Genomic DNA, 70,651 nt, shown 5'->3' with positions numbered 1-70,651 from the left:
GATCTATCACGACTGGAGTCCAAACGTTGGGCAAGGTAACTCTGTTTCTCCCGTAACTGCTGTACTTCATGTTTCAGGCTGGTTACAGTAAGCGTGAGCTCCTCAACCGCTTGAAGAAGTTTAGCATCAGTAGGCTGAGGACGTATCATAGCAACCTGTTCTGAAGACGGAATATGAGAGGATCCTGCAGCTGTAAGTTGCAATGCTGCCCGTGCTCTCTCACAACGGCTGGCAATGCGCAGGGCTCCGTCGAGATCCTCTGCACCCATCTCATGAATCTTAGATTGCAAGGTGGGGTCCAACCCAGCAACAAAACGGCGAAATTTTTCACCTTCCAAGGCATTGTGGTCATAGTTAGGGAAAGCTTCAAGCACAAGACGGGTAATATCCGCGCTGTACACATCTAAACTTTCACCTGGTTTCCAGGGGTGAGCATTCACATGTGTCTGGAAGAATGGCAGAGAATATTTTGGACCGAAAACCTCTTTCAGCTTATCCTTCACTAGATCATAGTCTTTCTGGGCTGATGAAGGCAAACTGTCCCAGTACAAAAATGCAGCATCTGCTAGACGAGTAGGCAGAACAGAGGACATCACAGTTGGCAAATCTACCTCAGGTGGAGTCATAGCTTGCACTGCCACTTCAAAGCGACGAGACCAACTAGTAAAAGATTCAGTCCCATCTCCTTTAAAAACAGGTGGAAGATCTATTGTCAGGGCACTGGAAACGGTATGGTGGGCGGGAGCAGCAACAATCCGTATTGCATCCACTGACCTCGAATGTGGCACAGGAGAAGAGCGCAGCTCATGCACAGATTCACTCTCGTCAGCCGACATGTTCCCAACAAATATCCAGCTCAAAAAAAAAATCACAAAAATCACAAAAACAGAGAGAAAAGCTGCAACAATCCTTACTATCTCCAAAAATTATTACTATTATTATTTTCAGTTCATCAGCTGTTCACAGAGAGGGATAAATGCCAGCGGGAAAAAAAAAACGATCTTATCCGCAGCTTGGGAGTAAAACTCACCAAATACACAGATCCATCAAGAAAAATAAATCCCACCGCTGCCACCAGATGTAACGTGAGGGTTCACTAGATGGTTGGGAATCTCTCTGAATAATTAGGAACAGCAAGACGGAGACGGATAACTTTTTAGCAGCCTCTTTACTTTTAGCACACTGCAACAACAACCCACACTTCCTGTGTGCCGCCCTCATGAATACTTCACTGGCCTCTCAGAAGCCAGGAAATCTTATACTCAGATCAAAACAGGGAAAACAACCAGGTAGATATAACACATACTTATTACTGGTTTGAACATGCATGTCTAAACATTCAAACATGTAAACATGTAAATATCAAAACACGTAACCACCAAATAGCTACATAACTAGCTTTATAACCTTTGTAAACACCTCTTTGTATATCAAAGTAGATTTAAATTTACTTCTACACTTTACACTAGCTTAGCTTAGCTCGTAGCCGACTCATTAGCACCATGGCTACTTCACCTGTCCCTCCTGCACTTTCTTGCTCATTGTGTCAGATGTTTAGTTACTCCTCGGCCTCCTTTAGCAGTAATGATATCTGTAACAAATGTAGCATATTTGCAGCGCTGGAGGCCAGGATTACTGAATTGGAGACTCGGCTTCGCACCCTTCATTCACCCGTAGCTAGCCCGGCCCCTGTAGCTGGTGCAGCCGAAGATAGCGTAGGCCCCGCTAGCTGTTCCCCGGCAGATCCCAAGCAGCTGGGGAAAGAGGGAGGCTGGGTCACGGTGAGGAGGAAGCATAGTCCTAAACAGAAGCCCCAGGTACACCACATCATGTGTCTAACCATTTTTCCCCACTCGGCGACACACCCGCCGGGGGTCAAACTCTGGTAATTGGCAATTCTGTTCTCAGACATGTGAAGCTAGAGACACCGGCAACCATAGTCAATTGTCTTCCAGGGGCCAGAGCAGGCAACATTGAAGGAAATTTAAAACTGCTGGCTAAGGGTAAACGTAAATTCAGTAAAATCATAATTCACATCGGCAGTAATGACACCCGGTTACGCCAATCGGAGGTCACTAAAATCAATATTGAATCGGTGTGCAACTTTGCTAAAACAATGTCGGACTCTGTAGTTTTCTCTGGTCCCCTCCCCAATCAGACCAGGAGTGACATGTTTAGCCGCATGTTCTCCTTAAACTGCTGGCTGTCTGAGTGGTGTCCCAGAAACGATGTGGGCTTCATAGATAATTGGCAAACCTTCTGGAGGAAACCTGGTCTTGTTAGGAGAGACGGCATCCATCCCACTTTGGATGGAGCAGCTCTCATTTCTAGAAATATGGACAAATTTATTAAACCCCCCAAAATATGACTATCCAGAGTTGGGACCAGGAAGCAGAGTTGCAGTCTTACACGCCTCTCTGCAGCTTCTCTCCTCCTGCTACCCCCCCAAAAACCCATCTCCATAGAGACTGTGTCAGAGTAAAACAGTGAAATTTGGATCATTAAATATTAGGTCTCTCTCCTCCAAGTCTCTGTTAGTACATGACTTAATAATTGATCAACAAATCGATTTACTCTGCCTTACAGAAACCTGGTTGCAGCAGGATGATTATGTTAGTTTAAATGAATCAACACCCCCGAGTCATTCTAACTACCAGAAATCTCGAAGCACAGGCCGAGGGGGCGGTGTGGCAGCAATTTTTCACACCAGCCTATTAATTAATGAAAGACCAAGACAGACTTTTAATTCATTTTGTGACCCGTGGTAGGTACCTATTTAAAATAGGACAGAGCCGTAGGCGCACAGTCAGTTTAAAATTTTTTTAATACAAAATAAAAGAAACAGTGTAACAGCGGCACCTAAAAACAATTAAAAACTTTACCTTATTAGAAACTATAAAACTGTACGATTGCCCGTGAGCCAGGACAAGCGCTGCGGGGAACAGTTTAAAAACAAATCGACATAGCCCACAGGTTAAAAGTGGACGGCAACTCACACATGACCCCAAATGGGTAAAACACTGTAGAAAAAGGCAAATCTTCGGTGCCGTCTTCACTCAGGCCCACCGCTGTGCATGCAAAAGCGGGGAGACAAAAAAAGGATTTGTTTTCCCTGCAGCGCCTTCACCGTCTGCGACAATATATATATATAAAAGGGGTTAAAATACTAAAAGGATCAATATCTGTGGTGCCTACTGATACAGAAAAATTTTAAACAAAAAACAAAACCATCGACAGCCGCAACAGTCAGTCTGTCGACTTACACCGGTTTAAAACAAATTAAAACACACTGAGGTGTCGGGTCCTTTGCCCGCAGCCAGAAATCCACCTGGCAAAGCAGCAGCTCGGTACTCTGTAAATAAAAGGCAGGAGATCACTTAGCTGGACAGTAAAACACAGGAATATTCCTCAACTGAATTGGTTTTGTTACCTGTCCACAAGTTCGTGTCACACCCTAATAAATGTGGGTCAGTGGCGATGAAGTCCACTATACCGTTCTCACGGGAGCAATGTTTCCCACCTACAAGGGTGCAAATAACTGTAAACCTCTGCCAACAGCCAGAGCTCAAGTGGTACATTTTTGTGTAACCTACCGTTCTAACAGAAGTTTAGGGGAAGACCCGTATCAGACTTTCATAGTTAAGAAACACCAACTTGCCCAACTCGGACCAAGCACTCGCAGTTTCAGGTTTGCAGAGGAATACCCAATTGCCCACACCTGCGCTTATGAAAGGAGCAAAGACCAGCTCCGCCCACCAGGGGCGGTCCCGAGTCTCCAGGTCTCACCTGTCACAATTTGAAAGCCTGATGCTTAACATTGTCCACCCCAGCTGTAAAACTCAGAAACCAGTCTTACTTGTTATCATCTATCGTCCACCTGGGCCTTACACAGAGTTTCTGTCTGATTTCTCAGACTTTATATCTAATTTAGTTCTGAGCTCAGATAAAATAATTATTGTGGGTGATTTTAACATCCATGTAGAGGCTAAAAATGACAGCCTCAACATGGCATTTAATCTGTTATTAGACTCAATTGGTTTCTCTCAAAATGTAAAAGAACCCACCCACCACTTTAATCACACCCTAGATCTTGTTTTAACATATGGCATCGAACCTGAACATTTAACAGTGTTTCCTGAAAACCCTCTCCTGTCTGATCATTTCCTGATAACATTTACATTTACAATAATTGATTACACAGCGGTGAAGAGTAGACTTTATCAAAGTATATGTCTTTCTGAAGTGCTGTAACTAAGTTTAAGAATATAATCCACCCACTGTTATCATCTCCAATGCCCTGTACCAACACAGAGCAGAGCAGCTATCTGAACGCTACCCCAACAGAGGTCGATTATCTTGTTAATAATTTCACCTCCTCACTACGTACGACTCTGGATACTGTAACTCCTGTGAAAACTAAGGCCTCAAATCAGAAGTACCTGACTCCGTGGTATAATTCTCAAACACGTACCCTAAAGCAGATGACTCGTAATCTGGAGAGGAAATGGCGTGTCACAAATCTAGAGGATCATCATTTATCCTGGAGAAATAGTTTGCTGCTTTATAAGAAAGCCCTCCGCAAAGCCAGAACATCTTACTATTCATCACTGATTGAAGAAAATAAGAACAACCCCAGGTTTCTCTTCAGCACTGTAGCCAGGCTGACAAAAAGTCAGAGCTCTTTTGAGCCAACCATCCCTTTAACGTTAACTAGTAATGACTTCATGAACTTCTTCACAAATAAAATTTTTATCATTAGAGAAAAAATTACCAATAATCATCCCACAGATGTAATATTATCTACAGCTACTCTTAGTACCATTGATGTTAAGTTAGACTCTTTTTCTCCAATTGATCTTTCTGAGTTAACTTCAATAATTACTTCCTCCAAACCATCAACGTGTCTTTTAGACCCCATTCCTACAAAACTGCTCAAAGAAGTCCTGCCATTAATTAATTCTTCAATCTTAAATATGATCAACCTATCTCTAATAATCGGCTACGTACCACAGGCCTTCAAGCTGGCTGTAGTTAAACCTTTACTCAAAAAGCCATCTCTAGACTCAGCAGTCTTGGCTAATTATAGGCCAATCTCCAACCTTCCTTTCATATCAAAAATCCTTGAAAGAGTAGTTGTCAAACAGCTAACAGATCATCTGCAGAGGAATGGTTTATTTGAAGAGTTTCAGTCAGGTTTCAGAGCTCAGCACAGCACAGAAACAGCTTTAGTGAAGGTTACAAATGATCTTCTTATGGCCTCTGACAGTGGACTCATCTCTGTGCTTGTCCTGCTAGACCTGTTCAGTGCTAGGACCAGTTCTGTTTACATTATGCATGCTTCCCTTAGGCAGTATCATTAGAAGACATAGCATACATTTTCACTGCTATGCTGATGACACCCAGCTCTATCTGTCCATGAAGCCAGATAACACACACCAATTAGTTAAACTGCAGGAATGTCTTAAAGACATAAAGACCTGGATGGCCGCTAACTTTCTGCTTCTTAATTCAGATAAAACTGAGGTTATTGTACTCGGCCCTGAAAATCTTAGAAATATGGTATCTAACCAGATTCTTATTCTGGATGGCATTACCTTGGCCTCCAGTAATGCTGTGAGGAACCTTGGAGTCATTTTTGACCAGGACATGTCCTTCAACGCTCATATTAAACAAATATGTAAGACTGCTTTCTTCCGTTTGCGCAACATCTCTAAAATTAAAAATATCCTGTCTCAGAGTGACGCTGAAAAACTAGTTCATGCATTTATTACTTCCAGGCTGGACTACTGTAATTCATTATTATCAGGATGTCCAAAAAACTCGCTGCTCCTCACATACAAGGTCTTAAATAATCAGGACCCATCTTATCTTAATGACCTTTTAGTACCATATCACCCTATTAGAGCACTTCGCTCTCGCTCTGCAGGCCTACTTGTTGTTCCTAGAGTATTTAAAAGTAGAATGGGAGGGAGAGCCTTCAGTTTTCAGGCCCCTCTTCTGTGGAACCAGCTTCCAGTTTGGATTCGGGAGACAGACACTATCTCTACTTTTAAGATTAGGCTTAAAACTTTCCTTTTTGCTAAAGCATATAGTTAGGGCTGGACCAGGTGACCCTGAATCCTCCCTTAGTTATGCTGCAATAGATGTAGGCTGCCGGGGGATTCCCATGATGCATTGAGTTTTTCCTTTCCAGTCACCTTTCTCACTCACTATGTATTAATAGACCTCTCTGCATTGAATCATACGTGTTATTAACCTCTGTCTCTCTCCCACAGCATGTCTTTATCCTGTCTTCCTTCTCTCACCCCAACCGGTCGCAGCACATGGCCGCCCCTCCCTGAGCCTGGTTCTGCCGGAGGTTTCTTCCTGTTAAAAGGGAGTTTTTCCTTCCCACTGTCGCCTAAGTGCTTGCTCATAGGGGGTCATATGATTGTTGGGTTTTTCTCTGTATCTATGAAGCGAGGCGACTTTTGTTGTGATTTGGCGCTATATAAATAAAATTGAATTGAATTGAATAGTGTGGGGCTGTTTTGCTGCCTCAGGACCTGAACGACTTGCTGTGGTAAATGGAACCATGAATTAAGCTGTTACCAAAACATCTTGAGAAGGAATGTCCAGCCATCAGTTAGTGACCTTAAGTTGAAGTGCACTAAGGCTCTTCAGAAGGACAATGATCCAAAACGCACCAGCCAGTCCACCCCTGAATTGTCACGGTCTGGCTGGCAGACCGTGGGGAGATGGGGAAATAGGACCCAAATGCCGGACTCTTCAGTGCAACAGTGTTAATTTACAAGGTGGTGAAGTAAACAACAATAAATCCCCAGTTTCCCAGACTCCCGTGTAGTGTCTTCTTCCCAAAAGTCCCCGTGTAGTGCTCTCTGCCCCAGTGTCCCTGCACTCCCCGTGCTCACTGCTCCTTCTCGTCCCACACTCCTCCTGAGGGGAAAACAATAGAGGCAGCCGTTACAACTTATCCCAGCAGGCATACACTCACACTTGACTTGCTTGAAGACTGACGTGTAGTCAAACGCAATAATCCAGCGTCGGTGGAAGCTCCATCGCTCATCTAAATAGCTCCCCCGACGAGCCCAGATGAGGAGCAGGTGTGCGGCCAGGACTTCGGGTGTGGCCAGCCCTCAAGTTAGGCCACGCCCCCAGAGCTGAAGGTGCCTGTAACTTGGCCACAGCAGAAAGGCAATACACACACATACCTGCCTACATACAGATGTGCACAGGGGCAGTGCAGACAACACACCAAATAATAATAATAATAATAATAATAATAATAACAATAACAGTCACAGTCCCCACTGCCCACGGACCCCGAGTCCCCAGAGCCGGGTCCGTGACAGTACCCCCTCTCTAAGGGTCGGCTCCCGACGACCCAAAACACAACAAAAACCACAACAAAAACCACAACCCAACTACCCCAGGGCGGGCGGCGGGGGGACAACAGGACGGAGGGCCGGAACCAACCCCCAAACGACCAAACCGTCCATCTCAAAAATCCCAGAGGCCCAACCGCGACTCCAGCGGAGGCACAAAACAGTTCAATAACCCCCCAAAACCGTGGCGGCGTCAAAACAGCTCCGGCGGGTGGCCACGGATCCGGTGGCAGCAATGTGACAGCTCCGGCGGCCGACCGCGGGCCCGGTGGCGATGGCGTTGCAGCTCCGGCGGGCAGCCACGGGTCCGGTGGCGACGGCGTTGCAGTTCCGGCGGGCAGCCACAGGTCCGGTGGCGGCTGTGTGACAGCTCCGGCGGGCGGTGGAGTAGAATGGCCCATAATCCCCGATGTGCTGGACGTGGACGGGGTGGACGCGGATCCTGCACACTGACCCCCTGCTCAGGCTGAGTGGGTCCCTCCGGCACACCGAGCCGCTCTCTCGATGGTGGGCGCTCCTCCCGCACGCCGAGCTCCCGCTCGCTGAGCTCCTGCTCCGGCAGCGCGAGCTCCTCCTGCGGCTTCCGCTCGCTGAGCTCCTGCTCGGGCAGCGCGAGCTCCTCCTGCGGCTTCCGCTCGCTGAGCTCCTGCTCGGGCAGCGCGAGCTCCTCCTGCGGCTCCCGCTCGCTGAGCTCCTGCTCGAGCAGCGCGAGCTCCTCCCGCTCGCTGAGCTCCTCCCGCTCGCTGAGCTCCTCCAGCTGCACTGCAGCTACGGATTGTTGAGCCGGTGGCGAAGATGGTGATACGGCATCCGCAGGCGGTGGAGATAATGGCAAAGTAGGTGATGTGGACAGTGAAGCCGAGAGTGCTGCGCTCGTAGCAGACTGATGGGACGCTGGTGGAGTGGGTCCAGCCGGTGTATCGACCTCCGACACAATCGGCTGAGGAAAAGTCAGGGAACCTGGCGGTGGTGAGGCGCGCCGGCGGCGCGAACGTCGCTTCCTAAACGATGCCGGGGCCGGCGTGTCTGACTGAGGTTCCACCAGCCGGCCGGGCAGGACAGCAGCTGTGTGGTTTCGAGCTGCCGGTCCTTCGTCTGCTGACTCAGCAGATGCCGCGGGGGTGAGTGGAGATGTGGAGAGGTGCAGAGAGCGTGGGAACTGTTTCGCCCGCAATGGAGGGTCCAACAAGTGCGCTGTAAGCAACGGTGGGGAAGCTATCTGCCTATGAAAAAAGAAACAGGCAGCAAGGGCTGCCACAGGGAGGTCGCCACATCCGCCTCACCCAGACAGCCCAAACCAAAAAGCTCAAAGCTGGAACTTGCCCTCAGTACGGTTATAATCGAAATTAATCTCTTAATGTCCAAAAAGCTCACAGAACAGGTGGTTGAAGACAGGAAGGTATCAAAAAATACGACCTGTATGTGTCTCTGATGTGGATCTGCCGCCTGGATAATGCTCCGACAGTAATTCCAGAGCTGGGCGAGCAATTCCTCCTGTGAGACGGTCCTTGAGTCCGCTGGGCCCATAATTGCTGGATTATTCTGTCACGGTCTGGCTGGCAGACCGTGGGGAGATGGGGAAATAGGACCCAAACGCCGGACTCTTCAGTGCAACAGTGTTTATTTACAAGGTGGTGAAGTAAACAACAATAAATCCCCAGTTTCCCAGACTCCCGTGTAGTGTATTCTTCCCAAAAGTCCCCGTGTAGTGCTCTCTGCCCCAGTGTCCCTGCACTCCCCGTGCTCACTGCTCCTTCTCGTCCCACACTCCTCCTGAGGGGAAAACAATAGAGGCAGCCGTTACAACTTATCCCAGCAGGCATACACTCACACTTGACTTGCTTGAAGACTGACGTGTAGTCAAACGCAATAATCCAGCGTTGGTGGAAGCTCCATCGCTCATCTAAATAGCTCCCCCGACGAGCCCAGATGAGGAGCAGGTGTGTGGCCAGGACTTCGGGTGTGGCCAGCCCTCAAGTTAGGCCACGCCCCCAGGGCTGAAGGTGCCTGTAACTTGGCCACAGCAGAAAGGCAATACACACACATACCTGCCTACATACAGATGTGCACAGGGGCAGTGCAGACAACACACCAAATAATAATAATAATAATAATAATAATAATAACAGTCACAGTCCCCACTGCCCACGGACCCCGAGTCCCCAGAGCCGGGTCCGTAACATGAATATGTCACGGCTCGGGTCAGTGGCCGTGTGAAGAGTGGAAAGGAGGACTCAAATGCAGCACTTATTCAGACGTGAGGGTGATTTATTAACAATACCAAACATAAAGTGGAGATGGCAAACAGAACTAAGGATGAACTAAACTGGGAGAAACTATACCAAGGAGTAGCAAACCTGAACATGAAGGGAGAACAGCAGGGAGAGCACGCAGGGAATTTCACAGGGTATGAGCACAGACGACGCGACGAGGAACAGAGGCAAACACACACTATAAGTACACAGAGAGACACTGGGAAATCACACACAGGTGGGAGACACAGCTGGACCTGATTAACCTGACGAGACAGGGGAACACTAACACCAGGGACCAATAGAGGGAGCACAAACCCAGAACCCAGTATCTAAAATCCCAAAACACAAACCATCCCAAAACAGCCCACGAATAATAATGAAAATAATAACAATAAAGAACACAAACACAAATCACCGAGTCATGGACGCAGGACCATGACAGAATAGCTTAATAAAAATAAAAATGAAGACTTTGGAATGGCCAAGTCAAAGTCTTGACCTGAATCCAGTTGAGATGCGGTGGCATGACCTTAAAAAGGTAGAAAACTCTCCAGTGTGACTGAGTTACAACATTTCTGCAAAGATTGATTGCGAGTTATTGCAAAGACTTGATTGCATTTAATGCTACTAACGGTGGCCCAACCAGTTGTTAAATTTAGGTGTAATCCCTTTCTCACACAGGGCCACGTAGGTTTGGATCCCCCCCCCCCCCCCCCCCACTAAAAATATACACCTTCAAATCAGTCTTTTAAATTGCATCTTAAAACTTACTATTTTAGTCAGGCTTTTGATTCAAAATAGTTGGTTATTTCGTGGCTAATTATGCTGTTTACCCATATTGTTTCTTGTCCTCCTTTTAACTGTTTTATTTTAATTGTCCTATGCTATTGCTCTGACCCACTCTGAAGCACTTTGGTCAACTTTGTTGTATTATTATGTGCTAAAGAAATAAATTTTGATTTGATTTCATTTAAAAACTGCATTTTGTCTTTTCTTGTGTTGTCTTTGTCTAATATTTAAATTAGTTTGATCTGACTACATGTGACGAACATACAAAAAAAAGAGAAAGAAAATAAGGAAATGGGAAAACACTTTTTCACACCACTGATATTCTAATAACCAGATCCCGATGATCATATTAAAATCCATTTTTATTATCAATCTAGCATAGCTACTATTGAGTCACCGTTAACATCTCTTAGCTAAGGACTGCCATGGTCATGTGTCTCCAGCACTGTAGTACACTGTAGTGTAAAGCGCTTTGGGGTCCTTAAGGACTAGAAAAGTGCTATACAAATGCAGGCCATTTACCATTTTACCACTTCTGCAAAGCAGCCAACCATGGCCTTTCTTCACCTTGGTGACATCCTGTTGTTGAACATCCATCTATTCTGTTCTGCTTATCCTTTGGAGCCTATCCCAGCTACCATAGAATGAGAGGCAGGGTACACACTGGACAGGTCGCCAGTCTGTCGCAAACACATTTGCACTCTTATTTACTATGGGCAATTTAGAATGACCAATTAACCTAACCAACTGGAGAGAACCCATGCAAACACGGAGAGAACATGGAAACTCCACACAGAAAAAATCTGGCCAGGTGATAGAATCAAATTCAGGACATTCTTGCTGTAAGACAAAAGTGATAATCACTGCGTCACCATGCTACCCTATTGTTGGACAACGATTCATTAATAATTCTGTGCCCTAAAACCCATCCCATATCTATACACCCCTGCCCCAAATCACAAGACAGGTGACAGCTTCTTAATGACACTAGTGTGTCATTAATATTTGCTAGCCTAGGACCCTTACTGGATACAGACTGAATACCAAGCGTACTGCAGACATAAGCAAGAAAGATAAATATGAGGCCATACCGACTCAGACGTCACCCAGATTAACCAATTACCTAGACTACTTGGCTATCAGTTGAACAGCCACAAGGAGCAGTACCCTCCATGGAGAAGGAGATTATAGGCCACAACAACCTGGTGCTGAATGCCCAGAAGACAGTGGAGATTATTGTGGACTTCAGGAAGCACACAGCCCCACTCCCCCCCATCATCCTGACTGACACCCCCATCACCTCTGTGGACTCATTCCGCTTCCTGGGTACCACCATCACCCAGGACCTGAAGTGGGAGCCCACCATCACCTCCGTCATCAAGAAAGCCCAGCAGAGGATGTACTTCCTGAGGCAGCTGAAGAAATTCAACCTGCCAACACGGACGATGATGCAATTCTACACTGCAATCATCGAGTCCATCCTCACCTCCTCCATCTCCTCCATCACCGTGTGGTACGCTGGAGCCACTATCAGGGACAAACAGAGACTGCAGCGTGTTGTGCGCTCTGCTGAGAAGGTGATTGGCTGCAGACTCCCATCTCTGCAGGACCTGTACACCTCCAGGACACTGCGGCGTGCAGCCCGGATCTCAGCTGACCCTTCTCACCCTGGACACAGTCTGTTTGACCTGCTCCCCTCAGGCAGGAGGCTCCGGTCCATTCGCACCAGAACCTCTCGCCACAAGAACAGTTTCTTCCCCTCTGCTGTTGGACACATGAACAATAACCACATGACTGTCCCCGCCACTAACACATGACCCTACGCTGTGTCACTGCATAATTTCATGTCTGGCACTGATCACCACCTGCACTCATGTATATATCTTTCTACGTAGCACTCATAATTCTTATTCTCATGTATATATGTTTGGCACTGATCACCACCTGCACTCATGTATATATCTTTCTACGTAGCACTCATAATTCTTATTCTCATGTATATATCTCATGTATATCTCATGCACATATCTCTCTTTCTACATAGCACTTTAATTCTTATTGTCTGCACTGAAGCACCGCAGCAATTTCCTAATGTTGTAAACCTCAACATCTGGCAATAAACCCATTCTGATTCTGATTCTGATTCTGATTCTGATCAAGGTAGCACAGGGAGGTTAGCCAACTATCGGAGCTGCAGAAAGGTGCGATGAGGAAGGTGCCTAAGAAGTATAGCAAGCTGTCTATACCTGTCTATACATGTTTTTAAAAAGTAACTAAGTAACTACGTAATTAATTACTTTTGAAAATAAGTAATTAGTAAAGTAACGGGATTACTTTTTGGGGGAAATAATCAGTAATTAGCAACTGATTACTTTTTTCAAGTAACTTAACCAACACTGGCAAAGAGGCACTAATTATGACAGCACAGGAACATGCTCTGAGCACGAGACCCATAGAGGCTGGCATCTACCACACCAGACAAGACGCCAAGATGCTAACAGGCAGGGCATACATGGAAAGCCATATCCTGAGGCCGACATACTATATATGAACATCTGTACCGAATATGGTCTGGAAGTCCCTACGTCAAAACGGGAGATGCCCCCTAGGGTGGATGAAAATGTGCGAGCTAAGATCCTGTGTGACTTTCAGATACAGACGGACAAACTGGTGATGGTAAACCAACCAGTGGCGGTAAATCAAACCAGCCCATCAGCTCAAAAGTGCAGGCAAAATGCTCAGTAATCAGATTACCAGTCCAGCCCTGGTCCTATGACTGCAGCGTTTTCCCTCCAATAGCACCTTCATGGTTGGTCCATTAGCTACTAAGATGGATACTGGGTGAGCCTCAAGCCTCTCTCCCAGTAACCATTGTAGTCAGTGGTGTCACCCAGTGTAGGAGCACTTTCCCTGAACAGTGTAAAGCAAGTTGAAGGGTAATGACAGGAAACTACAGCACTGTCTCTTGCAGACATCCGCTTTGTGTTCCTGTTTCTGTTCTCTCCCTGAGTTTGCTTCTCTACCCAGTCCTATGTAGGCCTTCTTAATCATTACACCTGCAGCTCTACACCACAAGTGCCGATTGACCCTTGGCAGCCTGTCCCCCAGCAGCACATTAGCTCTTTTAGCCTTTTATAAGACTACCTAATTGTATAAATGAGCCAATCTTGAGTCTTTAAAGCATGCAGCCTGGCAGAATATCCCATTAAACAGAAAAACAGTTAAAAATGAACACAATGAATAAAGCTCTAAAACAAATAAAACATAAATTATACAAAAAACATTTAAAATACAATGAGAAATTAAAAAAATGCAAATTACATCAATTGAATATTCTGTCTTGTGACATACCTTTATTTGTAGGATGTCAGGAATCCTCACTTTACAATTTATTTTAACATAGCGCCTGCAACTGTGGTCAAACTTATATCTCTTCAACAGCAGAGTCAGAACTTCTGGATCATGGCTCATTTCCGTTTCCTAATTAATGCAGATGCACCAAAATAAAGATGAATAATTATCAGAACCTACATAAAAATATAATGTTTATACGACATGTTTCAAAATTATTCAGTTTTAAAAAGGGAAACTGTTTCTGTGGAAAACAAAACAAAATAAAGCCCCAAAATGACACTAAATATTGGTGACTGTCAAACCTTGAGTTGCTGAGCAGCTGAACAGGGGACTATGTTTACATACAGTTCAAATGTAATTCAAAGTTTTGTTTAAGATTCCTTTATTTACTTATTGATTGATTGATTGATTGATTGATTGATTGATTGATTGATTGATTGATTGATTGATTGATTGATTTTGTCAAACACTATTTTTCTGTACAGAACACAAGAGATCGGAATAGAGATATAAAAAGATTTTTAAAAAAATAGATGGCCAGGACAAATTTTCCCTGGCATGGTCTCAGTGTCTACTACCTGCTGACAATCCTACACCCAAGGCTCATTATCTGGCAGTCTGCTGGCCACTGTTTAAGATGGTGGTTCAGAGTTTCTCATCGCTGGACTGTTGTATTGACACACATTAGTGTAACCCTGTCCGTAGCAATCTCTTGTGTTTTCCCAGTGATTTTCTTGGTTTTAATTATTCCCCCATCTGTCTGTATATAGATTTCCCTGAACCTGTTCCTGAGCTTTTCCTCCACCGCAGGAGTTACTTTTTAACTCCATCCATCCATCAATCTATCCACTTGAACAATTAAGAAAAACCCGCACACACTGAACTGGCATTATCAGCCATTACCACCAGTGTGCATATCACCTTAAATCCAATGCCTTTGGGCATAAATCATGTATTTCTTAGTAACTCATGTCGTGGTTCGAATTTGAGGAAGAGACATACGACTGAGAGTCCATAGTGGGTGGTCAACACAGATCATTTTATTATAACACACAGAAAGTTACAGTGTGGGAAGAGCCGGACTTCTTCTTCGTCTGCACAAAGACAGAAAGCTTTATAGCCATTTATGACGTCAGAAGAATTCAGAAGAATTCCCCTATCTCCTTCTATGTCCTTCTATGGCTAAGAACAACAACATGTTCCAGATGTTTCCACTCCTGCTTTCTGGGAATCTAACCAATTGTGTGTAGAGTGTGTAGTTTTGTGAGAGTGTCAGTTTCAGGCCAACAAACGGTCAGTGTCCTTATCTGACTCTGCTTTGGGCCGTCTGGACCTACAGCTTCTGCTGGTGCTTTATGCATAGTAGAATATTACAGAGGAATGTGTTTTATTCTGCGTAGATGATAAATGATACATGATAAACTGATGATAAGTGATGCAGACTAATGAAGTAATGATGAAATAATAACAGTGCATGAAAATGATATTACAGTGAGATTTAAAATAAGATGTTTTCCTCGACAATTCCTCCTCTTGGACTCGCTTGCGAGTCCAACTTCAACAAACACGTTATAACACTTATCAATCCCAACACCCCCGTTATTTCCCAACTTTCCCACAGTTTCATGATCCCTGATCCCAGGCTCTCTTCACTTTTACTTTAAACATTGTGATAGGAGTATAAAGTTATGAGTATAAAAGTATGCGATTAACGCACAAAACTATTATGCTTCCTTTAAACTATCAATTACTTCAGACTAGAGCCCTAGCCTATTAGGAGCTTGGAATGAATTAATGCTTGGCGTGTGACGCTCCTCTTCATTCTTCGTCTTCCCCAGGTTAGACTACCAGGGAGAACCGGTGCACAGGGGGAGAGGATTATTCTGCCTCTATGTTCCCCCCTGTGTTGGTTGGGGTGGAGCTTAGCTCCAGCAAGCTCTCTTCCGGGGCCACCTCCTCTTGGGCCTTCCTGGTCTCCTCACACATGTTAACTCCCTACTGAGACCTGTACAAGAACGTTACACATTCTCTCTAAAACAATCTCCTGCCAACCTGTAAGCTTGTGTAAAAACATCAGTCAGCAGTTACATGTTAAGCTCATTTAACTCATTTAACTAAAGTATTCAGCACAACAGACAAGTATCATGTTCAGGATTTCCCAAATCATTAAATCACTCTTATTGCCGCAATTTATTTTATCCCCAATTTAATCAGTGACTTCCCTTAAGCAATGTCACTCTACTTGTTTCATCCCTATGTGCCATATTGAACTGTTCCCTAGAAACTGCATCTGTTATTTGTTTTCTCATGTCCCCTGTCTGTTTTCTACTGAATCCTCCACATGCCAAAACAAACATTAGCAAAACACATTTGACCATCTCGGGTTAGGCGTCAGCCATCCACCTTCCAGAGGTCCTGTAAAAACATTTCCTGTAAAAATAATCACACTATTTTCAAGACAGGATGTGTCTCCCACAGTGTAATCGCATCACCAAATCATAATAATATAAACACCGTTTCTTCATACATAAGCTCAGAAATCCTGTAGTAGGAAAACATTATTAGCAAACATCAACCACTTGTCCAGTTACAAACCACATATTCAAAGCACATCAAGCAGTGTAATGCTGTAGAGAAGAAAATGCAAATGTTAACGCTGCGCAGGTGTGTACACACTTTCACAAACACAGAAAGTAGCATTTAAAAGTTAAACCGTCATGCAACCTCAGATGTCGCTGTCCTCTTTCTGCTCCTGTAGAAAGAAACACACATAAATTCATCCACCCTTTTGTCCTATCTAGGTGGAGGTTAACCTTGAGTCATGGTCAAGTCTTGTCAGCTTTTACCAGTCAGTCAGTTTGTTTCATTCTTTCTTTGCTGATAGTGGAAACCATCGCCGCATTTAGATTTCCGCCCTCAGCAAGATGACGTCATTTCAAAAAGAAAAACAAGAACTTTAGATCGGATTACCTCGCTGAATCCTTTTTTGGGCAGGGACTCTCATTTCTAATTGTCCCCATAAGTGGTTTCCTCCAGAGCCCATTTTAATATGGAGAAACTCACTTGCAACAATTTTCTCGCCGACGTGTAATGCTTGTAATTTCCGATGTGCAGATCTGCTTAAAGAAAAAGATTCACAAACAAAAATCAGCGCACTGTTCAAAATATAAATCAAAAATCAAAAGTAAAGCTTTAAAACAAAACAAAAAATAAAAAGAAGCCCGGGTCTTAGGACTTGTCACCGAATATTCTTTCTCTTATAAGTGAAAAAATACCAACTCTGAAACTTGGTGCCATGGTAAAACCTTCCCCATACTTCAGAAACCCCAAAATAAAACAAAACAAAACTCTCCTAGTTTCACTCATTTAGTTTCAGTCATTTAGACTCTGACTGCAGGATCCTATTCACTCCTGCTATTACCTACTTAAAATTATGTTTAATCCTAATGAGCTAATCCTACTGAATTTCATTACTCCATTGCATGTGTGTGTGTCGTCCTCAAATGCTCTCTCAATTCACCCGTTGCCCTTCTGACCTTTTACCAGACCAGAGGCTCATCCTCCTGAATAAATGTTTTAATCAAGAACCTCTACTAAGAGCTTAGTAAAAGAATGCAACTTAGTCTTTCTGAAAGACACACACTGTTTAAACCTCCGAATGCAATATCTGTGCTGTAAATGATATTATTAATGCAATGGTGATGATGATTATTATTTAGCAATAGCAGTAAAATAATTTCCCTGCTCCACACTCCCTCTCTCGCCCTCTGGTACACCAGAGGTCGCAATACATTATGTCCTCGCTCTGACCCTCTCTTGTGGTCCAGAGATCTTCTGCAAAGGAAACAAAACCCCATTTCCACTTTAATCAATTGAGTTTAAGCATATAAGCAATTACTCCTGCATAAATTTCATCATAGCTAAATGCTGCCTAGACACAACTCCTGTGTGTTAACACTAACTTCACTTTAACCTCACATTTCCTATGTTATAACCTGAATTTGGATATAGCTCTTTTTATTTAATTTGGCTCCTTTTAATGTAAAAATACCTTCTAATTCTAGTTTATCAGACGTAACCAAAATATATGCTTTCCTTCCTTTGGTCCGTCTTTAAGTTCAGTTAAAAGCTAAACGAATTTGAGGCCTTTTGCCTGGAATCAATACTCTCATGTGTGTTTCTGGACTCTGTGTCTGTAAGCGTGTGCAATCCCTCAATACTCATATCTCATATCATCCTCACAGTAGATTGGCCAATCATAGCGCTAGCCAAAGGCTCGTGACCCTCAAGAGACGAATTGAGCCACAACTCCTTTAAAGGCACAAAATGCAATATGTATAAGAATAAACAGGATTCAGTTCACTTTACTCCTTTAACCTTACCGTAAAAATAACAGTTTCTGTTTTACCATATCCAAATGACCAAAAACCCAAAAGTCATACACTGATCCTAAATTATTAAACCCTAAATTCCCCCTTTATTTTGACACATTTCCTTTATTTTGACATTGGCCAGTTGTAATCTGGAAAGCCCACCTTATATTTGCTCTTCCCGAGAATTTGTCAGCACTGTTATTCACTGTTGCAGGCCTGCTTAGAACAATGAAAAATGAAAAAAAGAGAGCTGATTATTAGCTCACGAAAACACAAAACAAAATCACCTGACAGGTTTTCTCTAAGTGCACTGTTACAAAAATAATGGGCCCCTCTCAGACATGTCCATGTTTCCTAAAACTCCCCAATTTAAAAACAAAAACAACAACAACAACAACAACCCGAACCTCACTGACAAAATCAACCCATCACCACAACCCCAACAACCTTAAACACACAAATATTGGCACAGCAATCCTGACACTCCCAGGTCAACTCACATAATTTCACCTCCTCAATACACCGAAAGTCTTGTTAAAACCACACAATTTGCACACAACAATCACCCCCTTTATGCACTTTAACATACTTAGATTCAACATACTCAAATGTTTTTATTAAACATTCACACCATTCTATCACTCATACAAACAGCAAGCTGTTCTTCATTGCGTATGTTTGTGTTCTTAGCCAGGTTTAATCAATGTCTATGCATTAATCATTATGAGCTTGTCCTTGTAAGGTTAATCCATTTTCTGCTTGTGTATGTGAATTTGCATATGTTGCTTTTGCAGTGTTTCAGACTCCTGCACATTTCTCCACTTAAGCCGTCAGTTTTCTTTCCCAAATTTGCTAACCCAAATTTTAAGTTCCCACCTTATTTTATTTTATTTTATTTTATTTTTTATTTTTCCTTTGGAAGTGGATGAACTGAAGCTCCGCCATCACGTGATGTCACATGCTGCTGTTTCTGATGTCACTTCCAAAGTTCCCACCTTATTAACCGCATTCCTGGTCCTCACCCAGAAGTTAGGGCCCACTTGTCAGGTTTATGGAGACATGGCGCTTGTGAACAATTCAACCAGAAACTCGCCTTAACATATCCAATCATGTTGACCTATAACTTTCTTCCGACCGCTGCATGTGGAGAATCGATCCAGGTCTGTTTATTTTCCACCTTGAAGAAACACAACTGAGACATTTTATTATTATCATGGGTACTTAAACTACCAGTTTCCCTCTCTCTGGTCAGAAATACCAGCTTATGTCATGTGTATAAGTGTAAGCAGGTCTTCATTGCTTTTCCTATGTATTTTGTTAATGTTCAGTGAGTGTAAGCTGCTTTCTTCATTGCCTCTGTATGTTATAATCAGGTTTAATTCATGCATCGTTTCACTGATTTCTTAATTCAAAACTATCTCACTTCTGATTCTTTCCAGAAATAGTTCCACATGTAACACTTTGTGTATGTGTGTTTTCCATTCATTCATGTAACTGTCAGTTATTTTCTTTCTTCATTTTACCTTCTTTTTGTTTACCTCTTTAGTTTTCTGGTGGACATCTCTAAACACCATCATGAGTTCAGGCTTTCGTTTCAATCCAATTATACCCTGTATTCTTGCAGTCAAACTCGTCCAGGTTCACCTCTCAATGGTCCCTGTCCTCTTCTCTCAGTGTCCTTTGGTTGTCTTAAATTCTCCAGCAAACACAGTCCGTTTCTTCTCCGTTTCTCATCAGTATTTTCCTTGTAGATTAAGTCCCAGCCTGGCAAAATATCACATTCAGTGTCATGTCACACTGTTCTTACCAGCCTGCAGTCCACTGTGCATTTTTCATCACGTGGTTTCTTCTTCTCTGTTGATGCTTTCAGTCGTCTCTTTCAAGATTACTCCAAGCATGACAAATCTGACAATCAGTGTCCAGTGCTTTCCCACCGTTCAACTGTCCAGCCTGTAATTCACAGTGCATGCTTCCATCTCGTAGTTCCTTACATGCTGCTGGTCCCGTCAGTTTGGTTTCAGTGTTAACGGTTCAGTTGCACTGTCTTTTGGCTGCTTGTAAATTCTTCTCAAGTTCACGATGTTCTATTGGTCTTCATCAGGAGATTAACTGTCCTTTGAGCTTCTTCTCAGGATGGGGACAAGTGGGAGGTCAAGCTGTAAAATTTTAAACCAAAATCTGGCCTGTTTTCTCCCAATTATGCTACTCTACTGGTTTTGGCGCCGTACTCAAAATTCCAGGTTGAGAGAAGTCCACCTTTATTTGTCTGTAACCTGTATTGGCACACTAAAGCATACAATTAATATCCTTTTCATTTCTCTCTGGGTGCTCACTCCTTATATGGGCATGCAAACTTCCTGTCTCACACACACACGCACACAGGCCCCCCTCTTTTCTTTCCCTCACAGACAGAGCGCGTGGCCGCGGCTCTCATGCACTTCACAACTTCTCAAACTGCGCCACAGACTGCAGTTTCCCTACTTTTTTTTTTTTTTTAAATATAAAACCAAACACACTCTTTATTCAATCGTCACACACTCAGCTTCTGCATGTTTCCACTCCTGCTTTCTGGGAATCTAACCAATTGTGTGTAGAGTGTGTAGTTTTGTGAGAGTGTCAGTTTCAGGCCAACAAACGGTCAGTGTCCTTATCTGACTCTGCTTTGGGCCGTCTGGACCTACAGCTTCTGCTGGTGCTTTATGCATAGTAGAATATTACAGAGGAATGTGTTTTATTCTGCGTGCTCCAGAATACAAGATTTAAGCAGATTTACTAGATGATAAATGATACATGATAAACTGATGATAAGTGATGCAGACTAATGAAGTAATGATGAAATAATAACAGTGCATGAAAATGATATCACAGTGAGATTTAAAATAAGATGTTTTCCTCGACACTCACTATTTCAGCATCAGCTTTTTTTCCACACTGATGACAGTACAGCTGGTTTTCTCCACAAATGTCTACTTTTTTGAAAAAATCAATAACTCCTTTCTCCTGGAAAAAGAAGAAAAAATTATGTCACTTGAACACACACACACTTCTAATCAGCACAGGCCCCTGGGACATTTCCTTTACTGCAACATATTACAATGCTCAACACATTGTGTTCTATTTTATATTTTAAAAGATCAAAATCGTTATAATAAAATGCTTAACTTGGCATCTGCTATGTAAGTTGCCTATTTATACAACTCAATAACAAATAAAATCACATTTCAGAGTTTACAGTGGGTTCCTTACCACACTATAGTCTTGATTGTCTTGCTCCATTTTAAGAGGCAGACTCCAGAATGGGTCTCTGGTGTGTGTGGTGTGTTTTAAATGCTTACATCTATTCTGATGAATAAGCTCTCCTTTAAATATCTAAATGTTCAAAAAATACAGAGACATCTGATAAGCCCGAAATAAAGTTATATAAATGTACAGGGATCATCTTAAAACAACATCTACAGGATAATGAAATTACCTGTGAAGCCTCAGGTCCCGTCTGTCTTAAAATCTTCTCCAAGTACTCAGCAGCATCACATTGTTCATTTACTGAGATTGTGAGGAGAAAGAAAAACATAATGTATGTAGTTCCTGTACAGCTGGGTTTTCAGGTTTGGTTTAACTCATTTTTGATCAGTCCAAAGCAGAAAGACATAAAATTTAAATTCTTAAAGTGGCTATGACAAAACATCATATCAAGTTACCATTGTTCACGAAGTGTAATTTTACATTCTCAAGTTTCCTTAGACTTGATAACAGATACTGCACCTCTGATGTTCAGTTTTTTTATGATCCGACATGTGTCTCCTTTAGAACTCGCTAAGGTGGTAAATAGGTCTCCAAGAAGTGGATCAATATATTCATTGTCACAGTTTGCAGAGTATCTATTTAAAAATAAATAAATTAAACATAACAAACACAAAACATAGAGCTTTTCTTTTCCTTTTTTTAAAATATAAAATTCTGTAACAGACCTTTGCACTGCTTCTCTGAAGTCTAAGGTCATGAACAACACCTGCAGAACACTGTTCAAGTAACATGTTGCTCCTTGGTTTACTAACCCATGGAATCTTTCGTCTGTTGGAGAGTGATAATAAGTATCACACGTAGTTTTATCTTTTTGGATCAAATGCTGGCTTTGCAGATACAGCTGTGCGTCTTACCAGAACGGTTAACGCCATTCATTGTGGCTCCTTTGATGTGCTAAAAACTATCACCCCATTACATACAGCCTACTTTAAACTACAAAAGATTTTTAAGAAAAGTTATGATCTGATTATAAATTTAAAGCAGGGGCGATTTTAGCCCATTTTGGAGCACCCCCAAAGATATCTTAGTTTTTTTTGACAATATTTGCTGTTTGTGTGACACACTACTAAAAATATAAAAAGCATACAGTACTGTACTTGTTTAAGACGTAATATTTTAACAGTAAAAGTATAGATAACCCCAGCTCGCCTCTCCCCTGCTCTGGCTCTAGCGCTCTTTCTGCCAGAGCGATGGTGGCTGAGACGCAGCGGAGCGGAGGTGTAAGTGCCTTGCTTAAAACAGGACATATTAGCTGCATTTAACCTTCAGTTACTCTTTATATAGTTAGGTAAGAGTCAGACCATGTTTCTTTTTAACTGAAAAGCATTACACCAGTTAACCTGCAGTGTTGAAAATGTGTTTCCTACTCTTCAGCAACATTTGACCATCCTGTTTCTCCCAATGAAATGTATACAGCCTTTTTAAAATCTAAAACTTTAAATTGTCTGCAGCCTACTGTTGTTACCACTGTCCTGTTTAAAATGGATACTAACGAGCTAACTGACTGAATGCCCATTAACCTTATACCTCCTGTTGTGTGTGTGTGTTCAGAGACAGCCAGGTTCATAATGGATATAAGGAAGTTTTTTCAAAAAAAGGAGCCACATTCATGTAAAAGTGTAAAATCAAATGATCCATCAATCAAGAATAATGTTGGATCAGTGTTTCAATGTTTATATCTTTTATTAGACATTCATGTGGTTTGGTTATTTGCCTTTTGGTTGAAAGTAAACTGAGAGAGGACTTTTAGTTAGTGATCTTAATCGTATTTTTTTCATATTAATGTAATTTTTCATCTAATTGAATACAGTCTATTTGTGTATGATTGTCAGTCCAAAGAGTGAGAGAGGAAAGAGGGGAACGTGAGGAGAAAGGGCAAGGTTAGGAAGAACCAGGTAAGGAAACAGACAGGGAACAGTGACAGGCAAAACAGAAACTGTTAAACTGGCAAAGAAAAAAAACCTGATTTTACTCATACAATCTGGAAGTTGTGTTCTCCCTATATTAAAGCTGCTGTACAGAATCTGCAAAACAAACTGGGTTGAAACATTTTGACCCTCTTTAACAACATTCCAACATAACATTAAAATTGATTGGGGAGATTAAAATTAATGATATATTTTTATGCGGTTCAGCCACAACTCTACTAAAACCTCAGCCAGTAATAGGTAGGCCAACTTTTGGACCGTCCAGTTGTCTGTGTACATCACATTTGCACACTATCAGAAAGTGCCAAACGGTGCCCTGGTGGAGTGAGGAGCTGTAAAGAGAAGCAGATGCTCTGTTTATATTCTAAAAATGTTTTAAGCTTGTTTCAAAGATTCTGTACTGCAGCTTTAAATGTTTTTCAAAAGCACACATACACTTATCAGTATTTCTCAAACTTTTTACAGTGTGTACCACCTGATAAAAATGTCAAGCTCTCCTAAGTATTCACAAAGTAGGAACTCCAGCAACACTTGAGGGAAGATGAACAACTTTAATAATTGACAAACGCGTTTCGGCTTGTGGCCTTCATCAGGGTCATAGTAAAACATTGTAAAAAATTGCTTAAATACAAGACAGGAAACAGAAAAAAATTCAAATGAACCAGTCAAAACTTCATAGATAGGTCAGCCGACATAGGTAGGTACTGGTTAATTGGCTAAGTCACGCCCAAGTAAATACCGGACTAGATCATTACTGATGAGGAGGAGGGGGGGGGGGGGGGGGGGGGACATAACCCCCATATGTCTGAAAATAACACATGCATGAAATGCTTAAGAAGGAGTGCTATGAATATACACAGAAGAAAGAAAAGAAAAAGAGAGAGAGAGAAAAGGAAAGTCTTTAATGGTAAAGGCACGTTTGAATTTAGAAAACAAGATTATGTCATAACATGGGAACACATTTGTTAAAAGATCCTTATTTATGTCTCTAAAATGTAAAATCTAGACTCTCCTAAGTACCAAGCATGAAAGTCATAAATCTTACAACACAAAATTATTATTATTAAATTAGTAAAATTAGTATCTGCAATAAAGATTTTTTCATACATTGTATACATTCTACCACAGGCAAAGTTGCCTCCATTTTTATAGTTTTTATTAATATTTTGTAATAATTTATTTGTAATAATTCTGTTTTGGGTGTGTTTTTTTATGTATCAGTATTATATTATACATACACATTAAAAGTGAATCTCTGTCTGTTTTTTTTTATTATTCCAATCCATTCTTCTTTTGCAGCATTTAAATAACCTTGATCAGATTTGATGGTTTTGTTACAGACTTTTAAAAAAAGTGTTTTGCTTTTCTTTCACAAATGTGGGATTAAATTGTGTTAAAATGTACAAAACAGTGATGCCACGTTTTGTGACGAGGACCCAGGCACAGAGAGACTTGATGAATTTAAGAATCTTATGATTTAACCCTTTAAGACCTACCATAGAACCAAGTCCGCCAGAGCTTATATTATATTTTTACATGCTGTGGAGCCATTTTTGGGAGCATTTCAAGTTGCTATACATCAATACAACCATTATAGCCCAGATTTTAATAATATGTATTCATTAAGTGCATAGTAATTACATAAATTGCAAAAAAGTGCAATAAACTACAAAAAAATTGAAAATCGTTTTTGATTTTTTAACATATATTTGTAGTTAGAGAAATTTAAGAGTCTTATCCCTCAAAACTGTAAATACAAAAAAGTTGCACAAAATAGTTTCCTACCACAGGAAATTTATTTTGAGTGTCTTCATAGTTTTATTTTTGAAATACACCAATTTTTATACACTGCAGGAAAAACGAAAATAAATATTATACTGCAAATTTGCAAAAAAGCAGCATATGGATCAAAATAAACTATTTCCAGCAGTGCAATATGAGTCCTAAGCATCCCAGAAACGACACAGAAAGTCATAAAGTCAAAGATAACTTTTGAAAAGAGCAGTATAGGCCCTGAGGCCCTGATCGCAAAAAAGACTACATTTCCGCGAAAATGACGTCACTTCCGGTTTCGGGCAGGTAATGGCGGAAATGCAAAAGTTCGCGCTGACGTCTATTCCAAGGTAGGAAGTGTTTTGAACAGCTGATCAGATCGGTAAAGCGTGTTTCTGGAATATTATGTTTTTGTTCCTGCAAGCGCTTTTTATGCAGTTTTTGCAAAGCTTTATGTGGAAGGAAACCGTGACCTAGGACAAGCTGATGGCATCAGATGTAAGTACAACTCCTCCGGTTTCATATGCAAAAAAATTTTTTGCGCTAGCTTACGTGGTTGCAGTGCTACTGGGATTTAAAAATAGTTACGCATAACAGAGCGTTCCCGCTCCGATCGGCTCTAAAGGGTTAATAAAGAAATTTGCAGAATTGCACAGACATGGTAAAATTATGATGACTGATAACGGAGACGAAGACAACAGACGATGAGGACAGGGAGGAACAGGGGTTTAAATGCACCACAGGGGACAGTCAGAGAAAACTCGGGACAACATTTAAGGATGCAGGGACTGACAGAGACAGGTTTATCTTGCCTGGCTGGGCAGCTCTCTGGGTACTCAGCACCCCCAAAGCTCTGATCCTAGAATCGCCCCTGATTTAAAGGCAGACAAAAAGAAACAAAATCGCTTAAAATTAAAGTACCTCTAGTTTTTAGAATCAGGCGGTGTCGTTGACAGACCTTCTTGCTGTTTAATTGAAATGTCAAAATTCTGCTTATTTCAAACCTTGCAGCAACTCACTTTCTCTTTCGCTGGACGCCACACCTACGGCCGCACGCATTTTCAGCTTTCCGTCACGTAGCCCTTATATCCGGATATTTAACTCTCCTGCTCTCCTCTTTACACCTGTAGATCCTTCTTGTTTGTCTTCATAGTTTCGACATAAAATATATTTTGACACCTGTTACAGTGACCTCCTGGACGGTTTCCTTCCATAAAGTTTATATTCAAATCAAGAATAGCTGAAAACATAGTGAGAGCCTTGTTGCTGCATTTTAATCAAAGAGCCACTGAAGTGAGCAAGTTGTCAGCAGAGAACATAGAAATAAAGTGTCGACAATATTACATTTTGTCATGATCCTGGGCCATATTGGCCCAGTATTCTTAGTTTTCATGTATTTTTCTATTTTGTTCCTTATTTAGGCCATGCTTCCTGGGTTGCCCTGTTAAGTTGTTCCTTATGTGTTTTCCCCTTGTGACTCTTACCCCCTGTCTGCCCCTCTGTGTATTTGTGAGCCCTCGTCTCTCCTTGTGTTTTATTCCATGTTTTCCCCAGCCCGTTATGTCTGTGTTCTCCCTGTGCTCTCTCTCCTCCTGTCTGAACCTCTGTGTACTTCCTGTTTTACTTTGCCCGTCTCCCGTCAGTGTAGAGTTCACTCCTGCCGTGTCTTGTTATGATTATCAGTGTCACCTGTGTTCCCCGTGTGCTCCCACTTCCCTCGTTAACCCTCTGCGTATTTATGTCTGCGTCTCCCTCAGTTCTGTGTCGCGTTCTCCCTCATGCTGTGTGTCAGTCTCCCGGTGTTTCTTGGTGAGCTTTATATTTAGTTTTTCCCAGTTTAGTTTTGTAGTACTCGTGATCTGTCTTTCCAGCGATAAAGCTGTGCTCTCTGAGTTTATTCCCCGTGAGTTTGAGTTTGGGTCCTCTCCTGCCTGCCACACAGCCGAATCATGACACATTTATCTTTGATAAAACCGTAAACATTATTGATTTGTCAGAGCCACCTTCATCATTCATTTTCATTACATTTGCTGTACAGAGACATCAGACGAAGTAGTTTTTGTTTCTGTGAAAAATTATTTATTTTTCGACTTTTCATTTTAGTCATCAAGGAATTAACATTGCAATAAAAGTCAATGGATATCTCAGATACGATGTATATTGGATATATTTGGATTTTATTGAGATCAGCATGTCTGTGTACGGAGTAAAATATATTCCGTTTTAGAGACACTTTATTCATGAACAGTAAACACACATTGCCACGATGGTTGTGATCTTTATACAGCTCCGTCAGGCTGCCAGTCCTCCTTGAACCCGCACCACCAGTTGGATAACAGACAGGTGCAGAATTCCATATGAAGACAGACTGACGGTGTCCCCCTCCAGCCGCTGGTTTGCGAAGATCATCTGTAGATCATCTGTTTAATTATTCCCCCATCTGTCTGTATATAGATTTCCCTGAACCTGTTCCTGAGCTTTTCCTCCACCGCAGGAGTTACTTTTTAACTCCATCCATCCATCAATCTATCCACTTGAACAATAAAAAAAAAAACACACACACACCCACTGAACTGGCATTATTAGCCATTACCACCAGTGTGCATATCACCTTAAATCCAATGCCTTTGGGCATAAATCATGTATTTCTTAGTAACTCACTATTTCAGCATCAGCTTTTTTTCCACACTGATGACAGTACAGCTGGTTTTCTCCACAAATGTCTACTTTTTTGAAAAAATCAATAACTCCTTTCTCCTGGAAAAAGAAGAAAAAATTATGTCACTTGAACACACTTCTAATCAGCACAGGCCCCTGGGACATTTCCTTTACTGCAACATATTACAATGCTCAACACATTGTGTTCTATTTTATATTTTAAAAGATCAAAATCGTTATAATAAAATGCTTAACTTGGCATCTGCTATGTAAGTGGCCTATTTATACAACTCAATAACAAATAAAATCACATTTCAGAGTTTACAGTGGGTTCCTTACCACACTATAGTCTTGATTGTCTTGCTCCATTTTAAGAGGCAGACTCCAGAATGGGTCTCTGGTGTGTGTGGTGTGTTTTAAATGCTTACATCTATTCTGATGAGTAAGCTCTCCTTTAAATATCTAAATGTTCAAAAAATACAGAGACATCTGATAAGCCCGAAATAAAGTTATATAAATGTACAGGGATCATCTTAAAACAACATCTACAGGATAATGAAATTACCTGTGAAGCCTCAGGTCCCGTCTGTCTTAAAATCTTCTCCAAGTACTCAGCAGCATCACATTGTTCATTTACTGAGATTGTGAGGAGAAAGAAAAACATAATGTATGTAGTTCCTGTACAGCTGGGTTTTCAGGTTTGGTTTAACTCATTCTTGATCAGTCCAAAGCAGAAAGACATAAAATTTAAATTCTTAAAGTGGCTATGACAAAACATCATATCAAGTTACCACTAACTCGATAAGATGTTTTGTTCACGAAGTGTAATTTTACATTCTCAAGTTTCCTTAGACTTGATAACAGATACTGCACCTCTGATGTTCAGTTTTTTTATGATCCGACATGTGTCTCCTTTAGAACTCGCTAAGGTGGTAAATAGGTCTCCAAGAAGTGGATCAATATATTCATTGTCACAGTTTGCAGAGTATCTATTTAAAAATAAATAAATTAAACATAACAAATACAAAACATAGAGCTTTTCTTTTCCTTTTTTTAAAATATAAAATTCTGTAACAGACCTTTGCACTGCTTCTCTGAAGTCTAAGGTCATGAACAACACCTGCAGAACACTGTTCAAGTAACATGTTGCTCCTTGGTTTACTAACCCATGGAATCTTTTGTCTGTTGGAGAGTGATAATAAGTATCACACGTAGTTTTATCTTTTTGGATCAAATGCTGGCTTTGCAGATACAGCTGTGCGTCTTACCAGAACGGTTAACGCCATCCATTGTGGCTCCTTTGATGTGCTAAAAAATATCACCCCATTACATACAGCCTACTTTAAACTACAAAAGATTTTTAAAAAAAAGTCATGATCTGATTATAAAATTAAAGGTAGACAAAAAGAAACAAAATTAATATACCTCTAGTTTTTAGAATCAGGCGGTGTCGTTGACAGACCTTCCTGCTGTTTAACCGAAATTCTGCTTATTTCAAACCTTGCAGCAACTCACTTTCTCTTTCGCTGGACGCCACACCTACGGCTGCATTCATAAGAAATTGTCACTACGCACGCGTTTTCAGCTTTCTGCCGTCACGTAGCTCTTATATCCGGATATTTAACTCTCCTGCTCTCATCTTTACACCTGTAGATCCTTCTTGTTTGTCTTCATAGTTTCGACGTAAAATATATTTTGACACCTGTTACAGTGACCTCCTGGACGGTTTCCTTCCATAAAGTTTATATTCAAATCAAGAATAGCTGAAAACATAGTGAGAGCCTTGTTGCTGCATTTTAATCAAAGAGCCACTGAAGTGAGCAAGTTTTCAGCAGAGAACATAGAAATAAAGCGTCAACAATATTATCTTTGATAAAACCGTAAACGTTATTGATTTGTCAGAGCCACCTTCATCATTCACCTCTGTGTACTTCCTGTTTTACTTTGCCCGTCTCCCGTCAGTGTAGAGTTCACTCCTGCCGTGTCTTGTTATGATTATCAGTGTCACCTGTGTTCCCCGTGTGCTCCCACTTCCCTCGTTAACCCTCTGCGTATTTATGTCTGCGTCTCCCTCAGTTCTGTGTCGCGTTCTCCCGCATGCTGTGTGTCAGTCTCCCGGTGTTTCTTGGTGAGCTTTATATTTAGTTTTTCCCAGTTTAGTTTTGTAGTACTCGTGATCTGTCTTTCCAGCGATAAAGCTGTGCTCTCTGAGTTTATTCCCCGTGAGTTTGAGTTTGGGTCCTCTCCTGCCTGCCACACAGCCGAATCATGACACATTTATCTTTGATAAAACCGTAAACGTTATTGATTTGTCAGAGCCACCTTCATCATTCATTTTCATTACATTTGCTGTACAGAGACATCAGACGAAGTAGTTTTTGTTTCTGTGAAAAATTATTTATTTTTCGACTTTTCATTTTAGTCATCAAGGAATTAACATTGCAATAAAAGTCAATGGATATCTCAGATACGATGTATATTGGATATATTTGGATTTTATTGAGATCAGCATGTCTGTGTACGGAGTAAAATATATTCCGTTTTAGAGACACTTTATTCATGAACAGTAAACACACATTGCCACGATGGTTGTGATCTTTATACAGCTCCGTCAGGCTGCCAGTCCTCCTTGAACCCGCACCACCAGTTGGATAACAGACAGGTGCAGAATTCCATATGAAGACAGACGGACGGTGTCCCCCTCCAGCCGCTGGTTTGCGAAGATCATCTGTAGATCATCTGTACAACCGCAGCGTCACAATCAAAATCAAAATGTTTGGTTATTTTAGTCGAAAGATAAACGTTATTCAAACGCGTGGTATAAGTACAATTTTACATGACTTTATCTACAGTCTGTTGTTGTGTTCAGCAGCGTGCACACAACTGCAAAGATACAGCCGAACTCTGCATTTCGCCCCCGTGTTTACTCTACCTGTGCTGTCGGGAAACTTCTCAGCTACTTTCTTCCTCAGCTGTAGCACGGTCATTTTCATCATCTTCTCCTCCGTGTCGCAGAGGTCAATTATCTTCATCTCGCCTTCAATCCCAAAAACCTTGACCTGGTAGACTTCACCCATGGTTTGTGTTTTTTGTGGGGTGTTTTTCGGGAGAGGTCAAAACGAGTCCTGTGTACTTAACTCTGAACAACAGCTGAAGCTCTTTTTATTATTCACCCGCCACCAAATGGGTTTCTCTTTCGCTTTTCATCAGAATCATGTTAAGTACGATTTCTAGTTTGTAATCATGCTTGATAATGGTCAAGCACGATCAGTCTGCTTTTATTCTGTTTGTTTTATTGATATTGAAATCAATATTGAGAGTCTATTAGATCAACACAACTAAAAGACGATTGTGTTGATCACACAATGAACATATAACTTTGATTTCCCTAAAATGCAAAAACAAGACCTGGGAGCCCAAGTGCTAGGCTAATGAGAGTGTATTCAGCTATATCAGGACGGATGTTTGCAGTTCTCTCGTCGACTCTGTTGTTTGTTTGGTGTCAGGTGATCAGTATTTCCCCCTCGTTTCAATAACTAGTACAGTATATGTTACTGTGTTTTGTAGGCTACACACGATATTAAGCTGATACTTAAATACTTGAGGTGCATGTTGTTGTGATTAAATTGAACTGAACTGCCACTCCCTGAAGACGTGGTGCGCTTTATGGAAAACCACACTAAAAAAAGGTTTTCAGTTTACTTGATTTTATTGTGTACATCGGTCCCACATAATTTGAATAAGTTCGACTGACTTAATTTAATTAAGTAATTAATGCTTGTCAAATCAAGGTATTTTATTTACATCAGGTTATATTTAAAAAGTTATATACATACTATTTATATGTTACCATAATATCAATGTATTGCATAAAGCCAATATATTTTAAATTTTAACACCAACTTGTGGTACCAATGATATTGTGTAATGTAAACACTTTGCAATTATGTTCCTGCACAAGAACCTATGGCTTAAAATCCTACTTAATTTTTTCAATGTAAATATTAACTGATCATTATTGACAAAAAAAGCAAAGACTGTGAGTGCTGCCCAACAATTCATCTTTATTAAACTGCAACAGCAGTGAAAGCAGGAAGCTGCCATGAACAACCCCCAAATCACATCCATATAAACTTGTTAACACATTTTTAAAGATAGCCTGCAGAAATAACTTGTCACGGTTCTGGGTCATTGTAAGGAAGAGGACTCCCTTACTGCATTTATTTATATTATATGTATAGCACTTTAGAGCACACCTTTCACTTTATTAAAAGCACCTTATCAAGCAATTTATGAGCATTGCACTTTAAGCATGGATTTGCACACAAGAAGTTTAAATATTTATTGACTATTTATTGGGAATTTTAAAATCAGCTGGTAGCCTTATTTCAGATCCTGCACAGCTGCTCCTCGTCAAGGAATGTGGTGGTTGTCTGTCAGGAGAGAAGAATGGTGATTGAGATTGTGATTAAGGTTTACCAGTAAGGAAAACTAATGCAAATGTGTGTGTGTGAAATCTGGAGATAAAAGTGGTGCAAATAAGTGTTTGTAAGTTAATGATTACTCACCTTTCTTGCCTGTGTCCTCTTCAAGGTGTTTGGGCAAATGTTTCCCTGGGGGTCCAGACACCATTTAAAGGTTCCGGGAGAGACCATTGGTAAAGAGAGTGTGGTGAATCTTTGTGCTTGGGTTTCTGGGTTTTTATAATATTGGGTTTGGTGTAACATTAAAGTGTGAAATATTTATTAATATGTAAATGTGAAAATGTATTTATGTATTTATTTATTCTAATTAATATATTGTATACTGTGGTGGAAGGTTGGGATTTAAGAATTTACCTGAGATTGGAATAATGGTTAAGTCTGTGACAGCTGAACATATTTAAGGCTGCCAGTTGTCATTAGAGGGTGGATTATTTTTGTGCTGTGAAGAAGCTCGACAAGTTAATTGTTGTAAGGAGAGCCGTATAGCAAATAAATATTTTGTTCCACTACACTTGCCCTGGTCTGTCTCACTGTGTTTCCAGCCACTAAGGGCTGCCCTGTTACAGTCATGTTGACCCAGCTTTCTGTTTTTCATGCTTTGGTGTTTTTCTAGATTATGATTTATGATTTGATTTATTAGTGAAACTATTGTGATTATTATTTAGTAGACTTTGGTCAGTGTCAAGTCTGTCTCTCTATCTAGTCCGTGTCTTAGTAAAGTGTGTTTTGTTTCCTGTTTTACTTTGAAGGTTCTTGTTCCTGTCTGATGTCAGTGTTCCGGCTTTGCTCTCCCTGTCTCGTTAGGTCTTATTTCTCCCAGCTGTGTCCCCCTTCTGTCTCTAATTCCTTGATGACTCCTTCAGTGTATTTAAGCCCAGTGTGTCTTTATGTCAGTGTCGCGTCGTTAATGTCTGTTCACCCTCACCTGCTGTGTGTTCATGATTTCCAGTCCCCCTGCATCTCAGTTTAGAGTTTTGTTTGCTTTTGTGAGTTTTATTTTATGTTGAAGTTTTGTTCCAGCAATAAAGCTGCATTTTCAGTTGAAACCTCGTTTCCTAAGAGTCCTGCAGTTTGGGTACTCCTGCCTGCCTGCCACACAGCCGACCATGACATAACTAGAAGAAAAATTTAAAGCATTTACAAATATTTTACAAAAAACTGACCTGAGCAGCAAAAAAATGAAAGTGCTTATGGATGATCCTGTCATCTCTTACATATAACATTTGTATTTATTACACAACTGAAGATTTAAACTAAAACAAAATTTAAACTAAATTAAGACTACCTGGAAAAAAAGCAACAAGCTTTTATGAATAAACAGGTTTACACAAATATAACTTAATTTTTTAAACATTACTACAGCTCCTGAAGTTTCAATAGCATAAGAGAGAAAGCAGCAAGCTGGTATGAATGACCTCAAGTCTTCACACGTTTAAAGAACTATATTATTTGACAACAATTTCAGCTTCTGTACAAGTATTTACCTGTACAAAATTTCAACTAAATTGAGCCTTAAATTACATTGTCACATAACTAATACCAAACACCTATGAATCATAATCTTCCTTTTAAACATAGAAGCAGGAAATTAAGGTTGACTCAGAACATATTGCTAAAAATCGTCAGTAAAAATGTTTTACAATATGATACAAAAAGGAAAAATCATCCTGCATTGCAGTCACATGAGATTACAAAAAGATTACATGTTGAAATGATTTAAATGTTTTGTTCATGCCTATGTTTTGGACCATTTAAATGTTGAATACACTCAAATCACTTTTTTCCCTTTAAGTTCTTGTCAGTGTCTCATTCTGAGTGGAGGGTTTTTCCTTCTTTAATTTGAGTTACCACTGCCAGTCTCCTTACGATCCTAACTGAACCCAAGAAGAGTAGATTCTGAAATATTGTTTTTTTTTCTTGACTTTGGATGACAGATTAGTGTGGATTTGACTGATTTTTTTGACTACTGAGTTAAAAAGGGGGACAATTAGTGGCGAGCCAGCCAGGAGATTAGCATAGGTTCCTTTGTAAGTGCGCAAGCGCCATTAGCGTGCTGCCTGCTGTAACCCTAATTTCCTTCGGGATTAATAAAGTATTCTGATTCTGATTCTGATAGTGGTTTACCTCCAACTCATATGACACACTGAGTGATATGTTTATTTTCGAAAATGGCACTTGACCTTTGTGAATGCTTTAGAGTTGATAGCCAGAAAACCCTGCTTATTACAGGTATTGAAAGACACCGTAGTGAACATGATATAACTAATGTTTTCGAAGTCAATGGTAAGATCTCTAACATCGTCAGGGTCCCTGATGAGTCACATCAGCCCGAAGGCAGAACACTTATAGTGTACGAGTCTGAACAGGCTATTTTAAAGATAGACCCTTCCACCTTAGGGGAAGTTGTCAGCCCTGTAGACCTTACAGTGAAATGGGTTTCCAAAACCGTCAGAGATATCACCCAAAAAGAAATGGGCAAAGAAGTGGCCCGTAGATACCTGAAGAAACTTGAGTTTATGGGGGGCAGTGGGAGAGCAGGCTTCCTTAGTATTTTCCAAGGCGAGTTGCAGGCCAGCCCCACACCCCATACTCAGACACGATCACCCGTTGACCATAACATTAATATGACAGCTGACAACATTCCCAATACTGATTCAAGCAAACCCGTAGAACCCACAAGTGCTTTCAGCCCACGTACTGATGCTTTTGCTGGTCCAGTACATGTAGACGAGAGCATCTACAACCCTTCGCATATTCAGAAAGTAGTGGTTGAACATGTTATTCGTAATGAGCCAAGTCACGCACCCCTTGCTCATGCTAAGATACGTACCTTCTCAGGCCGACTTCCACGGCCCAATGGTGAAGTCGTCTATGAGACATGGCGTACCCAAGTCGATCTTCTACTCAGTGACCCTTTTCTGACTGATGCCCTCAAAGTGAGGAACATACTTGAGAGCTTACTTAGCCCTGCATCTGAAGTTGTAAAGCCTCTGGGGGTCACTGCACCACCAAGTGCTTATGTCACTCAGCTTGATTCAGCCTTTGGAGTTGTTGAGGACGGTGAAGAGCTTTTCACTGCCTTTCTTGGCTCTAATCAAAACAGCGGAGAAAACCCATCTGCCTTCTTGAACCGTCTTCACAGCCTCCTCGCTCGAGTCATTTCTAGAGGGGGAGCCCCTCCTGCAAATGTAAATGAACTGCTTCTTAAGCAATTCATTAGAGGTTGTTGGGACCAAAGCTTGATAATAAGTCTCCAGCTTGAAGCAAAAAAGAGCTTTCCACCCTCATTTCCAGAGCTTCTCCTCATGTTGAGAACTGAGGAAGAGCGTCGTTCAGCCAAGTTGGACCGCATGAAGAAACATTTGGGTGTAACAAAAGCTGCTGCACATGCACACTCAGTTTTTAGTATGCCCACCTTTGACCAAGCACCACTTGCGACTCCTACTCCAACTGACAGTGAAGCTGTGAAACTCGAACAAAAAGTTAATGAGCTCACAAAGCAAGTTGAACAGTTAACTTTAACTCAAAGGCCAAGGATCACCACCCATGTACTGAACCTCTTGTGAGCACTAAATCCAAATCTGTGAACCCAAAGCCGGATGAAACTGCCAAGCTTGAATGTCAAATAACTGCGTTGACCAAACAGGTCCAAATGCTTTTCCAAAGCCAAAGACATTCAACCAAACCTGAGAAATATGAGCCCAAAAATTCTCTAGCTGTCAACACCAGAAACTCACAGGCTTTTGCTAAAGTCCCTGGCACACCTAGGGAATGGTTTTGCTTTAAGTGTGGGGAAGAAAATCATATTGCAGTAAGCTGCACAAATGAAGCTAATCCCACACTTGTCCGAGAAAAGCATGCAGAGTTGAGAAAGAAACAGGCTGATTTTGATGCACGACAGGCCACGGCCCCGTTTGCTTTAAACTAGTGGCAGCTCCTGTCGTGGGACACCCAGGAACTGAAACTCTTGATTCCCCCAGTCCCGAGACAATAGCTTGTGGTCCTGAAGTGCAAATCACAGAACCCATTCATCCCATAGACAGCCTAGATCCTAACTTCCTCTTGTCTCAAGGTCTCATAGGCCCACGCTGTGCAGCCTCAGTACTCGTTGACGGGGTGCCCTGTGAATCCATAATGGACTCAGGCTCACAGGTTACGACCATTTCTGAGTCTTTTCACAAGATGCACCTTTCCCACCTTCCCATCCAGCCAATACATGCTCTTCTTGAAATTGAAGGAGCAGGAGGGCAAAACGTGCCATACTTGGGTTATGTTTAGACTTGCGTTACATTTCCCGAAAACATTGCAGGCAAAGAACAACAGTTTGCTGTTTTGGCCCTTGTTATTCCTGAGTGTCACTTTAACAGTAGAATTCCGCTGTTGATAGGGACAAATGTGCTTTTACGAGTTTATGGACAGTTAGTACATCAAGATGGTCCCAAGTTCATTCGTAAGCTACACTCTAAGCAGTTTGCAACAATCCTTCAACATGTACAAAGAAATGATACTCATTCCTGCCCTGTCATGTTGCATAGCAAAGGGGCAGTGACAATCCCTGCAAGACACAAACAATGCCTAATGGGAAATGTGAGGTTAAGACAGAACAACCGGAACACAAGTTTTGTCCTTGAGCCACATGAGCAATACAAGTTACCAGGTGGATTGCTTCTTGAATCGGCTTTAGTAGACATTCCTTTTAATTCCAGCAGTAAAGTACCTGTCATTGTACACAATGTTAGCGAACATGCTGTTACGTTGCAGTCAAATAGCATTGTCGCTCAAGCTTGTGCAGCCCAACATGTTTCCCCACTAGCATCGAGTCAAACTTGGAATCCTCCAAGTCGAAATGAACCAAGCAGCGACAACCTCACATTCAACCTTGATGATTCTCCCATCCCAGAGCAATGGAAAGAGCGAATTCTGGGAAAACTGAGATCCATCCCTGAAGTTTTTGCTCTCGATGACATGTCCCATGGCCACACCACAGCTGTGAAGCACCAAATCAAATTCAACAATGAAACACCTTTCAAAGAGCGGCCAAGGCCCATACATCCAAGTGACAGAGAAGCCGTCAAAAAACATCTAAGAGAACTACTGGATGCAGGCATCATTCGAGAGTCACAAAGTCCTTTTGCCTCACCAATTGTATTGGTAAGGAAAAAGAATGGCTCGATAAGGCTATGCATAGATTACCGTAAACCAGCGGTCTCCAACCATTTTTGCGCCACGGACCGGTTTGTGCCCGACAATATTTTCACGGACCGGCCTTTAAGGTGTCGCGGATAAATACAACAAAATAAAACTAGTACCGGTACCGAAAAAAAGAAGATTTATTCATAACACACATGAAAAGACCCAGGAAGACCGAGTTAATGATAAAAACGATAACAAAATAACACTGAAAACCGATAAAAACCCTGAAAACCATACATTTCACACCTGAGCCTCAACTCTCGTGGCCCGGTACCAAACGACTCACGGACTGGTACCAGGTACTTTAAGTCCGGTTACTATCAGGTGGAGGTAGCCAAGGAGGACAAGCCTAAGACAGCCTTTGTGTGTCTTCTTGGCTTCTATGAATTTAATAGGATGCCACAGGGTGTTACAAATGCCCCACGCACCTTCCAATGCCTGATGGAGAAGTGTGTGGGTGATCTCCACCTCACCGAAGTGCTTGTCTTTTTAGAGGACCTGATTGTGTTCTCAGACACATTAGAAGAGCACGAATTCAGGCTAATGAAAGTTCTTACTCGCTTGAGAGACTACGGTCGTAAATTATCCCCAAAAAAATGCCACTTCTTCAAAACATCTGTGAAGTATTTAGGGCATGTTGTGGATGCTCACGGAGTCCACACCGATCCCAAAAAGATCTCTGCTCTGAAAAGTTGGCCGCGCCCATCTAATTTCAGAGAGCTCAAATGTTTTTTAGGCTTCGCTGGATACTATAGGCGTTTCGTTGAAGGGTACTCCAAGATAGCCAAATCGTTGAATTGTCTCACTGCCGGTTACCGGCCACCGAATAAGAGAGGCAAGTTTTACAAAAGAGAACCGCCCAGACTTTCTTACAGTCCCACTCAGCCTGTCGGGGAACAATGGACTCATGAGTGTGAAACCTCCTTCCGAACAATAATCGAAAAGCTGACTTCTGCACCAATTCTTGCTTTTGCCAACCCACAACTCCCCTATGTATTTCACACGGATGCTTGTCGAGATGGGTTGGGAGCTGCGCTCTATCAGGTGCAAGAGGGGAGGCTGAGAGCAATTGCTTACGCTAGCAGAGGACTTTCTAAGAGTGAACAGAACTATCCCACACACAAACTTGAATTCTTAGCCCTCAAGCGGGCTGTGTGTGAAAAGTTCAATGACTACCTTTACGGTTCTAGCTTCACTGTCCTGACCGACAATAACCTGCTAACTTATGTTTTGACAACTGCGAAATTAGATGCGGCAGGACACAGGTGGCTGGCTGCCTTGTCTACTTACAATTTCAACATTAAGTACAGGGCAGGTCAAGCAAACAAAGATGCTGATGGTTTGTCACGGCAGCCCCAAGAGCCTCCTCATGAAGATGAGGCATTTGTCAAAGAAAAAGCTCGTATTAATGACATGAAAGAACGTCTCATTAACATGCCAAACAATCAAACAATCTGTTTGTCCGTGATTTGAACCGAGGGAACAAAATCGTGGCAGGATCAGCCTGATATTATTTTTATCCCACTGTAACTTTACTGTATAAAGAGCTAACATCTCCAAAATGTCAGGAGTAGTTAGTCATTACAACAAGTGTTTGTGAACTAAAAATCAAGAATGTGGGATACTGTTTGTCCGTGATTTGTAGAGCCAGGCGCGTGCTCCTGACGAAGGGGAAACCAATTCTGCAGGGAGACCTACCTTGGCGCTTGTGCAGGTGAAGCCAAAGGGAAGAAATGCTTCACCATATTTTCTAGTCTTTGGCTTAGAATGAAGTTGGTTTGGAAACATATTCATCTATGCTTCATCTCCTGCTTTGTATTTCTGTGGGCGCCCCGTGCTAGCAGTCTCTAAGCGTTTTGTCCCCCCCCCCCATTCATACCGCGCCACCACTGCAATGGCTCTGCGCCCCCCCTAGGGGGCGGGCCCCACACTTTGGGAAGGTCTGCCCTATGGTATCCCTAGCCGTCTGCTTAGTGACCAAGGCAGAGATTTTGAATCTAAGCTTGTTAAAGAGCTCTGCACATTGTTTGGGACAAGCAAAATTTGCACGACGCCCTATCATCCACGGGGAAACCCGGTGGAAAGGTACAATAGGACTTTCTTAGACATGTTAGGCACACTGGAGGACAAAGACAAGTACCATTGGAGAGACTTTGGTAGGCCATTAACACATGCCTACAACTGTACATGAAATGATACAACAGGGTACTGTCCATATGAACTTATGTTCGGCAGACAACCGAGGTTGCCTATTGATCTCGTTCTTGGTACTCACCCAGGCAAAACCAGTGCAAAGTCTTACTCTGACTATGTTAAAGGTCTTCGCCAAAACCTCCAAGAGAGTTACACCCTTGCCAGCGAACACTCACAAAAGATGGGTGAGAAGAATAAAATGAGGTTTGATAAAAAGATCAAAGCTGCAGGACTGTTTCTAGGTGACAGAGTTTTAGTAAGAAACGTGAATGTTAGAGGGAAGCACAAACTTGCTAACTGTTGGGAACAAAATATTCACATTGTTGTGAAACACAGCCCAGTGTATGTTGTAAGACCGGAAAATGGAGACGGTCCCCAGCGTACATTACACAGGGATTTGCTTCTTCCTTGCGGGTTCTTACCTGTTGAAGATCAGGTTGGATCGGACTCCCAAAATGGTAATCAAAGGAAAATGAGGACCAGGAGTAAACCAAACCGTACAAAAGGCAATGAAAATGATAATGGAGGACAGTAGTGATGAGGATGAGATGAGTGATGAAGAGGAATTATGTATTGGCACATAGAATCCACAGATCATCACGAAAGGCCCTTACTTCCGACCTGAGTCAACTCATCCTAAAGCCCAACAGCAAATGGAAAGTCATCCCCCTGTATCATCCCCTGACACTGTGTGAAGGGAAGTTGTAGAAGGCAAAGAAACTCAGACTCAAGATATCTTATACATGTGCACACATGGACGACCCCCCCCCTCATCGCCCAGATCCATCCTGCAGCAACGTGTGCAGGGCAAATATGAGACAGAGGAAAGACCGCCCAGGGCTTTCAGAGCTTTCTTTCTTTATCCTTCAAAGAGGTAGGAGTGGCATGTTCAGAATACAAAAACATTTCCATAAAAGGAGAAACTGTTCGCTTGTCAGCTGAAAGAGGAGATAACTTGGTATGTCACCGCATTCCTCTACAGATATGGCTTCAATCTCTCTCTCTCTGTTGGCTCCAATTCACAAACTCTTCTTCTTTAATGAAGCTACAACTAAGCATAATTCACAAAATTAAAAAATCTCTCATCACACTGTTGTACCGGAAACGTCCTTACCTATTCTTACCGTCCTTACCTATTCTTACCGTCCTTACCTATTACCTATTCTACTTACCTAATATAGTTACATTGAAACCAAGCACACCATTGTTTTTCTTGTGACATTACCAATAAGTTAGATGTGTCACATGGCCCTCTTCCTATTGAAAAAACAAAAGTTGTATCCAAGATGGGCGACTTCTAAATGGCCGCCATGGTCACCACCCATCTTGAGGAGTTTGCCACCTCACATATACTAATGTGCCACAAACAGGACTTTAATATCATCAACCATTCCCATGTTATTACGATGTATCCATATAAATGGCCCACCCTGTATATTAAAAGCACAACAGCCCTATTAAACACAGAGTACTTTGGGCCCGGAAGCAGGATTCAGCACGTCATCACTTAAAGACCGGACAGCTTGAGGCAGCTGCGTGCGCTCCCGCGGGCGGCAATCACTTTCTGGCAGATGATCACTTTCTGGCACAACACCTGGAGCTAAGGGGGTAAAACAGTCGCATGAGTCGCTGAGGAAGAATAAAGTAGTCATGGTAAGCCAATCAAATTACTACTTTAAGATGACAAAGCAACAAGGTGATATACACCAGTTTTTAAATTGTGTTGATAGGCCACATAAAACCAGAGTCATGGTAAACAATAAATACTATGGGCTTTTTCCTCAATAGTTTCTTCACGTTTAATGTCTGAGCACAGCGCTAGCAAGCACTCTCTGCTTATGACCAAAAATTTAAAAACAAAACAAAAAACTGCCCTTTTGTGTTGGTGAAAAAATGTACCATTTCGAACAATCAAAAATAATATGGCAACATGATATTTGGTTGTTTAGGAAGAGGGGGAAATTTTAGGAGTGACGGCGAGAGAGAGAGAAAGGAAGAAAGACAGCAGAAAAGGAGAGAGCGAGTTTTCAGATGTGAGAGATTTGTGATGTTTAGCATGATTTTAGTCATAACTGGACTGGCCATCGGGCATAACGGGCATTTTCCCGGTGGGCTGATGATGATTTTTCGTTTTTATGGGCCGATTTTTTTTTGTTTGTTGTTTTGTTTTCTTTGTAACGGTATAAACAATGAAAGGTGGTGGATTGGCCAGATGCTGGCCGATGTGTAAAAATAACTCAGTTGTTTGGTGGTGGCTATGGTGGAGCTTCCACAGAGGCCAGCAGGTGGATGAGGGAAAAGGGAGGCAGAAGAAGGAGAGACCCGAGGTGGCCGCCCGTCTGTGTGTTAGGTGAACTGAACTTCAGGTAAGAAGTTATGACCTGCAGTCTATCTGGGTCAGATATAAACCAAGTTTAGGTGTAGTTTATTTTTGTTGTGCTGACTTTTTACAGTCAGTTGCAATAACTCGTACTGCGTATGTCATGTTTCGGCTACCCAAACGCAAACTCACGGGGACACGAGGAAGAAACTCAAAAGTACTGCTTTATTGTAGACTCGAGGAAAAGATACAAAACTAAACTACACTGGGAAAATACAAACTAAACTTCAGGGAGGCACTTAAGGGAACACACAGCATGAGGGACGACGCGACATTGAACAAAGGGAGACTGACATAAATACACAGAAGGTAATGAGGGATTCGAAGCACATGGGGAACACAGCTGAGGACAATCACACATGACAGCGCAGGGAGGACATGAAACTGAAAATGCTGACACCAAGACGCAGACCTTAAACATAACACAGTACACAGAGAGAGGTAGAGAGAACATGACGGAAAGAGGAAAACACAGAACACAAGAAGTATGAACAAAGCAGAATAACTCACACCACTACAATACACAGTCACTCAGAGGGAGACAAGGGGGATAAAGACACAAGGGGAAATCCAGTAAATTAACCTGAACAATTTAGGACCCATTGAATAACAAATGAACTTAACATGAAAACAGGAAAGTCAAATGACCCAGGATCCTGACAGCGTACTAGCTAGCATGACGGAGTTTCTATACAGCTGGGTGTGTGCTATTATGTTACTGATAGTGAACTTTATTTTATTCATAAGGTTAGTTAGTAGAGTTGCCAACCGTCCGTAAAAAACAGAATCGTCCTGTATTCAGAGAAAATATTATGCGTTTCGTATTGAGCTGAAAAGGAACACAGTTTGTCCCATACTTCAGCTAGAATGGAAAAAACACAAAGCTGGAGTTATTCTGTGTCTTTACACTGTCAGCTGTTTCTTCTTCTCTCATTCTCTCCCCCTCCCTCTCCTGTTGCTACTTCAATCATGAAACTGATCAATGATCAGCTGATCGGCATTTCTGACACAAGTCCATCTCTCTTGCTTTTTTATTGCCCACTTTGCGCCAGAAAGAGGAAACCAGCGGTTGTCGTGTTAAACAACAGCAGCACGTTTAAGCTTGAACAGCTGATGTTAGAATTTATTTAATAATATCTAGTATCAGCTGATGTTTGCTGGAGCCACAGCTGGAAAAGCTGCTGGTCATGGTATTGGTTTGGATATCCTGGTGAGAGGGAAGCACGAAGATGAAACCAGGAGATGTCCTTACTGAATCATCAGAGCTGAACAGGTGATGGAGAAACAGGTTTACCTTTTAGGTTATGCCCCGGCTCTGCTAGGCGACAGGGGAGGTAACATAAATGAGCATAGAGACTGGAGGGTCAGATTAAAAAAAACTCAAGGTTTATTACCACAACTGAAAACCGTTAGTGAAATGACTCACTAGGCAATGAGGCAATTTAAACAAACAAAAAAACAACAACTCATATATTCAAATAACACAAGAACACTAATAGAACACAAATCATCTCACAGGCAGCAACTCAGAAACAGAGGTTCAAAAGGCAGTGGCACAAAGGCAGAGGCAGGAGGGACAGCCTACACAGTCTGTTCACATCAACAAGTCCCCCACGAGTGACGAATCCTCATCCTTTTGTACTCCCAGGTAGACGCAGGCAGCCACGTCATTGGTCCGCTGCGTCCAAGGATCCCGCAGCAGCCAATGGTGTGTGTGGACCGGCACACTCCCATCTGCATGAAGTTGGGCGGGCATAGGTCCCTGACCAGCTAATCACCTGTGAGTCCTGGAACACTTGAATTTCCATACAGGAAGGCGGGCCCACATGAGGCCAGGGCCGTAACAGACATGAATGAGTTGAAGGGAAGTTTTGAACTGTTTCTGAGAGACAAATAACACCAGGATCCTTTTCTAAGTAGCTGACAGCTGGTAACTGTGTAGGGGCGGGTCTAGCAAAGTTTTGCCAGGGGTCCAGGTAGGACATTAACTGGGAAAGGGGGGCACAAAGAAATACTTTTCTTTCTTATTCTCATTAAAAATGTCTAGCTTTTAATAAATAATTATCTGAATCTTACAACCGAAGTTTTTATCTGATGTATCAGGTATAGAAATCATACATATACCAACAAGACTGTGTACATCACTGTCACAACAGCGTTCATTTTCATTCAAAGGCTTTATGGCTATGGCTATTATACCTGGTGGGCCAGTCTCTAGTCAAAATCCCCGGGCTGATTTTTTGTCCCAGTCCAGCCCTTTTTGTAGTGTGTAGTTAATGTGTTGTCTTGTGTAGTTAGTGTGTAGTGTTGTGGATAGTTTTGTGTTGTGTGTCAGAACAATGACACCAGGTAAAAAGCAGCAGGTGTATCACTCATCCTGTTATCAGGCCTGCAGGTATCACGCTGTGATTGTCACGGCGAGTGAGAAGAGCCGTGTGGAAGAAATGAAGGAGGATCCAAGCGCAGGCAGTCGTGAGGGTGTGAAGGTGGTTTATTGAATAAATGGCAAAGGAAGACAAACTAAACTATACTGGAAAACAACTGAACTACAGCGCAGAAACCAGAACACGAAGGAGGGCGAGCAGAGGCAGACGATGGTAGACAGCAGGGAAACACACAGATGAAGCAGGGTGGAAACACAGACGGACCAGCAACTACAATGACAGAGGACACGACTTAAATACACAGAGAAACACAGGGGAATTACACACATGTGGCGGACGCAGCTGGGAATAATCAACAAGACGAGACAGAAGTAAAACTGAACACACTCACATGAGACGCAGACCTTCACAATAAAACAGGAACAAGAAACCATCACACTAAGACGCAGACTCGACATAGAGAGACAGACAGAAAATGGCACATGGAACTAAACTAAACCTGCAAAAATATGACAACTCAAAATACTGGGTCAAACTGACCCAGAACCGTGACAGTGATGTTCTCGTTTACAGTGCACAGAAATTATTTTTTGGGAGAGGCACACATAATTTGTGTGGCATCTTATTTAATGCAGAACAGCCAGCTGATTGTTATGGAAATAGTTTGAAATGGTTATTAAAAAAAGGTAAAAGGTAAATGGATGCAAATAACTGTTGTTTGCAAAACTTTTAAAATTGGCCATTTATATTTGCATTTAAAGTTATGAAATATGATTCAATAAACATGTTTGTGGTTGTTCCGAGTGAAATAGGTTATATTTTTTACTGTATTTTATGTTTTTTTTGTCTGATTTCAGATCAATTGAGTTAATGCAGTATGTCAAAATGAAAACATAACTGTAAATTCAGGCACGTGAGGTTGTGCTGAAAAGAATGATACCAAACAAGGCAAAAATAAATAGTTTTTAAAGGTGAGATGTAGAGGTAAAATCAAAAGTAGTAAAAAATGGCCAATTATACCCTGGACCCCAGAGGGTTAAACATTTTTTCTTAAGTAACGCAATAGTTACTTTTCAAGTAATTAATTACTTTTAGAATCTTGTAACTCAGTTGCTAACTCAGTTACTTTTTTGAAGAAGTAACTAGTAACTATACTTAATTACTTTTTCAAAGTAACTTGCCCTAACACTGCTAGTGAATCTGCGGGAAAGACAGGTGGGTATTGGACCTTGCTCCGATGGTGTGGTGGCCCCTAGACAGACATCTATACCTTTATGGAAGATGGAATAATGCAAACATTATCATTTTCTTTGATTTGAGCTTCTTTCGTAAGTGACACGAGTGACACGCCTTCCTTTACTTTCCATCTATAACCCCTATAGACATGGTTACTAGTATTTTCTTGTTTTTTACCTTGTATTATTATTTCCGACACCCTTTGAACACACTTTGATTTTCCGTAGTTCAGTGAATGCAACAAAAGCACGTTGCTGCATTAAGCTAGGCAAAATGGAGCAAGACACCCGAGAGCAATTAACAAGCTACACAGTGAGTCTTTCGGTATAAAATAAGTGTTATAAAGTATTTTCAACAGTCTCTAACTTAAAGTTATGTACTTTTCAGAGGCCTTTATGTGTTTTACTCTTGACCAAAACCAGGCAGAGCGTGTATTTGTTTCTTGGGAATTCCGGTGAGTTACTAGAGATGATAAGTTAGCAGGAAAACTTATGCTAATTTTACATGTGGTAAACACTGCAACAGTGTGAATTCTGTATTGTCTAAAAAAGCTAAAACCAGTCAGAGTACTTGAATTCTGTGTGAAATGGAATGTCGTATTTTATTTTATTGTCTATTTGATTGGGCATCTTCACAAATGCGCAAAACTAATGCAGGATGCACTTTTCTTTTAGCCATAAATGTTGTCCAGTGCTTTTTCTGCACTTTTTCATTTCAGTTATAAGTTAATACATGTAAATAAGTTATTTAAAACTACTTACGTTACAAACATTTCATGATGTGATTACATATGCCTTAAAAGGGAGTATATAAATACAATTGATTGTAATGCTGTAAAGCAATACAAATGGAATTCATAGAAACAGAACGGTGTTAAAACAACAGTGTACTTGATTTTTAAAACTTTATGAGAGCTCATTTTATTTAGAAAAACTGTTAAGAACTATTTTGTTTATTGCTCTGTACTGTATGTGCAGACAGGTTTTTTGTGATCCTGGATCTGAAGTCGTTCTGGATATGGATGGCGAGCCAGACCCTGTGAAAACTCTTGGTGAATCCAAAAGCAGTGTGGCCAGCTGTTCTGGATGCAGGAGTAGAGCTACAGTCTGAATTACTTCGAATCGCAGGATTTCAGATAAGCAAGAGCAAAAACTGCTTACTTCATACGGATTGTTTCTCTGCGAAACTATTGAACTCCCAATATCCTGCTCATCAGGAGTCAGGTCTAAAGAGACTACTTATTTTATTTTATTTTGTTGTTATTTTCAAAAGAGCGCTCTTCTCTGTTGATCTTCTGTTAATTTTCTATGCTGTTTACATTGGGTTATTGTACCACTGTAACATTGTAATAAATCTGCCGGCTGTTCAACACTCAATTCTCTCAAATTTATTTTACTCCTCTTGAATCTAGTCTATAAGTTTAACCCTACTATACTAAGCAGGTGTTACACATCCATCTCTCATTTTGTCTCTGTGTACTAAACATCTGTTTTGTGAAATCTTCTAAAAATATAATTGTTTGTGTTTATATTTCTCTTATACTTTCTTTATTGAAATTGTCATCGTGACAGCAAGAATTTAGACAATTCCACAGCTTCATCTTTTGTCACATCCTGTTTGTCTTATCAAAAACTGTTCTGGTTAAGAATTCAAATCGAAATACAGTACATTACAGTGGTCAAGCCAAATCTAAATAAAGGCATTCATTACCTTCTTTGTGCCATGTCTTGACAAAACTGGCTTCAGCTTTGCTATTTGCCTTAACTAGAAAAAGCTTTTTTGCAACACAGCTAATTTGTTTATTCAATTTAAAATCCGAGTTCATAATGACTCCCACATTTTTCACTGTACTCTGATAACATTTCCAACAGTCCTTTAACATTTCAAAAGAAACCTGCAATTTGTCTTTCTTCCACTTTTGCTCTGCTCTCCTACACTGACGTCTGACCGCTCGGATGGATTCATTAACCAGGGCTGAGGAATATGTAGGCTGGACTACTGTAATTCATTATTATCAGGATATCCAAAAAACTCACTGAAAAGCCTTCAGCTAATCCAAAATGCTGCAGCAAGAGTCCTGACAGGGACTAGAAAGAGAGAGCTTCTCCTGTTTTGGCTTCCCTTCATTGGCTTCCTGTTAAGTCCAGAATTGAATTCAAAATCCTGCTCCTCACATACAAGGTCTTAAATAATCAGGCCCCATCTTATCTTAATGACCTTGTAGTACCATATCACCCTATTAGAGCACTTCGCTCTCGCTCTGCAGGCCTACTTGTTGTTCCTAGAGTATTTAAAAGTAGAATGGGAGGGAGAGCCTTCAGTTTTCAGGCCCCTCTTCTGTGGAACCAGCTTCCAGTTTGGATTCGGGAGACAGACACTATCTCTACTTTTAAGATTAGGCTTAAAACTTTCCTTTTTGCTAAAGCATATAGTTAGGGCTGGACCAGGTGACCCTGAATCCTCCCTTAGTTATGCTGCAATAGATGTAGGCTGCCGGGGGATTCCCATGATGCATTGAGTTTTTCCTTTCCAGTCACCTTTCTCACTCACTATGTATTAATAGACCTCTCTGCATTGAATCATATCTGTTATTAACCTCTGTCTCTCTTCCACAGCATGTCTTTATCCTGTCTTCCTTCTCTCACCCCAACCGGTCGCAGCAGATGGCCGCCCCTCCCTGAGCCTGGTTCTGCTGGAGGTTTCTTCCTGTTAAAAGGGAGTTTTTCCTTCCCACTGTCGCCAAAGTGCTTGCTCATAGGGGGTCATATGATTGTTGGGTTTTTCTCTGTATCTATGAAGCGGCTTGAGGCGACTTTTGTTGTGATTTGGCGCTATATAAATAAAATTGAATTGAATTGAATTGAATGTTTACAGTGCCTGGATTTTAATTGGGCCACAGTATTTAAGGTCTCAGTACAGATATCCTGGAACTGCAAAAGCAGCTCAGCCGGACTATATCCAAAAGTGATCTCAGGGTCAGTTAAAGGATTTTTTTCCATAAATGTTGAGGAGAAGAGAGCAGCAGTGAAAGAATTAAAAATTTGACAGTGCCTGGATGGAGCGCAAGCTTTAAACTCATGCACAAAAGAGATGTCAAATAAAACAGGTTTGTGATCAGAGAACACTGAATCTCCAATTTCTAAGTTATAAGTAGATGAACTGTATGATAACACCAGATCAAGAGTGTGCCCCCACTAATGTGTAGGGCATTGTACAGACTATACAAGGTTAAAAAACCGAATAAGATTTAAAAACTCCTGAGCGAACAGTCCTTCAGGGCAGCAGACATGAATATTAAAATCACCAACTATTAATATCTGATAATATTTAGGCACAATTTCAGCCAAAAAACATGAAAAGTCATTTAGAAAGTCTTTGTTAAACTTAGGTGATGACTAGATTACTGCACACAACTGGTTGAGAATGTCCCAGTTCAAATAAGAGAATTTCAAAACTGGAGGGGGGAACCAGTACATGCAGTGAAAGTTATTTTTAAAAACAGTAAATATTCCACCTCCTCTACCTGATATCCTTGGAGCATTTAAAAATGAGTAGTCAGAGGCAATGTTCCCTCTAATTTTTCACGTGTCTGAGCGAACACACAAACTCCCTGAGTGGTCCCTTGAACCACTGTGAGCGACATCAGACGTGTGCACTGTGGTCACGCCAGCATCTAATCCATCCAAGTTTGTCTGTGGAACAGCCTGCCGGAGGAGCTCAGGGCCGCAGAGAACATACATGTTTTTAAGAACGGGCTCAAGACCCACCTTTTTAATTTAGCTTTTACTTAGCGTTTATTTATTTTATGCTTATTTATTCTATCCTGTTATTCTATTATTAATTTAGGATTTACCTAATATTTATTGATTTTATTCTTATTCATTTTTTAATCTTCTTACTCTATTTATATTTATATTGTATCCTGTTCTTATTTATTTTATCCTGTATATATCCTATTGTGTCATATCTCCAGTGTTTCCTCGGAGGGCGCTCTTGACCGTGGCTGCTGGGTCTCTGGGGGTCCTCTCAGCCTGGCTGGGGGGCTCCTTGGCCTCCCCCCTGCTGTGTGCCCAGCCTGGAGGCTGCGGTCTGTGACCGGCTCCCGGTGCAGACGGCTCCCTGTTATAGTGTTTCCTCACTTGGCTCATGCGAGCCCAGCCCAATTTTTACTCTTTAAGTGTGCGCGTGTGTGTATGTGTGTGTGTGTGGGGGGGGGGGGGGGATATGTGTGTATTCACATCATTTATGTTAATGAGAGTGTGGGGAGTGAGTTGGAGGGTGGGGTGGGCTGCTTTTAACTATGTAAAGCACTTTGTGCTACATTTTTTTTTGTATGAAAAGTGCTTTATAAATAAAGATTGATTGATTGATTGATTGAAGTTACATGGTTTATTAAAATAATCAAATTACAGCATTTACATTTATGTTAGACTACTTTTAATTAACTGCTTTAGCCCACTTACAATGAAAATTTAAAAAAATCTAGTCATTGACCTGTGTAGTATGTTAACACTGTTGTGGCGAATCCACTTAGCCAAAAAATGGATCGGACATCAATTGGAGAAACGATAGTCTTTATATAAGGCTTCAAAAAGGGGAATGTACAACAAAAACTGCTCGACATCAGAGCAACATATAATGGCTTCCCAAACTTCTTTGCTAGCTAAAACCCCAGAGTAACTTTCGTCTACCACAAAGGATTCTGGGAAACGCAGTTTTCTAATGAAAATAACTGTTAAATGCTCCCTTTTAACAGAAAATTAAATCTATAATTAACAGCCCTCACTAAACATGTGACTAACACTTAAATCACTTACAAAATAATCAAAATGCTGTTATCATACAAAACCTGCAATAAAGTTACAACAAACACTATTGGAAGTAAAAATAACTTGAACTCCAATTTCGAAAGCACAACTTTCCTTTTTGTAATTTTTTTTTTATAAAGCTCTGACTTGTGTTATGAGTATGAGTCTGTGGTCTGGGAGAGAGTCCTGTAACTCTCTGTCTGCAAAATACAGTATATAATGACCAATGTTGGGCAATTAATTATATAGTTACTTCTTCAAAAAAGTAACTCAGTTTGGCAAACACCAAAGTTTTTTGCAGCTATTTTTTTAAATGCAGCCAAGGCATTTTTAAATAAACATTTCAAACTATTTACAGAACAATCAGCTGTTCTGCATCAAATCTGATGCCACACAAATCATTTGTGCACTCCAAAAAATTATTTCTGTCCACTATGAGATAAAGGAGAACAACAGCCTGATACCTGCAGGCCTGACAACAGGAGATGTATCACTCCTCTACCACCAGTGTTGGGGAGTAACGGAATACATGTACCGCTGTTACGTATTTAAAATACAAAATATGAGTAACTGTATTCCGTTACAGTTACCGTTTTAAAAGGTGGTATTCAGAATACAGTTACTTTGTTGAAATGAATGGATTACACTGCGGTACTTTCCTGTTTCATATTGTTGCGGGTCAGGACTGTTTGGGTTTTGTTTGACAGCTACGTTCTTTTGTTCCAGGCGGCAGCGTTAAGGTTGCCATGGTTACAGGGCGAAGCTCTCTCTCTCTCTCTGCGACTGTGTGTTTCCTGGGTGAGAGAGCGCCTTTTCGTTGTTGTTGTTGTTGTGCTAAGCTAACAGGCAGAATGCTACAAGCATAGCTCTAAAGAATGTAGCATCATGGGCAGTGTAGTCCGTGTTGCAGGGAGAATGGACTGCCATACACATTATAGGTCTGTGAGCGCGAGGAGGGAGAAAAAGGGGAGTGGAAAGGTAGGAGTTGTCATCGAGCAAAAACGGGAGCTGGAAGCATGTAAATATAATAATAAGCACTTCAGCCAAGAAGAGTGCCTGACGAGCCCAGTTGTAAGTAAGCTATTAAGACTCGACTGTACACCGTGTTTGTGTTTTCCTCCGAAAACAATAAGTTCCGTTGGAGCAGTCTTTCAACACCTCTCTCTGTCTCTCGCAAGAAAAGTTGACCCACACAACAAAGTAAAGCTATTTTTCGGCCACGAGAGGTCCCTTTACTACGGTTCGGAGTCGCGGACCTTCAGTAATAGTAATAAATCACACAGCAATAGTACATTCACGTTGTTGTAAAAAGCATGATAATATATTAAGTAATCCAAAGTATTCAGAATACGTTACTGTCATTGAGTAACGTAACGGAATACGTTACAGAATACATTTTAGGGCATGTATTCTGTATTCTGTAATGGAATACATTTTAAAAGTAACCTTCCCAACACTGAGTACAAGTCACAATACATGTTATCTGTTTCTGCAAGCATCTTCATTGACCTTTTACACCGTGACACCTTTCACAATAGATTAGAAGAAAATCATTATAACCGCTTATTCTACTAAAAGTATACTATTCTGTATTCTGTAATGGAATACATTTTAAAAGTAACCTTCCCAACACTGTCTACCACCTGTAACATTCAGCAGTCGCCTCATTGTTCTGACACACACAACAAAGCTATTGACTACACTACACACTAACTGCACAAGATTTGCGCTAAACGTCTCAAATCTCTCACATGTCAAAACACCGCCGTCACTCCTAAAACTTCCCCCCGTTTCTTAACAACTAGATGTCACGTTGCCATATCATTTTTTGATTGGTTGACATGATACATTTTTGGACGAATAGGGAAGGAAGAGGGGGGTGTGGTTTGTTTTTGCTCACATGCGGAGAGTGTTTTTGAGCATTTTTTCTTATAAAACGCAGTTTTTACCGTTTCTTCCCGCAGTAAATATAAACAACGATAGTATTCAGGAAGAAAACCAAACATTGCATATATTTTATCATAACTCTGGTTTTACGTGGCGTATCAACACAATTTAAAAACTGGTATAAAGTCCACACTTTTTCCGTCAATTGTTCCGTCTGTCCTGCTCACATCTCCAATGGTTGTACACGTTGTCATTAACGTGGCTTCACTCCACATCAGCCACGCCACTTTGCCAGCTCAAACACCGGTGTCCACACATAAGGACGCTGTCATAGCCAGTCAACCACGTTGATTGGCTGCGTATATATGCATTATTGGCTGAACTATGGTATAAGGTGGCATTGTTCTAATCCCATACGGGAGCAGCCAGTCACTCACTGACTAACACTGCAAAACAGAATTGTTAAAGCATTAAATTTAATTTCAATTCAGGTTAGATTTTTTTTGTGCGCAATGCAGATTTTCTGTGCGCAGAGACCGTGCCAGCAGTGCGCAATTGCGCATGTGTGCATCTTAGAGGGAACATTGGTCAGAGGGCAATAGTTCAGAAATAATGCTCAACTCACCAACTCTCATCCATGTCTCAGTCACAAAAAGGAGATCCAATACATTGGAAGAAAAGAAATTGTTTATGATAAACGTTTTATTTGCTAAGGACCGCACATTTATTAGCGCCATCCTCATGGAGCTGGAGTCTGGGCAGAAGTTGTCTGTGAAGCCACATTAATGGGTGCAAATTCAGAAAGTTTATTCCACAACTCCCAAGACACAAAAAACACCAGCGAGCAGGCTCATGTCCTTCCGAGCCTACAACCAGAACAAGAGGCAATAGGATCCAGAAGACGCTTTGGGATGGGATGAAGCAGACCATAATCAACTGGAGCAGCCGCTGAAAAGAAAGTAAAGCAAGCTTTAAGCTTCACTAGCCGACCAGCGCGTTTACCCCAGCGTCTGTGACGATGTTTTGGGGCAGTAGGAAGCACTCCACTTAGCAAGTAAGCAGGAACATCAGCCAGGGGTGCTGGATACCCTGTTCTTTGGTCCTTCTGATTAGTGGCAAAATATTGAAGATCCAAAAGTTTTTTTCATTCATGCACCAGTCGTGAGTTGATTTGGAATATCAAGTTGAAGCAATATCCAAACATAAAGCTATATCTAGCTGGTACCTCTCAACCTCACACACTAACTAGGCTCCTTCCCCACCAGACAGGTGACATTCCATGTCCCAATTTCCAGTCTTGGTAGCCGGGGATCAGTCCGCCAGGGCCTCCGCTCCTGGCTGCCACCCGGCACACAATGCACCCGACCCCTATGGCACCTCCTGCAGGTGGTGGGCTGTGCCCGGCCACCAGACGCTCGCCCTTGGGCACCCTTCTCGGGCCCCGCCCTGGAGCCAGGCCCGGAGAGGGTACCCATCTTTTCCAAAACAGGTCAGATATATATTGGACCTGTCTCTATCATTTACATGCATAGAGATCATCTTTCTGGAACAGACCTGGTGGCAAACATGTGTTGGACTTGAGAATGAGGAGGTGGTTTGGACCCAGCCCCTGGCTTCCAAATCGGATCTGTGAATTCCAGCGTAATGGGTCTACTGTTGATGATTGACTCCACTCAACATAGAGCTGTTTGAGTCCTTCTTCATCCAAATGCTGTGTCAGCAGAGTGAAATTAAGGACCTTTCTGACAGAATGAATCAACCTCTCCCATGCTCTGCCATGATGCGATCCAGTTGGATGATTAAAGATCCATTTCTGTCACGGTTCTGGGTCAGTTTCGACCCAGTATTTTGAGTTTTGATTGTTAGTTTATTTTTGAATGATTGTTGTGGTTTTGGGCGCTATGAGTATTATTATTATAATGATGATTATTATTAGAATTCTATGTTTCTGTTTATTCATGTTTAAGGATTTGTTCTCGGTTGTATCTCACGTTTAGTTTAGTTCAGGTTCCATGTGTCATTCTCTGTCTGTCTGTCTCTCAGTGTCAGGTCTGCGTCTTGGTGTAGTGTTCTCGTTTCCTGTTTTATTGTGAAGGTCTGCGTCTCATGTGAGTGTGTTCAGTTTTACCTCTGTCTCGTCTTGTTGATTATTCCCAGCTGTGTATCCACCATGTTTCATCCGTGTGTTCCCTGCCGTCACCATCTTGTACCGTCGTCCACCTTGCTTCATGTTTGAGTTCCGGTTCGTATTCAGTAGTTTAGTTGTCTCCAGTATAGTTTAGTGTGATCTCTGTTTCGGTTTTTTCCACTGGCGCATTGTGTTAAATAAACCACCTTCACTCCTCCACTACTGCCTGCGATTGGATCCTCATTTATTATTTTTATACGGCTCATCTCACTCGCCGTGACAATTTCAGTCCCTTCAAAGACAGCGTATCAGAGATCTGATCCTAATTCCACTCTTCCATAGCTCGTCTCAGCTCGCGCTCTGTGCCCACAAAGTTGGCAGAATTGTCGGAGCACTGTTGTTGTCCCTGATCTCGTCTTGCAGTGAAAACATCGTAAGGCGTTGATGAAAGAGTCAGTGTCAAGAGAGGAGGCGACCTCAATATGTACCGCTCTAATTGCCAAACAAGTAAAAATAACACCATACCGCTTCACAAGACATCTCCCACGCTTCACTTCAAATGGACCAAAATAGTCCACTCCAACAAAACTAAATGGGGTTTCTCAGGGGTCACTTTGCTTTCAGGCAAGTCAGCCATCTGCTACTAGCCTGCAGCTCCATGAAACCTTCTACAGGTCACACGTGCTTGTGAGACGTCGATAGCAGCAGACACCTTGACTTCAGGATCTTCATATGGAAGTTCTTGCACATTCTCTGGGTTCATAGGCCAATTGTTCTCTACGCTGTGTAATAAATGCAGGACCAGACATCCATTCAGTGTCACGTAGAAAGGTCTCTGCCTTCATAACTGAATAATTACGGACACCCCACTTTGCAGATATTTATTTGTAAAAAATGTTTGGACTCATGTATGATTTTCGTTCCACTTCTCACGTGTACACCACTTTGTATTGGTCTTTAACGTGGAATTCCAATAAAACTGATTCATGTTTGTGGCTGTAATGTGACAAAATGTGGGAAAGTTCAAGGGGGCTGAATACCTTTGCAAGCCACTCTATATCACAATCCCATTTACTGTGTTATTCACTAAAATAAAATAGGTGCAGAATGGGCCTCACAAACTGGGGTTTTATTATTTTTACACAGCAAATAGGGTGTGTATACTGATGATTGTATGCTTTTCATTTGTGCATTTCAGTTGTTCATTGGTTCAGAGTGTAAAGTTGGTGGGTTGGTTGGTTTTTTGACATTTAGTACAATGTTAATAAGATGTTTAAATGTATTGATGCATGCTCAACCATCCAGGTAAGTAAATCTCCAAAAGTTGATTCTGTTCATCTGGATGTAGCGTTTTCAGTGGGAGAAACGTTTCATCACTCATCCAAGTGACTTCTTCAGTCTCAGCAGACTGCAGGTTTCCCCAATCTTATAAACAGTACATTTGCATAATGACTGAAACCAGCCCACTGAGGAAACAATAGGATGGGAGGTCAGTTCCTTAATCATAATTATGCAAATTCTCATGACCATTGATCAACAACCACTGACCAAAGCCCACTGATCAATGGCCATGAGTACCATTCACAGAGAGTTGGGGAATGGCTGCAATCACAGCACTGTAAGATGGTGACAGATGTACCCGTAGGCCCCCTCCTCGATTCAGAGATGGTCTTTCCTTTTTCACGTAAATGGCCTCCTTAACTCTGCGCTCAAGGAGTTAAGGAGGTCTTAATATTTCCGCTTAAGTTATTACTTTTCTGCAAAACCATAGTATTTCTGCTACTTGTTACATTTCTACTAAGTTATACTATTATACTATTATATATTAAAGTATACTGTTGCCAAGTTGTTATGCCTGTGCTAAATATTAACATTTCTGCTTAATTACAATCCTTCTGCTGTGTTGTACTATTTCGGCTAAGTTGCAACATTTCTGATAAGTTCTGCTACGTTATAGTATTTCTGAAAAGTTATTATCACAGGAAATGCAAATTTTACTAGTTTCAATTCAGATAAGGATGGGGTTTTCACATTAACCATTCAATCTGCTTATTGTGTGACCTTCAATAACCACCAAGTCCTATTACTTTTGGTAATAAAAGTACTACAAAGTCCACTGATTTTTGATTTTCACTTTCAGTTCTTCACAAATATTTACAGAAATTCACATGATGTTTGCACAGCAAGCTGTGTCCCTCACTCATTTAACCCCTTTCTGTAGCAGCTGTTAGCCAAACTGTGTTCCAATAATATGAGAATGTGGGAATGTTATGCCGTTTATTTGGTGCTACTCGTGTAATAATCTGTAAACTGTAAATAGCAACACTTGACCACTGTTGTGCAAATGAAGTGACACTTCGCACATATTTACAACATCACAAAACTATCAGCTCTCTGTGGTTAATTCCAGAGTAATATCTGTGGGATCAGGTCTTCTTTTATTCTGGCTCTGTACAGTCATTTCAGTTCAGATAATGATGGGGTATTCACATTAACCATTGAATCTGCTTATTGTGTTATCTTTATTGACCATGAAGTCCTTATTAGTTTTGGTTCCTGCCTTTGAGCCTGTTTAAAAACAGCCCTATCAATGATAAGGTTCATTGTGAGGCAGTGTTGCGTAATTTCCCACGCCCAGTGATACTTGATTTTCACTTTCAGTCTCTGCAGTATATTTACAGGAATTCACATGATTTCTTTACAGTCAGATGTGGCACTCCCTCATTTAACCGCTTCCTAAAAAGTATAGAGAGAGACTTCCTTATATCTCTCTTTATTTGCATTATTGGTGTTGTCCCTCTGGTGCACAGTTTCTGGCCCCTCTCTTTTACAGATTCAGTTTTAGCTGTGATCATGCCATGAACAACATCAAAGAAGTTGTTTTACCACGAAGCTCACTGGTAAAAATGAAAATACTTCTGATCTCGCTTATTCTGTCGATGAGCCTGGAAATATCAACCAGGTTTAAATGCTTATCTAACAGAGATTTGAGTTGTTACAAAGTCCACTGATTCTTGGTTTTCACTTTCAGCCCTTCACACACATTTACAGGAATTCACATGATGTTTGCACAGCAAGCTGTGTCCCTCACTCATTTAACCCCTTTCTGTAGCAGCTGTTAGCCAAACTGTGTCAATAATATGAGAATGTGGAAATGTTATACCGTTTATTTGGTGCTACTCGTGTAATAATCTGTAAACTGTAAATAGCAACACTTGACCACTGTTGTGCAAATGAAGTGACACTTCGCACATATTTACAACATCACAAAACTATCAGCTCTCTGTGGTTAATTCCAGAGTAAAATCTGTGGGATCAGGTCTTCTTTTATTCTGGCTCTGTGCAGTCATTTCAGTTCAGATAATGATGGGGTATTCACATTAACCATTGAATCTGCTTATTGTGTTATCTTTATTGACCATGAAGTCCTTATTAGTTTTGGTTCCTGCCTTTGAGCCTGTTTAAAAACAGCCCTATCAATGATAAGGTTCATTGTGAGGCAGTGTTGCGTAATTTCCCACGCCCAGTGATACTTGATTTTCACTTTCAGTCTCTGCAGTATATTTACAGGAATTCACATGATTTCTTTACAGTCAGATGTGGCACTCCCTCATTTAACCGCTTCCTAAAAAGTATAGAGAGAGACTTCCTTATATCTCTCTTTATTTGCATTATTGGTGTTGTCCCTCTGGTGCACAGTTTCTGGCCCCTCTCTTTTACAGATTCAGTTTTAGCTGTGATCATGCCATGAACAACATCAAAGAAGTTGTTTTACCACGAAGCTCACTGGTAAAAATGAAAATACTTCTGATCTCGCTTATTCTGTCGATGAGCCTGGAAATATCAACCAGGTTTAAATGCTTATCTAACAGAGATTTGAGTTGTTACAAAGTCCACTGATTCTTGGTTTTCACTTTCAGCCCTTCACACACATTTACAGGAATTCACATGATGTTTGCACAGCAAGCTGTGTCCCTCACTCATTTAACCCCTTTCTGTAGCAGCTGTTAGCCAAACTGTGTCAATAATATGAGAATGTGGAAATGTTATACCGTTTATTTGGTGCTACTCGTGTAATAATCTGTAAACTGTAAATAGCAACACTTGACCACTGTTGTGCAAATGAAGTGACACTTCGCACATATTTACAACATCACAAAACTATCAGCTCTCTGTGGTTAATTCCAGAGTAAAATCTGTGGGATCAGGTCTTCTTTTATTCTGGCTCTGTGCAGTCATTTCAGTTCAGATAATGATGGGGTATTCACATTAACCATTGAATCTGCTTATTGTGTTATCTTTATTGACCATGAAGTCCTTATTAGTTTTGGTTCCTGCCTTTGAGCCTGTTTAAAAACAGCCCTATCAATGATAAGGTTCATTATGAGGCAGTGTTGCGTAATTTCCCACGCCCAGTGATACTTGATTTTCACTTTCAGTCTCTGCAGTATATTTACAGGAATTCACATGATTTCTTTACAGTCAGATGTGGCACTCCCTCATTTAACCGCTTCCTAAAAAGTATAGAGAGAGACTTCCTTATATCTCTCTTTATTTGCATTATTGGTGTTGTCCCTCTGGTGCACAGTTTCTGGCCCCTCTCTTTTACAGATTCAGTTTTAGCTGTGATCATGCCATGAACAACATCAAAGAAGTTGTTTTACCACGAAGCTCACTGGTAAAAATGAAAATACTTCTGATCTCGCTTATTCTGTCGATGAGCCTGGAAATATCAACCAGGTTTAAATGCTTATCTAACAGAGATTTGAGTTGTTACAAAGTCCACTGATTCTTGGTTTTCACTTTCAGCCCTTCACACACATTTACAGGAATTCACATGATGTTTGCACAGCAAGCTGTGTCCCTCACTCATTTAACCCCTTTCTGTAGCAGCTGTTAGCCAAACTGTGTCAATAATATGAGAATGTGGAAATGTTATACCGTTTATTTGGTGCTACTCGTGTAATAATCTGTAAACTGTAAATAGCAACACTTGACCACTGTTGTGCAAATGAAGTGACACTTCGCACATATTTACAACATCACAAAACTATCAGCTCTCTGTGGTTAATTCCAGAGTAATATCTGTGGGATCAGGTCTTCTTTTATTCTGGCTCTGTACAGTCATTTCAGTTCAGATAATGATGGGGTATTCACATTAACCATTGAATCTGCTTATTGTGTTATCTTTATTGACCATGAAGTCCTTATTAGTTTTGGTTCCTGCCTTTGAGCCTGTTTAAAAACAGCCCTATCAATGATAAGGTTCATTGTGAGGCAGTGTTGCGTAATTTCCCACGCCCAGTGATACTTGATTTTCACTTTCAGTCTCTGCAGTATATTTACAGGAATTCACATGATTTCTTTACAGTCAGATGTGGCACTCCCTCATTTAACCGCTTCCTAAAAAGTATAGAGAGAGACTTCCTTATATCTCTCTTTATTTGCATTATTGGTGTTGTCCCTCTGGTGCACAGTTTCTGGCCCCTCTCTTTTACAGATTCAGTTTTAGCTGTGATCATGCCATGAACAACATCAAAGAAGTTGTTTTACCACGAAGCTCACTGGTAAAAATGAAAATACTTCTGATCTCGCTTATTCTGTCGATGAGCCTGGAAATATCAACCAGGTTTAAATGCTTATCTAACAGAGATTTGAGTTGTTACAAAGTCCACTGATTCTTGGTTTTCACTTTCAGCCCTTCACACACATTTACAGGAATTCACATGATGTTTGCACAGCAAGCTGTGTCCCTCACTCATTTAACCCCTTTCTGTAGCAGCTGTTAGCCAAACTGTGTCAATAATATGAGAATGTGGAAATGTTATACCGTTTATTTGGTGCTACTCGTGTAATAATCTGTAAACTGTAAATAGCAACACTTGACCACTGTTGTGCAAATGAAGTGACACTTCGCACATATTTACAACATCACAAAACTATCAGCTCTCTGTGGTTAATTCCAGAGTAAAATCTGTGGGATCAGGTCTTCTTTTATTCTGGCTCTGTGCAGTCATTTCAGTTCAGATAATGATGGGGTATTCACATTAACCATTGAATCTGCTTATTGTGTTATCTTTATTGACCATGAAGTCCTTATTAGTTTTGGTTCCTGCCTTTGAGCCTGTTTAAAAACAGCCCTATCAATGATAAGGTTCATTATGAGGCAGTGTTGCGTAATTTCCCACGCCCAGTGATACTTGATTTTCACTTTCAGTCTCTGCAGTATATTTACAGGAATTCACATGATTTCTTTACAGTCAGATGTGGCACTCCCTCATTTAACCGCTTCCTAAAAAGTATAGAGAGAGACTTCCTTATATCTCTCTTTATTTGCATTATTGGTGTTGTCCCTCTGGTGCACAGTTTCTGGCCCCTCTCTTTTACAGATTCAGTTTTAGCTGTGATCATGCCATGAACAACATCAAAGAAGTTGTTTTACCACGAAGCTCACTGGTAAAAATGAAAATACTTCTGATCTCGCTTATTCTGTCGATGAGCCTGGAAATATCAACCAGGTTTAAATGCTTATCTAACAGAGATTTGAGTTGTTACAAAGTCCACTGATTCTTGGTTTTCACTTTCAGCCCTTCACACACATTTACAGGAATTCACATGATGTTTGCACAGCAAGCTGTGTCCCTCCCTCATTTAACCCCTTTCTGTAGCAGCTGTTAGCCAAACTGTGTTCCAATAATATGAGAATGTGGGAATGTTATGCCGTTTATTTGGTGCTACTCGTGTAATAATCTGTAAACTGTAAATAGCAACACTTGACCACTGTTGTGCAAATGAAGTGACACTTCGCACATATTTACAACATCACAAAACTATCAGCTCTCTGTGGTTAATTCCAGAGTAAAATCTGTGGGATCAGGTCTTCTTTTATTCTGGCTCTGTGCAGTCATTTCAATTTAGATAATGATGGGGTATTCACATCAACCCTATTATTATTAGGTTTTGTGAGATTATTATACTATCTTATGCCACCTTATACTTCTAATCAAAGAATTTATTAAGAATTATTAAAACATTATACGGCTATAAGCCACATTATTCCTTGGAATAAAGATTGTGAAATCATTACAGTGTTTTATGATGCATTATACTGCTGATTTATAAGAAATACTGTTTTCAGAGAATCATGGCCTTATTTGTTTTATTAGAAAGAACAGAACATACTGCACAAGAAGCCAAGGTCATAACTTAGGCGTAAGGAGTAAGGTAAGCGACGAGTAAGGTAAGCGACCCATGTTGTAGGTGACGTCAGACGCCGGAGAATTGGCGGAATAAAAAAAAAAAAGCAAATGGTAGCATAGAGTTTAACAAAGGTTTTTCAAGCTTCAGTATTACCAAATATACTAATCGATTGTCATATAACTAACAACATCTGTTCTATCATCTCTAACACCCTGGAGGACAACGGGGAGAATTTAGACGCTCTCCAAGATTACATCGACCGCTGTTTTCAAGATTTAGTAATGAAGAAGGCCCAGAGTACATCCTCTCCGACCAAAATTCAGACGCCGTCATCGAAGAGATATCGCCCAGCAGACTCCCCCGGTACAACATCGCTTGCCGGCAAAGACATCGCAGACATCCTGGAGTCAATCGACAAGCGATTGTCCAGTTTCGATGCAAGGCTGGCCCTGGTGGAGATTTTACACCGGGAATTTAAATCTCTAAAAGAATCCCGGGAATTCAGCCAGCAGCAGGTGGAAACGCTTGCCGCTGAAAATGCCACGCTACGGGATTCGGTCAAATCTCTCACCGATAACGTGACCCAGCTAAACATTGAAAATAAAAAAATAAAAGAGTCCGTTATCGATCTACAAGCCCGTAGCATGAGATATAATCTTGTGTTTTCTGGTATTCCAGAATCTGCCGGAGAGGATGCGGAGGCAACGGTGAAAAGCTTCATCAAAATCCACCTGAAGCTGCCGGAGGACACCGTAAAGAACATCGACTTCGATAGAGTACATCGCTTGGGGGGCGTGCGGTCGCGGACTGGGAGACCACGGCCTATTGTGGCCAAATTCGGTCAATTCAAACAGAAGGAACAGGTGAAGAGTCGCAGCAGAGAGCTGAAAGGAACGGAGTTCAGCGTGAACGACCAGTTCCCCAAAGAGATCCTGGAACGACGCAAGGTCCTGTTCCCAGTTCGACGTAGCTTCATCCAGAAAGGCTCCCGTGCTGTCATCGCCGTGGACCGGCTCTACGTGGACGGACAGCTGTACCGCGACCCCGGCACCACACCGTGGTTATACTGACTGCACTCCAGATAAGAACCCGCTACACTCTTTTCTTATTCACTTTCTCCTTTAAAATGGGTTTAACCTAGTAATATCAGTAGGATGTCATAGCAGATATAACACCATCACCCTCCGTCATTACTTTAATTGGAATGTTTCCGTTTCGTTTCTTTGTTTTTGTTGTTGCTCACAGTTCATGTGGTTTCTTTCTTTCTCTTGTCTTTCACTGCTGTGATCACCTACTTCCCCACTCACCTACAAACAACACCCTCTATTTCTCCATATTTTCACACCACGATCACGCAAACACATCCGCTCAACGGCAGCACATTCACAACAGCCTCACAGCACGCTTTTTTTTCTCTCTCTCTCTCTCTTTCCATTTACAAACAAGGGATGTTTCCACATTCTCTTCACCTGTCTAAACGAAACACCCAGCATACATCATTAGACATACACACACAATTATGGGCATGCTGAGGTTTGTCACATGGAATGTAAATGGAGCTGGCACCAGAGGAAAGAGGTTAAAGATATTTAACCAGCTTACAAAACTACAGGCAGATGTTGTTTTATTATAAGAAACTCACAGACCTGTCACAGGTTTAAACGAACTTAAAACACCTGAGTTTCCTAACGTGTTTGCAGCCTGTTATAATTCTAGACAACGGGGAGTAGCAATTTTAATACATAAAAATGTTAATTTTACAGTACTTGATACAGTTATAGATCCAGAGGGTAGATTTCTAATTATTAAACTATCAATATTGAACAAAAAACTATGTATTGTAAGTATATATGGTCCAAATGTTGATGAACCCTCATTCTTCCACGGTTTTTTTAGTGCACTCTCTGAACACCTTGATTGCACACTCATTCTTGGCGGTGACCTCAACCTTGGACTAAATGAAGAAATGGATAGGCTCAACACAACAGGAACTCAGCGCAATTGGCAATCCACAAATATAATCAAACAGTATATGAGCGACTTTGGCCTTCGCGATGCATGGCGCTCTCTTCACCCCACCAGTAAGGAATATACTTTTTTCTCGCATGTTCATCACTCTTACTCTCGTCTGGATTATTTTCTGGTCAGCAGCTCATTGCTGAGTGACATTTCAGACACTGAGATTCATCCTATAGCTGTCAGCGATCATGCTCCTGTATCTTTAAAACTAATGCACAAGAATAATACTACGCCAAGTAAAAACTGGAGATTTAATACATCACTGCTTAAAGATGAAGACTTTATTAAATATTTTAAAAAGGAATGGACTTCATATTTAGACTTTAATGACACTCCCGGAATATCTGCTTCTGTTCTATGGGAAGCAGGGAAAGCTGTGATGAGAGGTAAAATAATTTCTTTCTCATCACACAAAAAGAAAGAAGAAAACAAAAATATTCAGGAATTAGAAAAAAACCATCAAATCACTAGAAGAAGCCTACGCGTGCGACCAAGATCAGGAAGCATTGAACAAAATATACAAGACAAAACTAGAATTAAATGAAACTATTAATAAAAAAACACAATTCCTTATACAAAGACTTCGCTTGCAGAATTTTGAACACAGTAACAAATCAGGTCGATTTCTAGCTAACCAGTTAAAAATAAATAAAGAAAAAACAACTATATGTGCTGCTAAAGATTTATCGGGGAACACAATATATGACCCTGGAAGAATAAACAACATTTTTAGGGATTTCTATGAAACTTTATACTCACCACAAATAAACCCATCTAAAAATGAAATTGATCTGTTTCTTGACAACGTAACTCTCCCAAAATTACTAGACAGTCAAGCAATGGAACTGGATTCGCCACTGACACCAAGTGAATTCCAGGAAGCCCTGATAAGTATGCCCAATAATAAGGCTCCAGGTCCAGACGGCTTCCCTGCAGAATTCTACAAAGAATTCTGGACAATTCTGGCACCAGTATTCCACGGAATGTTGCAGGAAATCGAGGAAAATGGCAGACTACCACTAAATATGAATTCTGCCAACATTAGTCTCCTGCTAAAACCAGGCAAAGACCCTTTATTTCCCTCAAGCTATCGTCCAATTTCTCTTTTAAATGTAGACCTTAAAATAATCTGCAAAGCTCTCTCAAAGAGATTAGAGAAAATAACCCCCCTCTTAATTCATCCTGACCAAACTGGTTTCATAAAAGGTCGGCACTCCTCAACAAACACTCGTAGATTACTTAATTTAATAGACTACTCATACAATAAAAACATCGAAACCATAATATTATCTCTAGATGCAGAAAAAGCATTTGACAGAGTTAACTGGAAATTTTTATTCGCAACTTTACACAAATTTGGTTTTGGAAACTCTTTTATAAACTGGATAAGAATATTATACAATTCCCCAACAGCTCGTATCAGAACAAATGACCAGACATCCTCCAGCTTCTGTCTCCTGAGGGGCACCAGACAGGGATGCCCACTCTCCCCTTCACTTTTTGCAATTTTTATCGAACCTCTAGCAGCAGCATTTAGACAGGCTACAACAATTAAGGGCATAAAATGTAAGAACATAGAACATAAAATCAGTCTCTATGCGGATGATGTGTTGCTTTTTCTGCAAAACACACAAACCAACCTCTCTGAGGTAATTACTCTAATAAACTGGTTTTCAAGAGTTTCAGATTATTCAATTAACTGGCCAAAATCTACAGTTCTCCCCATTAACTGCTCCTGCCATAATTCTTCCTCTGCCCCACTGCAATCCGGAAATATTAAATATTTAGGTATTAATGTTTCTCCTAAGCTTTCAGACTTAACTAAATTAAACCACATCCCACTTCTAAAGAAAGTAGAAGGCGATCTGACTAGATGGAAATCTTTACCCATATCACTCATGGGAAGGGTCGCCACTATAAAAATGATGATCTTGCCAAAAATAAATAACTTATTTTTGATGATCCCTAACAAACCATCACAAGATTGGTTCAGATCTCTGGATTCATATATTTCCAAATTCCTTTGGAAAGATAAACCCCCGCGTATCAGCTTAAAAACGCTACAAAGAACCAAGGATAGAGGAGGATTAGATCTGCCTAATTTTCACCAATACTTCTTAGCCAACAGGCTTCAGTTCATCTCAGAATGGTCAAAACATACCTTCTTAGATGAGCCCTGGCTAGATGTTGAACAGGCACTATGCAAGGATCTAGAGATTTCAGACCTACCATTTATTAGCTCAAACATCAAAAAACATGAATGCTTTAAAAGTATCAACATCAGCTTCTCTCTGACAGCATGGTGGGAGTTTCTAAAAATAACGGAGTCTTCACTAATCCCATGCAAACGTACACCTATCTGGAATAACCCTGACATATTACAAAACAATAATATGATTAATTTCCCAGAATGGAGTTGTAAAGGAATTAAATACTTAGAACATATATTAGAGGGAACAGAATTTATCCCATTTGACAGACTAGTTGCACAATATGGGATCAACAAGAAAAGATTTTTAGAATATCAACAAATTAAATCCATAATAAAAAAGAAATTTAACCTCAGTCAAGTTGAATTACAAACACCACCAAGTGCGGCACATTTCCTTACTCTTAAATCCCCCAAATTATTATCTAAAATATACAGAACACTTTCTAAATTAGATGAATCAATATCCCTTCCTATTGCAAAGTGGGAAGCAGATTTATCAGTCAGTTTAGACCAAAACTTCTGGTCTCAGGTATGCTTAAAAACCTTTAAATTGATTAAAAATCCCAGTCTGCAATTAATACAATACAAAATACTACATAGAGTGCACTATACAGGTCATCGGATGTTCAAGATGGGCTTTACATCTTCCAACAACTGCTCACACTGTCAAGGCAATACACCAGACAATTACATTCACGCTCTTTGGTTCTGTCCACCAGTGCAGAAGTTTTGGCGCGAGGTATGTGAAGACTTATCAAAGTGTCTGAAATGTAACATTCCAACTTCCCCCTTAGTGTGTTTGTTGGGCAGCTTAGATAATGTCACTTCAGAAAAGAATATAGCCCATATGGTTTTCATTGCCCTATGCATAGCCAAGAAAACTGTCCTCATGAACTGGAAAAATAAAAATAATCTTAATTCTAACCAATATAGAAATTATCTATTAGATTACATTAGTCTTGATACAGCCTCTGCCACCACATCAGATCAATTGCTCTGGGCTCCTTTGATCAGCTCCATCACCTAGTGGGGGTGGGGGGTCATAGTTTGGTCCCGCCTTCAATGTTGTGATTGGTGTGGGGGTAGGGACAGGCTTAGGGCGTCGGGGGGTTCCCCGGAGGCATCTTCCTTGGGGGGCTCAACCCGGGGTAGCGGTCATGTCCGGTTGGGGGCTCTTTTCTGACTGTTTCCTCGTGGCTGCGTGCAGCGGGGCTAGGGGAGGGTCTGTGCTGACGGACGTGGGTTACTGACCTGGTAGCCTGGCTGCCCCTGGGTGGGTCCAGGATGGGCGTGAGGTTCTGGGGGCGTGAGGTCTCTGGGCTGGGGCCCTGGTCGGGCCTCGGGGCCTTGGGTCCTGGTTTGTGTGTTACCGGGGTTGTGAGCGGGTGGGTGCATGGGGGCCCATCCCTGGCGCATGGTGCCGCCGGTGTGTCGAGCCACCTGGGGGGCTCTTCAACTGGTGGGGGAGACTGTCACACCTTGCAGGAGCTTTCCTCTCCTCAGGAACTCTCTGCAGGAGGGGGAGATACAGGAGAGGTGGAGGAAGATCTCAGCCTGGGCGTCTATCGTCTCATGTAATCTGGAAGATGAGTGGATGGGGGGGGGGGGGTGCAGTTTTCTCTGTGGTGGGGTTGGGTGGACTGTCCCGGGCTCTGTGGGGCCGGGGGGCGCTGCTGCTCTGGGCCCCGGTCTGGATGGGCCTGGGCCCCCTTTCCCTGGCGGGTCGCGGAGTATGGGAGTGCCTACTGGGGTCAGCAGGGGAGCTGGCCCCAGGGAGGGGTCACCTGCCCCTCCCTTCCTTCCCTCCCCATCTCCAGCTGCCTCCCTCTTCCCGCTCCACCACAACCACCCACACATGGAGGGCCTTGGAGTAGGGGTATGTCACCAGGGTGCAGAGGAGGCTACCCCCCCCCCCCCCCCCCCCCTCTGTCCCCTTCTGGCTGCCTCTGCCTCAATTTTATCCCACAACTTAGACATTCACATTACTCACACCCTCATTACACATACATATAGGATCTTGGGGGTGGGCACGATACACGGAGTCCAAGTTACCATCAGGGTGTACACCTCACCCCTGGCATCGTTGCCCACCTCTCAATTTTAAATACACAGAGAGATATAGGGGGCTAGCAGGAGGGACTATGCGCTTACCTGCTGCTCTCTGGCAGGTAGCTCCATGCCCTCCTGGGTTTTAATTGCACCTTAGAACACACATGCATCAACACTACAATGAGCGGGTGGAGGGAGGTTTGGAGTCTTCTCTCACCCCCGTTCTCTGCGGCCTGCTGGAGCGGGTGGGCTAGGAGGAGTTGGCCGTCCGACTGCGGTCTGGGGTGTGGGGCCTCCCTGCTGCTGCGGAGTCGGGGCGGTCTGCCTCTCCCCACCGCAGGGAAAAGGGTAACACCACCTGGGTCTGGGTGCAGGCCTATCTCCACCCACCACCACTTCCCCTGCCGGTGGCGGACTCCCTCAGGTGTCGGTGCGTTGGTGGTTCTTTGTGTCTGGGGGTGGGCGTCCGGGTACACACCGGCTCACTCCTTGGCGGCCGCTTATTGGGGCTCGCTCGGGTCACTTCGGAGGTGGGGTGCCCCCGGCCTCTTGGCCTGGGGCTCGGTCACTCAGGCACAGCTGGCTCACGGGCGCGTCACTGCAACTCCCCCTGGCTTCTGCTCTGCGGCTGCTGAATGAGCCCTCATCTGGGACTCTCCTCAGCTCTTACTGGGACAGTGGCGCGGCTGCCCCTCTGTGGGTCTTCCTTGGTCTCTTGTGTTCTGGGGGCCTCTGGATGTCTGGAGTTTTGATCTCCTCCATACCTGCTTCATACCATAGAGGACAGGGCTGTGGCTCCCCACACTCCCTAGCAGATCATTACATGGAGAAACCTTTGGAATGCAAGCATGCTGATCCACACAGGTATGCACACAGGTGTACACATGGGTATTCAAAGACGCGGACTACAGCTTTCTTGGCTGCTGCCTCAAAGCACATTGTGCGCTGTCTATCTTGCGTGCTGCAAGATAGACAGCGCACTGGTTTTCTTTCTCTCCCTCTCTTTCTTTCATTCTTTCCCACTGTCCTATCCCACAGTCATGTCTGTCCCGTTTGTAGCAACTGAAAATAAAATAAATTCATAATTATAATAAAGGTCAATCAAATGGACCAATATGGCAAGGCCATGATGATCCACTTGGTAAAATAAATCCGCTTGGCATCTTTCTTGGCCTTAAGACAACAATTCTGATGGCTAAAGATCCAAACGGGACAAAAAAAAAAAAAAAAAAGAACAGAACATACTGCACAGGAAGCCAAATTCATAACTTTGGCTCATTGAGAGAGAAAGAATGTGGATGTTTAGGTTTTATGACTTTGGAGGGGGACTGAAGCTATAAGAATGTGAGAAACGGTCAGACACTTCAAGATCTGGCGGGCACCCTCCTGTCCACATCTCCCGTCTGGATGTTTATGCTCAAAGTGTTGTATGGAATAATGACAATTCTATAGAACAAAGAGATTGTTGATTGAGCATTTATACGCCGAGTATTGTTCTTCCTTCAGTCCAAAGATCAAAGAATTAGGATATTTAACAGTTTTCATCTAAACTTTAGATCTAGAGTAAAAACACACAAGTATGAATTGTTAATTGCATTCTTTGTGATTATCTACACCTAGTGATACTTCATTTTCACTTTCAGTCTGACACAGATGTTGTGTCCAAATTCAGGGGAAGGATGCTTCTTTTTTTTTTTTTTTTTTTTTTTTTTTTTTGCTATAAATTCAGTTAATTTTAGTTAGTTTTGTGAACACTCATTACAGTTTTAGTTAGTTTTCCTTTTTTTGTTTTTATGTTTATTTCCGTTAACGAAAATGTTTTTTCACTTCTAGTTTTCGTTATTTCGTTAGTTTTCGTTAACGATAATAACCTTGGTCCAGGTCATGCCTCGTACAGAGATACTGATGATTCTGCAGTGGTTGTATGTATTAGTGATCAACATTTAAAGGAAAAGTTACGCTGCACAACCTGTCTGACCTGGGACGGGATGTGGTCATTATCTCATCTCATTTCACAAGTTATTATTTGTAAAACAACAAATATGACTTTGAGCACAATGTGGGTCAAGGTGATCATTGTAAGCTTGAATAAATTCTGAGTAATGCTGCAGGAGAAGTCGTGATTCTTTTGAATCATGGACCCACAGGCCTCTTGCAGTTGCGTAAGCTCCTCCTCCTTCTGGATGGACAAGCCAAAGCAAATACAGCCTTTTGAGAAGTACTGTTTCTGAGACATCAGAAGCATCGGCCTGCTTAAATAAGTACATAGAAGAATCTCTTAGATATAAATTACTGAGTGAGTGATTGTGATTTGTTGCTATGCAAAGGTTTTTGTATTTAGGAGATTTTGATCCACTAAATTTTGAGTCGTTTAAAATCTTTTTTTTTTTTTTTTTTTTTTTTTTTTGTCCCGTTTGGATCTATAGCCATCAGAATTGTTGTCTTAAGGCCAAGAAAGATGCCAAGTGGATTTATTTTATCAAGTGGATCATCGTGGCCTTGCCATATTGGTCCATTTGATTGACCTTTATTATAATTATGAGTTTATTTTATTTTCAGTTGTTACAAACGGGACAGACATGACTGTGGGATAGGACAGGGGGAAAGAATGAAAGAGAGGGAGAGAAAGAAAACCAAAGGGGAGAAGAGACAGTGAGAAG

At 41.5% G+C, this 70,651-nt stretch overlaps 1 protein-coding gene and 3 long non-coding RNA genes across 6 annotated transcripts; 1 reads left to right on the top strand and 3 right to left on the bottom strand.

Annotated features, from left to right (window-relative positions):
• Window positions 1-3,040: 3,040 nt before the first annotated feature.
• LOC146580160 (uncharacterized) lies at window positions 3,041-3,709 on the bottom strand. Its single transcript, XR_014891228.1, has 3 exons — window positions 3,594-3,709; window positions 3,431-3,520; window positions 3,041-3,352 (listed from the first exon to the last, which is right to left on the bottom strand). It is a non-coding gene; the product is annotated as an uncharacterized LOC146580160 (long non-coding RNA).
• A 17,800-nt stretch (window positions 3,710-21,509) lies between these two features.
• Window positions 21,510-22,224, bottom strand: LOC146580159 (uncharacterized). Its single transcript, XR_014891227.1, has 4 exons — window positions 22,125-22,224; window positions 21,919-22,034; window positions 21,629-21,699; window positions 21,510-21,525 (listed from the first exon to the last, which is right to left on the bottom strand). It is a non-coding gene; the product is annotated as an uncharacterized LOC146580159 (long non-coding RNA).
• Window positions 22,225-27,227: 5,003 nt separating this feature from the next.
• LOC146580158 (ubiquitin carboxyl-terminal hydrolase 17-like protein B) lies at window positions 27,228-29,602 on the bottom strand. 3 transcript variants are annotated; one of them, XM_085266774.1, is made up of 7 exons: window positions 29,244-29,582; window positions 29,087-29,126; window positions 28,898-29,000; window positions 28,692-28,807; window positions 28,384-28,454; window positions 28,158-28,280; window positions 27,228-27,917 (listed from the first exon to the last, which is right to left on the bottom strand). In XM_085266774.1, the coding sequence occupies exons 2-7, from the start codon at window positions 29,106-29,108 to the stop codon at window positions 27,810-27,812; spliced, it is 543 nt and encodes a 180-aa protein (XP_085122900.1). In that variant the 5' UTR covers window positions 29,109-29,126; window positions 29,244-29,582; the 3' UTR covers window positions 27,228-27,809. The 3 variants fall into 3 exon arrangements, with proteins under 3 accessions (XP_085122900.1, XP_085122901.1, XP_085122902.1); XM_085266775.1 differs by lacking the exon at window positions 28,692-28,807 and having other exon boundaries at window positions 28,985-29,000; window positions 29,244-29,602; XM_085266776.1 differs by lacking the exons at window positions 28,692-28,807; window positions 29,244-29,582 and having other exon boundaries at window positions 28,985-29,000; window positions 29,087-29,228.
• A 16,360-nt stretch (window positions 29,603-45,962) lies between these two features.
• Window positions 45,963-47,041, top strand: LOC146580157 (uncharacterized). Its single transcript, XR_014891229.1, has 3 exons — window positions 45,963-46,000; window positions 46,076-46,142; window positions 46,666-47,041. It is a non-coding gene; the product is annotated as an uncharacterized LOC146580157 (long non-coding RNA).
• The last annotated feature ends 23,610 nt before the right edge of the window (window positions 47,042-70,651 follow it).

This window comes from Mchenga conophoros, linkage group LG3 (assembly GCF_057382185.1).
Source record: "Mchenga conophoros isolate Kocher_MC1m ecotype Shallow Benthic linkage group LG3, M_conophoros_male_GT1.1, whole genome shotgun sequence".
Taxonomy (NCBI): Eukaryota; Metazoa; Chordata; class Actinopteri; order Cichliformes; family Cichlidae; genus Mchenga; species Mchenga conophoros.
This window is presented reverse-complemented; position numbering and strand designations above follow the sequence as displayed.

Bases quoted from the DNA above. Each gene is read 5' to 3' on its own strand.
- LOC146580158 (XM_085266774.1), bottom strand. From the start codon at position 29,108: ATGGATGGCGTTAACCGTTCTG. The intron at 28,808-28,897 runs GTCTGTTACAGA...ATTTTTAAATAG, and splicing joins TTCAGAGAAGCAGTGCAAAG to ATACTCTGCAAACTGTGACA. The intron at 27,918-28,157 runs GTAAGGAACCCA...TTCTTTTTCCAG, and splicing joins ACAATCAAGACTATAGTGTG to GAGAAAGGAGTTATTGATTT.